Below are 54,907 nucleotides of genomic sequence, written 5' to 3'. Positions count from 1 at the left end.
TAACACCGATGTCTCATCCGACAGACACCTTTTCAAGTTCGACACGTGAAACACGTTGTGAACTGAACTCAGTTCATCAGGCAGTTCTAATCGGTATGCTACAGGACCGATTTTTGCAGTAATGTCGAATGGTCCAATGTATCTAGGGGCTAACTTCCCCGCCTTTCCAAATCTGACTACTCCTTTCCAAGGTGATACTTTCAAATACACTTTATCACCTTTCTCAAATGATAACGGTTTTCTACGGGTATCGGCATAACTCTTCTGCCGATCCCGTGCGGCCTTTAGATTGTTCTTAATTTCAAGAATTTTGCTGGTCGTTTCCTGGACCAGATCTGATCTAATAACCTGTGTGTCGCCCACCTCAGTCCAGCAGAGTGGTGATCGGCACTTCCGTCCATACAATGCTTCGTAAGGTGCTGCCTTTATACTGCTATGGTAACTGTTATTATAGGAAAATTCAACGAGTGGGAGATGTTGATCCCAATTTCCCTGAAAATCCAGTACGCATGCACGAAGCAAATCCTCCAGGGTTTGGATGGTCCTCTCAGACTGACCATCGGTCTGAGGGTGGTAAGCTGTGCTTAGATTAATACGCGTTCCCAGCGCTTCTTGCACAGCTTGCCAAAGCTTGGAGGTGAAATGGCTATCCCGATCGGAGATGATTGAGATGGGTATCCCATGACGAGACACAATTTCATTTATATAAATCTGCGCAAGTCTCTCTGTGTTATAATTATTTCTAATCGGGATAAAATGTGCTGTTTTGGTTAATCGATCCACGATTACCCAAATTGCATCATGTCCTCGGGACGTCTTGGGGAGATGTGTCACAAAATCCATCGTGATCTGCTCCCACTTCCATTCAGGAATTTCCGGTTGTTGTAACATTCCCGAGGGTTTCTGGTGCTCCGCCTTAACCCTCGCACACGTCGTACACTTGCCGACGTATGTGGCTATATCCTTTTTCATACCCGGCCACCAGTAGAACTCCTTCACATCCTTGTACATCTTATCCGATCCCGGATGTATGGAATATTTTGATTTATGCGCTTCGTCCATGATTAATTCACGAAGGTCATGGAGGGTCGGGATCCAAATCCGATTTTTGAAATAGAGAATTTCGTCCACACGCTGTTCAAAATTCTTCTCGTTACCGTAAAGTCTTTCTTTTTCCATTTGTTCCTCCTTCAACGCCTCGCGTTGAGCGACTCGAATCAAATCCGAAAGGTTCGACTGGACTATCATCCCCAACGCCCGCACTCGCAATGGCTTAACCCGATCCTTCCTACTCAAGGCATCTGCTACGACGTTAGCTTTGCCGGGGTGATAACGGATGTCACAGTCATAGTCGCTTAATAACTCGACCCATCTTCGTTGCCTCATATTCAGTTCTTTCTGATCGAATATGTGTTGCAAACTTTTATGATCGGTGAAGATGGTGCACTTTGTACCATAGAGATAATGTCTCCAGATTTTATGTGCAAAGATAACTGCTCCCAGTTCTAAGTCATGAGTAGTATAATTTTTCTCGTGTATTTTTAACTGTCGAGAAGCATAGGCTATGACCTTATTATTTTGCATCAACACGCATCCTAACCCTCTCCGGGATGCGTCACAATACACGACAAAACAATCGTCTCCGTCGGGGAGACTTAAGATCGGCGCTTGGCACAATCTTTGTTTTAGCGTTTGAAACGCCGTTTCCTGCTCTTCACCCCATTCATACTTTCGATCTTTTTGGGTCAGAAGGGTTAAAGGTTGGGCGATGCTGGAAAAGTTCTCTATAAATCGACGATAATATCCAGCTAAGCCTAAGAATTGGCGGATTTCCTTTGGCGATTTAGGCGCTTGCCAATTCTTAACTGCTTCAACCTTACTTGGATCAACGTGTATTCCTTGATGGTTTATGACGTGACCAAGGAATTGCACTTCTTGTAACCAGAAGTTACACTTGGAGAATTTTGCATACAACTTCTCCTGGTTTAGAAGCTCTAAAATTGATCTTAAGTGTTGCTCGTGATCTTCTTTACTTTTCGAGTATATCAAAATATCGTCAATAAACACAATGACGAATTTATCGAGGTAGGGTTTACAGACTCGATTCATGAGATCCATGAACACTGCTGGCGCATTTGTTAGCCCAAAAGGCATAACTAAGAACTCGTAATGACCGTAGCGAGTCCGGAATGCGCGGTTTTTGGGATATCCTCCTCCTGGATTCTAACCTGATGGTATCCCGATCTAAGATCAATTTTTGAGAAGTAGCTCGCACCTTGCAGTTGGTCGAACAGGTCATCAATTCGGGGGAGAGGATACCTATTTTTGATTGTCAACTTGTTCAGCTCCCTGTAATCAATGCACATTCTAAGGCTTCCGTCCTTCTTTTTCACGAATAGTACCGGTGCACCCCACGGGGAATAACTAGGACGTATAAATCCTTTATCCAACAATTCTTGCAATTGGTCGGATAATTCTTGCATCTCTGATGGTGCAAGTCGGTAGGGTGCCTTAGCAACAGGGCCAGCTTGAGGTAATAGATCGATTCTGAATTCGACCTGTCGGGTTGGCGGTAATCCAGGAAGTTCTTCTGGGAAGACTTGTGGAAATTCGCGTACCACTGGAATATCATCCAACCGTTTCTCCTCAGAATCAGTGGCTGTCAAGCTTGCTAGATACGCCACGCATCCTTGGCGTATGTATTTTAACACCTTGAGGTGGGATATAAATGGTATCATGGTGCCTGACTTTTCTCCTTGCACTTATATCTCTTCGTCATCCGACACCCGGATCTTGACGATTTTCTTTTCACAGTTTATTTCTACTTTGTTACGTGCTAACCAATCCATTCCCACTATCACGTCAAAACTACCCAATTCTACCGGTAACAAGTCAATCGGAAGGGATTGATCGTTCAGAATAAAAGGGCAATTCCGAACTATCTGATTAACTATCATGGTTTTACCGTTAGCGACTTCTACGGTGTAAGGTTCTATGGTTTCACCAATTGGGAGGTTTGCTATCGACAGGAATCTAACGGAGACAAAACTTCTATCGGCGCCCGTATCAAATAATACAGAAGCGTAATGATCAGAGACGAGGAATGTACATGTCACTACGCTGGGGTCCTGGCGTGCTTCGTTCGCCCCCATCACGAATGCTCGGCCTCGCGCCGGATTGGACGACGATGCCTGACCCGCGGTTTGCCGCCCATTTCCTCCCTGGTTCAGCTTCGGACAGTTTCTCTTGAAGTGATCTGTGCCACCGCATTCAAAGCAAGCACGACTGGTGGTCATCACTTGATTTCCTTGTGGGTTTTGTTGTCGGGCTGATTGGGTCCTAAATGGCTGCGCACGGATAGGTTGCGGTTGCCGGTTCAAGTTGTTCAGGTTTGTCCTACAACTCGGTGCGTAGTGCCCAATCCTGCCGCACCGGTGGCACACCACTTCTTTGCACATGCCACCATGGTGGTAACCGCATTTCCCACACTTAGGAAACGTTCCCTTCTGCGGTTCTTGCCTTCCGCCTGAACTAGTCATGGCGTAGTTCTGGGCAGTGGGCCTAGCACGTTTACCTTGCTGCTTTTCCTGGATCCTATGGTCATGTGTACCCCGCTTTCCCCCAGCGGACTCTCCCGCCACCTTCAGTGACCCGCTCCTTACGAAATCATACGTGACGATACCAGCTTGCGTCACCGCACCCTCATACGTCTGGTGTCCCCCAGAATTGACTATACTCCTTACAACTGGAGTTAGCCCCCAAATATAACGCTCAACCCTCTTCGACTCTGGGGTGACCAACCATGGTACCAATCGCGACAACTCATTAAACCGGTTCGTATAACCCAAATGGTCTGCCCCCTGCATCTCCAGGTTCCACAATTCATTTTCTAATTTTTGCAATTCGTTTTTCGGGCAGAAATGTTCCAGTACAAGAGCCTTGAGCTCTGTCCAGGTCTTGCGGTTTGTCGCCGTCTGACCCCGGGTCTGCACTATCGTGTTCCACCATGTCAAGGCATGGTCCGTGAATGTGCAGGTAGCATACTTAACAACACAATCCTCGGGGCAGTTGCTGATATTCACAACGGATTCTATTTTCTCCATCCACTTAACCAACCCATTTGGTCCTTCAGACCCGCTAAACTCTAGAGGTTTGCACAACATAAAGTCTTTGATCGAACATCCCCTGGATGCACGAATCGTTTCAGTACGGTTCGTCTCTACCGTTGGTATAGGGCCATTACTGTCTGTAACGACCACCCTAGGCGGTGCGTCATTACTCGGAATCGTGTTATCATTCTGTGGAGGATTAACATTTTGTTCCCCGTCATTATTGGTGGTCGTTTGATTGCTCGGAGGGGCTGGATTGGTCGAATTGTTAATACTGGCGGCGATGCGCGATACTATATCCGGTATCGCCGCCTCTAACTGTTGAGCAATCAAACGGCTCACGTCCACTTCCGACAATTGGGCTGAACGTTTTGGTGCCATTCTACACAACATCAAGAAAATATATATAATTAATACAAGTTCCAATCATAAAACACAACAAACATTCCATTCATTAATAAACATTAGTACATATTACATCCATGTCAGTTCACATACTTTCCTGTCATCATTACATAAGTTAAGTTTTCCTACATAGGGCCTATGTCGGCATCATCTCGACATAACCCACAATGGGTCAGTGCTTGAATGATACCCAAAAGTATCTATAACGATATACCCCAAAAGAGACCCCCCCTAAGGGCCAGTGGTTGTATTATAACTACCCAAGATTCACCCTATGTTAGCATCACCACTAACTGCTTACACAGAGTATCAAAAAGCGGTCCCTGTCTACTCCCATCCTAATACAACTAAACACGGTGGTATACCAAACCCACCAACACCGCCACCAACACCACCATCACAGCCAGCATAACCCGGATCCGCGTCTCCATCCGGCCGATCATCCACTGAGAGTATGAGCACTCCCTCTTCAGCTGCGAAATCGCATACTGGTGGTCCAGTATGCAGTCCCCTAGGTACATCCGCCTCTGTACCCCCACCGTCAAGGCGGCGGAGTGCTCATTCACCTGTTCGGTGAGCACTCGTAGCCACGCCGCCGCGTCCCTCTCCTGCCTAGGGAGACCCCACACAGGTGGAGTCACAGGCTCGGGCTGGGAGCGGGAGGACTCTCCCCTGCGGGTAGCAGGTCTGGGTGGGGGCGAGGTAGGTGGGACCTGCGGAACACTGATCCGCGCCGTGAGGCGGGGTCCGAATCCGGGAGGGATAGGGACGGCCTGTGGTGCGGGTGGGGTAGGAGATCTAGCAATCCTGGCAGGGGAGGACTGGCTATAGCTCCTAACACTAGCCTCGCTAGGCTCAGAGCTGGATGATACGGGGAGGCTCCCAGAGTTCCCGGAGCTGACTTCCTCCGGGTCCTCCTCCATCGATACACTAGGTGTTCTTGACATTCTAACCTGCACACAAGTTAACAAACATATAGTTCTTTCCATAGTGTAAATTGTAATCAAATTAATATACACTTACTTATACAACTTGACCACACACAATATTATCATATATTTGCACATATGTTGCCAATTTTACCTATTAAAGTCCCCCGTGACTTCCCCTGAATTCCCTCGTGCGGACAAGTCTGTTATTATGTTCCGGACCATAATAACTCACTTGTCCATCCAAGTTCATCCAGACCTCGTCACAATAAATTATTAGTTGATATTCAGATCCTATAACACTTGAGCTACTGGTTATATTTAGGTATCTTTTAAAGACATCCTAATTCTTTATAACCAATGGCTCTGATACCAAGTTCTGTAACACCCCGTAACCGCAGCGGAAACGTACACGGGATGCAACAGACACATCTGATATCAACAGCATTGCTTATAAAGAAAACACCACTACAATAATTTAAACGTATTACATTGTTCCGAGTTTCGTTACCGACTAGGCGTTATCACATAAGTTTTACCAATAGTACGTTAACATGTTTAAAACAAAATATAGACCCTTAAGCTTCCACAAAATAGCACACATCATCAAGCACGTATCACTCATTCCAATTTGGGTGTACCTAGAAAGCATGTAAAGAAAACGGGTCAACTACGAATAGTTGGTGAGTTTCACTAATTTAAATAAATCATGACAAATCATTTTAATAATCATAAATTAATGATGTAATTATGCTGAGCCTACAAGTGAAAACTCTGTTAACCCAGAAACACATTTAATAACCTCTGGGGACACTGTTAACCCAGAAACACATTTAATAACCTCTGGGGACACTGTTAACCCAGAAACACATTTAATAACCTCTGGGGACACTGTTAACCCAGAAATACATTTAATAGCCTCTGGGGACACTGTTAACCCAGAAATACTTTTAATAACCTCTGGGGACACTGTTAACCCAGAACACTGTTTCGGGTCTTACAATATTAGCAACTCAGACAATTACCATCTTAATACATTACCGTACGATTCCCGTACAATAAACATTATATAAATACATTCATTTCCATGCGATCGGCATGTACTTAAACACTTTGATAAAAACATGCTTTCCGCCCCGGGAAAATATTTAAAACAGTTCAATAAAAAGGGGCTCGTGAAACTCACCTTTTTGTGAGCAAAGATGTAATATCGTGCACAGCTACCGGTCCGGATCTGTAATACGATCCCTAAGTCGTTACTACACAATTTCTATTAATATAACTTAAATTCGTGTTAATCGGTACGTCCGGGGACACTGTTAACCCAGTACCGTACACGATCCGGGGACAATGTTAACCCCGAAACACTTCTCAGGACTTAGATTGTGATATCACTTAGAGTTCTTTAGTCAAAACTACCATTAGTTTGTTTTCTCGTTTTGCGTGCCTAGCACGGTTATTCGTCTTTATGTTTTCAAAAATGAGCGTGGCCACATACGACCCGAAAATAGTTGTTATTGATATTTTAATTAAAGTTGTGAAATTAGAGCTCGGTTTAGACACCCCGTTTGGCCGCGGGGCCCGTTTCCGTCTTTAATAGACCGGAGACGGCTAAATCGGGTAAAATTACCCAAATCATCCGAATTATTTTCGGATGATTTATTTTTACTTGATTAACTTAGTTTCATGAAAATAGTCCATTTTTAAGGTTTTTATACACCGGTTAGCTCGCTTTGGCGAACTTTGCCGGTTTACGCGTTTTAAGCTTTAAAAGTTTGTTTTTAAGTTCCATTTAGCACAAATAAATAACCGTTTAGTCTCGGATCTTGAAATTTTGCACAATTCAGTTTTTGACAGTAAGGAATTTTATAAAAATATTTCCAGATTTAATCTCTATATTTAACATTTATTTATCTATTTTTAAACGTCATTTAAACACCAAATATGTCAAAAATACCAAATGACCTTAGAAAAATCCCAAATTTTTCTGGGATGACCCCTGCCATCCACATAGTCCCCTGTAATTTTTCCAAAACCAAAATCTCATTTTTCATGCCATTTTCACCAAAACCGAGCTAGAAAACCCTAGAACTCGTTTTACCGAAAAGCCTACTTAGACTTCTCCAATGGACCTAAAATTTTGTGTGTGACTTTTATTTGTTATAAAAAGCTTATCTAAATTTTTCCAGAATTTTTCATGATGTTTAGCTATTTTTCACCATTTTTAACCAAAACCGAGCATTAAATTCACCAAATATTCATCCTTTATCTAAAAATTACCAAAATTTCACAGATCTCATATTTTCATGTGTAGATCATCTCTGTGAAATTTCATGACTCAACTCTAAGTCTACCACAATCTGTCCAAATCTTACAAATCATACGAAAAACCGAACTACCTTGTGTTTCTAGCTTTAGATCGCAAAGATCTTGCTTTCTAGCCTTTGCTAGCAACTAGCTACAACACCTACAAGCGCAACAACACCACACCAAGCAAGTTATACCCACAATCAAGCCATTTCTTTCATGGTTTCGGTTAAGACATCAAAACAAAGATTTTAACCGTAAAAATTCGTTTTTGACTCTTTTAACTCCTTTCTTGGACCAAGATCCCTTGTATAACTTGTATACATCACTTGATCATGCAAGAATCGGTTTCATCTCGGGTTTTCACCCATTTTTCACTTGAAACCTCATTTTCTCATGATTTGGAATTAAAAAGCAAGATCAAACCATAATAACATGTTTATACCTTGTGGATCTTCTTAAAAATCAAAGGTTTTTGGTTGAAAGAGTGAAGGATGGAGAGAAATGTGGAGTTGTGATTTTAGAAAAAAGAAAATGAAGTGTGTGTGTGTGTGATCATGGACCGATCGGTCCTAGTAAGGTGTGGGGTGGGGCCCACATCTTCAACCTTGGCCACACATTCGGATTGTGTAATCCGGATAATGTTGTGGATAATCTGGTTCAGTTCGTTTTTCGGTTAAACGTTTAATTCCGCTCAAAACGAGGCCAAAACGGTCCGTTTTTCGGCTTAAAATTTAAATTTATATAAAACCGATTTAAAAACTTTAAAAACTTAAACCATGACATTTATTGACTTAACACATCATATTGTCGGTAATTGTGCATCTTTTTCGGCTTGATCGATCGTCACTTGCTTGGTTTGATGTTAAAGGTTTCGTTTATCGTACCGACGTACTAATAAATCGAAATCCTTTTTCTGTGCTATAATTCACTTATCCCGAAGCTTTAATACTTCGTACACATCACTAAACATTATATATTTCGTCTATAATGTAATTCCCGATTCGTTCGGGTTTCAATAATCGTTCATCGATTAATCGTAATTTCAATACGACTAGCTGTATATTCGAGTATAATTCGTACTGTGAATCTTATATACTCGTATAAACACATTATAATTCATATATTCATTATTGAATAACACGTAAATAGTATATTCCGGCTAGGGTATACCTGAATTTGCCGGAATCGTTACACAAGTGTACCCTATCCAACTTCTTTGATGGATTACATATTCAATCTTGTTAAGGATTTGGATGCTCATAACAACGCTAATGCGTAGAAAACTCTTGTTGGGCATTTTCAACAATATATTGCGTCACAACTACAGTAATTTCTAGTAGTGCCATTAAGGTAAACATAAAAATGAGTAAAGGGCAATTTTCGTTCTTGTGGTTTGACAAATAATGCGAATTTAGTCCAAAATATTTATTTTTTTGCATATGTGATGTAGATGTCGTGCTCTAATAAAAAACAAGTATTTTTAAGCTTAAATAGATATAACTAGTACAGGTAAGTAAGATCGTCTCCACATAAATCAGTGGAAAGTGCAAGTAAAACTCATAGTTATTAATTAGTATATTAAGCGGACAAATGATGTCAAGCGGTTTAAGAGTAGTTTGTAAAACAATAATATGAAAATAACCAATCTCCAGGTTTCAGGTTTTGAAGCAAGTTAGACAATTGATAAACTTATTTGGATAAATCCTTGTTATTAAATATACACCAAAAGACTTAATATTTGGCTATGCTAAATGTTAGAATTTAATCCAAACGATTGACACAACTTAATGAAAATCTATTTGATTATCAGTTTTAGGTTTTGATACACAAAATCGATAATATGGTTAGTGATAAGCGCGTCAATGATGAAAAAAAACTCAATCCTAATTGTTGATGATCTCAAATCGATAAACTGATAAAAGATTAAGCAATCAAATACTAGAAAATATTTAAGCACACAACCACATATAAAGAGTTGATCAACAGAATGATTAACCACATCCAAATCCAAAGTGAAAGTTTAGAATACCAAAAATCCAACGTACAACTCAACAATACGCCCGGAGATGGTTATGAAAAACATCAAAACACGTTTTTCCCGTCAGGCTTGGCCGTAGCCTACGGCCGGGCCACCGTAGCCTACGGCTTTTCACCTGCTGCCATACGAAACTCCTTGGCTATAGGCTACGGCCAGGAGCCCGTAGCCTACGATTGCTGATGCTCCAACTTGCTATTTTCCATTTTCTTCAACTCTCGATCGTCCAGTTAAGCTCCCGATCACTCATATTCGTATAATCTTGATTTCTCCATTCTTTAACACTCTAAATTAGCTCCATTAAGCTATGCACACCTGTAACATAAAAACACTCAAAGTACTCGAGCTCGATGCATTTAAACAATAAAAACATATAATATTACACACCATAAAAACGTGTTTTTACCCACACATCAATATGGACCATCCACGTTTCCTAGTTTTTGTCAATTACATCCAAATCACTAACCCCGTTAAATTTTTTCGTTAAATCAGGGGTAGACATGACTTTTCACTATTTCTTTATCATAATACTAATTTCAGAGGTATGCAGTTTTTGTCCATTTGGTTTGTCCAAATCTTCTGTTTTAGTTTTTAAATTGCAAGTGAAATAAAATTAAAGGAACGAAAATTGCAAACTTGAAACTGTTAGACTAAAACCGCAGATTTGGACAAACCATAAAGACGAAAACCGCACTTCACTGAAATAAGTATTATAATAAAGAAATAGTGAAAAGATATGTCTACCCCTAACTTAACGATTATATTTAACGGGGTTAGTGATTTGGATGTAATTGGCAAGAACTGATAAACCGGGGGGGGGGGGGGGGTGTTAAACAATTTCCTTAGCGTAAGATGAAGTGAAATTGGATAAAGTATGTGATGTGGTGTCTATGTGGAGTCAAATAACGTGAACGTATGCCAGATGACTTACTGTTTTTTAATATTGAGATCCACAAAAGTAGTTGCATTCAATAATATTGGTCGAATTATTTTACATATGGATATATGGTTGATACAAGTTATGGACGTATAGATAAAATACTTGATTTTTGATGCGACGCTAATAATTCGACCAATATTATTGAATGCAATTACTTTTGTGGATCCCAAAATTAAAAAACAGTAAGTCATCAAGCATAAGTTCACGTTGTTTGACTTCACATAGACACCACATCACATACTTTATCCAATTTCACTTCATCTTACGCTAAGGAAATTGTTTAACACCCCCCCTCCCCCCCCCCCCCCCCCCACCGTTTCTCAGTTCTTGTCAATTACATCCAAATCACTAACCCTGTTAAATTTATTCGTTAAGTCATGGGCAAACATGTTTTTTTTACTCTTTCTTTATTATAATACTTATTTCAGTGAACGATGGCTTTCGTCTATGTGGTTTGTCCAAATATGCGATTTTAGTCAAATAGTTTAAAGTTCGCAATTTTCGTCCTTGTAGTTTCATTTCACTTGTAATTAAACCCGAATTTATTAACCTCGTTAAGTTTGATCGTTAAACCCATTAGTGTGCCATTCACGTGAGGAGCAGTTTTGTTCCTTCTTATTTCCCAGCCCCTCACGTGAGGGGGCTTGCGAATTAGAACTGAGGTTTATTTGCGGAGAAAAACGACAAAACGGGTCGTCGTGTGAGGGGCACGCAGATGGGTTAACGATCAGACTTCACGATTTTAATAAATTCGGGTTTAATTGCAAGTGAAGTGAAACTACAAGGATGAAATTGCAAACTTGAAACTATTTGACTAAAACCGTAGATTTGGACAAATCACAAGGACGAAACCGCAGTTCACAGAAATAAGTATAATAATAAAGAAAGAGTGAAAAAGACATGTCTACCATTGACCTCACGATTATATTTAACGGTGTTAGTGATTTGAATGTAATTGGCAAAAATTGGGAAATATGGATGATCCATATGAAAAAAAAAATAAACTTTTTGGGCTAAATTCGCATTATTGCCGAACCACAATGACGAAAATGACACTTACTTAAAAATATATAAATCCTAAATAAAACTTCGACTAACTTATGGGCTGTTTGGTTCATTAAAATCTGAATTAGTCAGAATGAGCCTCTGTCCCATTCAGCAACAACTATAAGTCTGAATGATTCAGACATAATTTTAACCATTAAGATGTTTTTTCTGTTTAAAACCAAACAGTCTGAAGTCTGAATGAATAAGATGTTTACATCTGAATGGTTTCATTCAGATGTAAACAAACAGCCCCTTAACCTATAATTCTATGTTTCACATGTAAACATGATTAAGTCCAACCCCCGACAAGTGGACTTCAACAAATCCGTTCCCAAACTAGCGAACTAACTAGACTTCCTTTAAACCATTTACAAACACTTCTCTTTTTCTTAAAGTATCTAGCCTATACATCCAAAAAAAATTGTTTTTTGGCTTGAAAACTTAAATAGAGTGGGTGCTCGAGTAATTAGTCTAGACAAGAATATATGAATATGTGTGGTTGATACGATTTATGGCGGGGTATGGAAATTAAATTGCATCTACAAATGTCGGTTTAGGAAAAAAAAAAAAGTGTGAGGTACTGAATCTATCATGGCGCCCTTGTTACAGTGTTATCTCTATTAATTAAATTTTCCTATTCATGGTATGGTGTCTGGTAGCCAAAAAATTTTATATAAACCCATCTATCTCTGCCAATAGTTTCCATGAACTCATTATCACTATCTTGGTAAAAAGTATTTTGCAACCTTTGTGAGAATAATTAAGAAATGGCTCTATCAGGAAAGTTAATCGGTTATGTGGATATCAGTAAGAGCGGAGTCTTCCATGATATGTTAAGGCACAAACCGCACGAGGCGGTTGCAATTTTCCCTGATAAGGTTCATGACTGCCAGCTGCATGAGGGTGAGAGAGGGGCCGTTGGATCAGTCATCTCTTGGCACTACACTCATGGTACGTATCACATGTCTTACTTGTGTCACATCATGATTAATGCTAATTAATATATTGCCTTTGTACATGTAAAAAGAGGGAAAGAAGAAAATATCAAAACAGATAATTGAGTCGGTGAACGAGGAAAGCCACACGATTGTGTTCAAGGTAATTGGAGGGGAGCTTGTGGAGGAGCTATACAAGAGCTTCAAAATCATATTTCATGTTGAACTAAAGGGTGATGGGAAGGTGGCTACATGGACCTTTGAGTTTGAGAAGCCGGACACAAGTGTACCCTATCCAACATCTCTAATGGATTACCTTTGCAATCTCGTTAAGGATATGGATGCTCATAACAACGCTAAATAGTTTATATCAAAGATGAAAATGAAGGGAACCACAGTTATGCATGCATGATGTGTGTTTTAATCTCCTGTTGGAAGATGTGTGTTTTAATCTCCTATTCCTATGGTAAGAATAAAGTTAATAAGGTGTGTGTGCGCACGCATATAGGCTCTAGAAAAGTAGAAATTGCTTGTAATGTGTAGTTTCTTTTGATATCATGCGCATGGATCTTTGTTTTCGTGAGATATACGTAACTATTTAAGGGTCTGATCTGAATGGTAAATGGGAATCACAAGAATCGAAAGAATAAAAGATTGCAGATTCTTGATCAAACTTGATTGGCACTGTTTTATAGGTAAACAGTATATCGACTTTATTAATTTTTCCTCCGTGACTTTTCACTTGAATTGTCGAATTGAGTATTTAGGACTATAGGCGAATTAGGGTTAGGTCTCATGAGCGGACACGTTCTGATAACAAATTGATAGAGATAGGGTTTAGGATATGAACAGTTTTAACGAGTAGTTTGTTTATATGTTTAACTGCATAAATAATATTTGAGATTATATAGGAATAATAGGATAAAATAAAACAAATCTCACGTTTCAGTTGATAACATGTCAGGGTATTTATACCAATTGTTTTGACAGTTAAATAACTGAAATACAGTTACAAATAGGCTGTTAATAGTTTTAACCTTTAAACAAACCTGGTGGGTTTAACTAACTCCTAACCGCCACTTTAATCAAGACTTCAAGTTAATATTCCAGCTAGAATGATATCAACGTTTATTTTCCAACAGATGGAAAGGTGGGTTACATGAACCTTTAAGTTTTAGAAGCCGGACACAAGTGTACCCTATCCAACTTCTCCGATGGATTACCTATGCAATCTTATTAAGGATTTGGATGCTCATAACAACTAATGCGTAGAAAATTGTAGTTTGTTGGGCATTTGCAACGATATATTGCGTCACAAATTGCACTAATTTCTAGTAGTGACATTAAGATAAACATAAAAAAATAAACCCTAAATAAAATTCCGATATATTGCGCATAACCCATTCGGTTCTATGTTCACATGTGAACATGATTAAGTCCAACACTATTTACGATTCACATCAAAGATACACTTGTGCTTGTAAGTTTTTTGCAATTAAAATTTAAAAAAAAACGTTATCAAGGTGAATTTTACGCACTTGTACTTTAATCGAGTTTGGGTTTGGTCACTGTGAAGGTCATCAAATCAGTGGCTAATTTAATTATTATAATGGATTTTGGATATAGTTGAGATACGATGCCAATAAATCGTCCAACATTTAATGCAACTACTTTTGTGTATCCCGGTATTAGAAAATTGTAACAATGAATATTAGATTGATAAATTAACAAGCTTGGACAAATGCATTGATAATTATTTGTAACCAATTACCCACAAATGTCACCGCTAAAACGATGGTTATAAATGAAATATGGTCAAAGCTTATACCCACGACATGTAGTCGCTTTAGGGGATGCTATGCCTAGTTGAGTCGGAATAGTTTTCTTGTAGTGAATTAAAATTGGTTTGTGATTTTGGCTCCTTAGGTGAACTCCGTCCATATGTTAGTGCGAGATATTTAATGAAGTTAGTTTAAGAAGCCAAAACCGCAATCAGATTTAAACATCAAGGGTTCGTTAGTCTAAAAATTATATTTTAGGCTGAAAATGCTATGGTACGTAAACCACATAAATCAAATGATTAAACATTAATTTACTCCAATTGAATTTCAGCAAATGCTTTAAACCATTTACTAACACTTCTCTTTTTCATAAACTATCTAGACTAAACATCCAAAAAAAATTTGTCTTTGGCTTGAAAACTAAAATAGAGTAGGTACTTGATAATTATAAGTATCGACAAGGATATATAATTACATACATACTAGTTTTAATCCCTATATTACGGGGGTTGTGTTTCATTTTTTATGTCGAATATTTATTTATTTTTTGGATTTTAATTTTATTTCTTTTAAGTAAGTTAATAATATACTTAGGGTTTGATGATAAAAGAGTTTTGAAAATAAATGAGATGTTATAACCCGATTTAAAAGCTATCTGGGTTTGGTGAGACACAAAACATGTTTATTTTTTAAACTATAAAATTGTTTCTTAATTAAAAATAATATCTTTTTTTAAAAAAACAAAATCATATATTAATTTTTGGTAGATACCTATTTTATAGGATTTTCATATCATATATTAATTGTTTCTTAATTATAACCCGTTTAAGGAATATCTGGGTTTGGTGAGACTCATACCCGTGAATTCGGATCAAATGCATGAGAAACCTTCATTTACTTATAATACAATGTGATTGCTTGAGAGAATGTAAGGAGTAACCAGAGAACGACACATAGGATTTTAGAGCTTTCGTTTATATATATTATAGATTATAGATGGTTGATATGATTTATGATGGGGTATGGATATTAAATTGCATCTACAAATGTCAGTTTTGAAAAACAGTAAAAAAGAAAGTTTGGGGGTGAATGTGAATGTCATGGCTTCCTTGTTACAGTGTTTTCTAGTACTATTTTCTCTGTTAATTGAAGTTTCCTAATCATGGTGTCTGGTAGCCAAAATTTTCTATATAAATCCATCTATGTCGACCAATATTTTCCATGAACTCATTACCACTATCTTGGTAAAAAGTTTCTTGCAACCTTTGTGGGAATAACTAAGAAATGGCTCTATCAGGAAAGTTAAATTGTTATGTGGAGATCAGTAAGAGCGGTGATGTCTTCCATGATCTTATTAGGCACAACCCGCACAAGTTGGTTGCAATCGTCCCTGATAAGGTTCATGACTGCCAACTGCATGAGGGTGAGAGAGGAGCCGTTGGATCAGTCATCTCTTGGCACTACACTCATGGTATGTATCACATGTCTTGCTTGTGTCACATCATGATTAATGCTAATTAATATTAAGACTGTCAATTTATGACACATACATGTTAACACGACACGACATGGGTTTTAATATGTTTGAGTTTGAGTTTGAGCTTAACAATTTTAGTGTCTTTAACAGGTCGACATGTTTAAGACACGCTTAAATCTGTGTCCTAACAGGTTAAAGACATGTTAACCTGTTAGTAACCTGTGTAGATCTTTATTTTAAAAATAAATATATATACACTCCTAAATTCTTAAACCAAAAGTCATACTTACAAAAAAAACATTTCATTAATGTCCGCCAAAACCCGATATTATATTTTATGTAGGTTATGATTTGCTTTTATGGTTTTTTGTTTCAAGTATGTTATGTTTTTGTCGTCTTTTGTTTCTAGTATATTATGGATTTGTGGTTTTTTGTTTCAAATAAGTTATGGATTATCTACTAATTAAGACTTTTATGCTCGTTTTAAATATTTTGGTTTCGTTACACATGTATTATTCATTGTGTCTTCATGATGTCCCTTAACAGGTTAACCTGTTACTAAACATATTCATGTTCGTGTTTTAAAAAATGACACGATTAGTTATCATGTCTTGTTCGTGTTTAACACAACAGGTCATCTTGTCTTATCGTGTCGTGTCCGACATATTATGACAACCATGATTGATATATTGCCTTTGTACATGTAAAAAGATGGAAAGAAGAAATTTGTGAAAGAGATAATTGAGTCGGTGAACGAGGAAAACCACACGATTGTGTTCAAGGTAATTGGAGGGGAACTTGTGGATGAGCTATAAAAGAGCTTTACAATCATATTTCATGTTGAACCAAAGGGTGATGGGAAGGTGGCTACATGGACTTTTGAGTTCGAGAAGCCGGACACAAGTGTACCCTATCCAACATCTCTAATGGATTACCTTTGCAATCTTGTTCAGAATATGGATGCTCATAGCAATGCTAAATAGTTTATATCAAAGATGAAATGGAGGGAACCAAAGTTATGCATGCATGATGTGTGTTTTAATTTCCTATTGTAAGATGTGTGTTTTAGTTTCCTATGGTAAGAATAAAGTTAAGGCATATATGCTGCTTGTGTGTGTGCGTGTATGCTTTAGAAATGGCTTGCAATAATTTGTTTTGCTATCATTACATGGATCTTTGTCATCATGAGATATATGTATTGATAATAGTTGTAATTGATCTGCTGTTTGTTTACCTTGAATGTCGGTTTGTCCTTTCGTTATTCACAAACAATCCAACTATTTAGCTGTCTGAATTAGATCGGGGAAACCCAAAAATCTAAAGAAGAAAAGCACACAGATTTTTGATCAAACTTGATCGACTTTGCCTTATTGATGAACTGTAAAATTTTCAAATACAAAACATCGAACCATTATACAATGCTCAAAAACCTAAACCTTTCGTAACTACAACCCTGACAATTTTGATGTAAAAAGTGCGTCAAAAATGCTAGGAAATGGCAAAGATAATGTGTAGTGAATGATTTTTGATGAACTAATTTACGCCAGTTTTATGTTTGTCGCATATGCGTAACATAATGTGTAATGTTTGTCGCATATGGAACATGCATGGTCCAGTGGAGACAAATCAATTAAGAGATGCTAACACGTATAGAGATGGTTGAGACTTGAGATTCGACGAAAATAAATCGGTTGTGGATCACAGTACTAGAACATTGTAATAATGGTATATTAGATTGTTAAATTATCAAGCTCGTAAAACATACATTTGTGCTTGTAAGTTTTTAATTTTGGTTTAAATGAAATTTTGTGTCAGGTTATCAAGGATGTAATTCTAAGTCGATTTATACGCACTTGTGTACTTTCATCGATTTTGGGTTTGTGAAGAAAACACGAGACCTAATCCCCTAAGGGCTTAGATTCAATGAGTCCACATGGTCAAATACTACCAACAATGATACAAGTCCAATCTCCCAAAGTCTAGTGACAAAAACCTGCAAAACAGCCACCGTGAGCTCCTTACGGGAAGGACAAGTGGGGGTCTTCCCGTAACCACCCTCCGGCGTGAGAATATGTACAATTTCGGTGGAGATAAAGTACTTAAGTATTTAGTGTAAATAGTGTTGGTAGCGAAAGCCGGTGGTTCGAATATGTAACTCAAATATTTTTTATCAGATGTATAATAGTCTATTAGTTTACAATTAAAAAATTATTTATACCTAATTTCATTATTTTTTGCCAACTTTTTTTCGGCCTAAAATTATTAAGCTCAAATGGCAAAACCCGAAAAAACCGAAACCAAAACATAACCGAAACCGAACGGTTTCAAAAACGACAAAAACGAAGTTTTGGTGTTTAGTTTGGTTTTAGCCAAAAAACCACATTGAACCCCACCACGCACCCCCCCCCCCCCCTACTAGAGAATTAGACATGTAATGACGATCCATTTAAAGTTTTGTTATCTCTTGCCCTTCATTTGCTCCAAGAACATTAATAGATAAATTACAGCGTTATAGCGGGGATACCTCCTGCAAAAGGGAATTGTTTAAAGTAATGTAATCAACTACAAATATTTAAAAAAATTAAACAAACTAAAGCAAAGTAAGATTTATCATATTATAATTATTATCAATACTATTTCTTTTTTGTTTTTTTTCTTACTTTAAGATTATCGCTTACACATTTTATTATCATTGTTTTTCATATTTTCTTGTTATTACTATTATTATTCCTTAAAAGGTTTCTTTTTCATTTCCAATAATATTTTTAGATAAGACTTTATTACATTGGTGGTTGTTGTTATTATTATTATTATTATTATTATTATTCCTTAGAAGGTTTCTTTTTCATTTCCAATAATGTTTTTAAATAAGACTTTTTTACTTTGGTTTTTACTATTATTATTATTATTATTATTATTATTATTATTTCTCATATTATTGATTTTAGAAACTTTCCCACTTACAACATTTAAAACACATGCACTAAATAATGGATAATGGATAATGGATGGGATCCACTCCCAACTGTATCTCTTCACCGAAAGTCACTAGGATTTGTTTTTCCATGGATGAAATTATTATATATCAAGGCAGATAATAAAAAAGAACAATCTTAAATCGTTTAATAATTCTATGAATGATTATTCGTTTTAATAAATTTTATTTTTTTACTTAAAAATGTGTATATTTTTTACATTAAACTAGTTTATTCATATGTTTTTCTGCAAGAGATTGCGAAAATCACTTAATCACCCATAATTTACTTGAAGTCGTTGGGTTCCAAGTTCGTGTAAATCTTGGAGTCGAGAGTTCATTAATTTGAATTGGCTTTCCAATTCGGGATTCGAACCCGTTGCCGAAGACGAAGCGGCCCCTTTCCCCTTTCCTTTGCCTTTGGTTCTTCTACCCCCGGCCGAGGCATCTCGGTAGTATTCACGGGGTCATTATCGCTTAAGTTGAAGTTTCGAGCGTCGGAACGGGGCGTGTCTGGATCAACCGAAGACGATGTCGTATTTGGGGTCCTGAGCTAAGCCTTGGCTAAACCTTGGAAATCTTAATGCCATAATGCCTTTCAAATCCTCCTAGCCATTATCCTACTGCAATAATTCTTGCTAAGAAGAACGCCCATGTCGTGGCAATTCCACCCAGAAGGTAATGGGTTACTCCTACAGCACGTCCTTGTACAATGCTTAAGGCTCTCGGCTGGGTAGCAGGAGCAACTTTTAATTTATTATGAGCCCAAACGATGGATTCAATAAGTTCTTGCCAATAACCACGTCCACTGAATAAAAACATTAAACTAAAAGCCCATACAAAATGAGCACCTAGGAAAAAAAGGCCATATGCGGATAATGAAGAATTTAGACTTTTTTTTACTCGGGCCACCGTCGGCTTCGGCTTCGGCATCCAACACCAAGCCCCATTTTGGGTGATGCCTCAATAGGTCTTTCCAAATGCCAAAGTAGTTGAAGGTCCCGCCGACCTTATGTTGAAACTCAACCAACGCTTTTTCCATGACTTCCGCGTCCGAGACATCGCTACTCCTAGTTCGATTCATCCGAGAGAAAACCGTATGGAAAGACATGCATTTGGTGTTTATGTCGCCCCATTTCGACAGTAACGAATCTTTTTCTCGACGCGAGTCCCCTCCAAGGTTGTGAAACCTCTCTATAATTTTGTGCCAAAATACCCCCGCTTTTTGATAGTTCGCTAAAAAAATAAAAACATTACAAGTTTAATGTTTGTTATAAGAAATTTAAAAAAATATATATACATTTTAAAAACCTACCGCATTTGGCATCTTCCGATATATGGCACCAAGCACGAGCACATACTACGCACTCGTCGGTACTCCACTGGATCACCGTCTTTTTAACCCGAGGTTCGCCGGCGGGCTTCTTTGCGTGTTTTTTCGAACGTCCGCGTTGGCTCGAACCGCCTACGTTCTCCGGGACGGGTTGTGTCTCCGGCACGAACTCGACCTCGGGTTGGGTCTCCGGGGCGGGTTGGGAACCCGAACCGGCAAAAATGTTCGCCGCCGGGTTTTGGAAACCGGGCACCGCATTTGGCATACCGTTTTGTAGATATGCAATGTACGCGACCATTTGCGGGTCATACATTTTCGGGACGGGTACGGTTGGCGTCGAGGCGGTAGATTGGTTCGGTTGTGGATTTTGGTTGGCTTGACGGGCATATTGACCTAAACCGAGAATATTTTGGTTGTTGTTTGGAAACATGATGGTAGAAATATTATTGTAAAAGATATAAATTGGTATAGAAGTGGAAGGAGTGTGTTAAAAAAATGAGTTTGGTTTGTTTATATAGTATAAATATAATTAATATAATTTTTTTTTTTAAAATTCCCAACGGCTCAAAACCCACCCACCCAACGGCTATTTTTTTTTATTTCTGTGCCAACCCCCGCGTTTTGTATACAACGCAGCCAAAAACAAGCTTCACATAACGCAGGGGGGCAGTGTACCCCCCGCGTTTTCGTCACATAACGCAGTGGCAACGTTGCCACTACGGGTGGTTTTATGTCATTCACAAACAACCCAAAATTAATTAGTTACTATAATCCATGAGCAATAAGTAATAAGTTGGTGTCTGATAATCCGGTTAAAAGTCGGGCTTGACTTTCTTTGACTCGACCAGACCCGATTTTAACTTTAACTAGTTGTGCACCTCTAGAGTTGTCTATTTATCACTAAAATTGATTTTCACATCACAAGCTTTTTCCTTCTCAAAATTCTACCTTCACATGATAAGTTATGTTTCCTTTCAACATACTTGTTTGTATGATCACTAAGACCAAGAAAATAGTATTTGCATGAATATTTAGCCATACGTACATTTTGGTAAGATATTATTTCACTAACAAGTGATCATCAATTTCATGCCAAAAGTAGTTGCTTTAATAATACAAAAAGTTTCATTATGCATTAAGTAGTACCCAATATACACTCGACACCGCTCATGCTTAAAGTTAACCGTATAATACGTATCTTTCAATACTAAAGTTGACGTTTTACTTCAAGTGGCGGATCTAGAATAAATATTTAGGAGTATTTCAAAAAAAAAATTGAATCGATGGGTATTGTAATATATGTTCAAAGGTATAGGTATCTGAATACATAAAATAAATAAGAAAAACAAATTTTACATTAATTTCTCTATGAAAGTTGTGGGTATCCGGGCACCCCCTAGATCCGTGCCTGATACCAAACTTCTATGCATACCAAGCTTAAGTCTACTTGGTGTGATGACAAAGTTAAAGAGCATTGCCTATTTACCTTAATACTATATTCTCTCAAGATTTTGTCATATTAATAGTCCGGAACTTAGTCCGATCTGGTTCATTTACTATAACGGTAAAATACTAAATTCATTATTACTGGGCAATGCAATACAAAATATAGATAACAAAATACAAACCCTAGATATCTAAGGGACCGTAAGCTCATAATAATAATAATAATAACTATATTCTTTCAAGAGTTTCAGAATAATAACGTATTGGTGTATAGAAAATACTAGAGTGAACCGCTTTATAAATTAGGAGGGAAGCATCTTAATTAAAATACAAGCGGCTTGTCTAGTGGATAAGTCATTGTTTTAGTATATTCATAGTTACGGGTTTGATTCCGTGTACCGCTACTATTATTTAGAACTTTTTTTTTCTAATGTAGCCTTTTAGCAATTTAGGGTTTCATAAAACAATTATACAAACACAAACGCCACTCTGTGCTTCTCTCCAAACTCCACAACGACACACCACAACCAGTAGACCACCGTTGTTGCTTTTCCGGCCGACCACTTTTGTTCCTTCCTCTGACCTTGCTACTGTGACGATAACTTTATATTCATTTCTTAATTGTTCTTCATGTCGTTAATTGCCAACTTATTTGTTAAATTTTAGTTTATAATAACAAAGTAAATCGGTGGTAAAACATTATTATGTGAAGGAACTTAGTCCGATCTTGTGTGCAAATTCTATGTGTGCAAATAATGGAAATCCCTTGTCATTGTCTGTTAAACTTGAGTCTAATTCAACATATTCAGTTTAACTCAAAATCTGACATTCAATCATTTCAAATTAGTTATTTGAACAATTTTGTAATTTGATAGTTTGTTAGCTTTTTAATTTGTTAGTTTGTAGTGAGCTTTGCCCAAACTATCGAACCGCCCCGAAATTTTTTATACGACTCTGTGAAATTGAAACATTTAATAACAATGCACCTTCATGAATCCCCACTGATTATGGAAGTTAAGTTGTTTTGAGCTAATGTTCCTAATGTTCTTGATAACCACATTCAAACATGAAGTAAATCGCATGATATAACGGAAAAATAAAAACATACAAACCAATAATAATAATAAAATAAACATTTTTTGATTGACTCGAATAACCAAACTTTTGCCTGTAACTTCATATTGTGCTTGATGTCACCATCTATAATGTTAAAACGCGTTTCAAATGCAATGGCCCAAAGTTTGGGTTTGCGAAAACAATTTGTAGTGAGGCTGAATTTGAAACAAATGACTTGTAAAACCATTAATAAATCTAGCCCCGAAAAGTAAAAAAAAAAAAAAGAAAAAGTAACTGCGTAGGAAAATAATCGTGAGTCTAGAGGTATGAGTCTCTAATTGCCCTGACATTTGATATGATATCCACAATTATCAACTTTAAAAACAACAAAGAAAAAGGTGTAGGGTGAATCTATCATACCGCACTAGTAAATGTTTTTAATTTAATTTATTTATTTATTTGTTATTATTTATGCTTTCCTTAGGCACATATGTTGTAGCCAAAATTATCTATATATACCCATCTATGAGTTCCTACATTTTCATAAACTCACCATCTATCTTGGTAGAAACTTGTTTGCAAGCATTTGTATAAGAATAATTAAGAAATGGCTCTTTCTGGAAAGTTAATTGGTTACGTAGAAATCAGTAAGGGCGGTGATGTCTTCCATGATTTCATTAGACACAAACCGCACGAGTTGGTTGCAATATCCCCTGATAAGGTTCATGACTGTGAGCTGCATGAGGGTGAGAGAGGGGCTGTTGGATCAATCTTCACTTGGCATTACACTCATGGTACGTATCACATAACCGTAATTCTTCAAGTATCTTGTGTAACATATTGATTAATGATGTTTTTATGCATGGAAACAGATGGAAAGAAGAAATTTACGAAAGAGATAATTGAGTCAGTGAATGAGGAAAACCACACGGTTGTGTTCAAGGTAATTGGAGGGGAGCTTGTGGATGAGCTATACAAGAGCTTCAAAGTCATATTTCATGTTGAACCAATGGGTGAAGGACAGGTCGCGGTATTGACCTTTGAGTTTGAGAAGCGAGACACAAGTGTACCGTATCCAACTTCTTTGATGGACGTTTGTTGCAATGTCATTAAGGATTTGGATGCCCACAACACCACTAAATAAGCCTAATGAAAAATGGAGGGAACTGAAGTAATTTAATATCCTATTATAAGAATAAAAATAAGCAGATATGCCTGCTTGTGTGTTTGTGACTTTGTGTGTCTTATGTAAAAATAATGGTTTGTTAAGTTATTTGTTTCTATACCAATGCATATTTGCATGGACGTAATTGGGAGCTTGAGATATATATATGTATCCATCGGTATTGTCTTTCTCTCCAAATTAATCTTAATTTGTTGTTTATTTATAGAATCTTGAGATGTTTTTGCATAATTTATTATTTATAGATGGTTTAGATCGACGATGATACTCGAGCAAAATTAATTTTAAACGTATTAAATCCATCGAGACTAATCCTGCTCTTAAGCGCTTGCTACGTTATCTCAAAGGGACTTTGTATCACGATTTTTTAAACAAGAAATCACACCAATGGAACTTACAGTCTAGCTTCTCGGATTCAGATTGGGGACGGGTATCAACATTGTGTCGGTTGTACTTACATTTTTGTACCTAGTTTTAACAACATTTTGTGGAAATCTGCTAGACAGAAATCAGTTTCACGGTTCTCCACCGAATCAGAGTACAAAGCACCAGCTGCCGCTGAATAAGCATGTGTATAGAAAATCTGCTTTTAACATGTGTTGTTCCACCATGTATACGCAACGTACTCATGTGTGCAAACCCGGTTTATCATTCTCGCATGAAGCATGTTGCCTTGGATTACCACTTTGTACGTGAAAAGGTTGTTGATGGCAAATTGAAGGTTCGTCACATTAATTCCAAAGATCAACTTGTTGACGTGCTCAGTAAACAGCTGTCCTATACGCCATTTCTCTCATTACGGTCCAAGATTGGAGTCTCTGACGTATCCTCCATCTTATGAGGCGTATTAAATCCACCGATAATTTTTTTTAATATTTAAATATTTTTTTAGAGGTTTCTTTTGTAGCTCAAAATGGTTCTCATTACGGTCTATAATTTTTTTATATAATTTTTTAGAGGTTTCTTTTGTGGCTCAAAATAGTTCTCAAAGTTCTCAAGTTCCAAAGAGTTCTCTTAGGATCCTTACCCTATATATATACACACACTAGCTTTTACTCTCTGTATTACGGGGTTGTTTTACATTATTCGTTTATATTATTTATATTTTTTGGATTATAATTTAATTTATTGTGAGAAAGTTAATAATATACTTAGGATTTGATGATGAAAGTGTTCACAAATAAATGAGATGTTATAGTCCAATTTAAAAGCTATCTAGATTTGATAAGACTTATGGCCCGCTTATTTATTTTACTATAAAATGTTTCTTAATTATAATAAATATCTTTTTTTTAAAGACGAATATTAATTTTTAGTATATCCTTATTTTATAGGATTTTAATATCAAATATTTGGTGAGATTAATTTTTAATTTAATGATATGCTATAATCTGTTTATGGGTGAGACTCATACCCGTGATTTTTAGGTCAAATGCATGAGAAACTTCTATTTACAAATAAACAAGCTGGTGACTTAAGAGAATGTAGGACACAACCAGGAATCTTTTTAAAGGTTTCGTTTATATATATTTATGATTAAGATATGGTTTATACGATTTATAGTTATGGATATTAATTTGCATCGATAATTAACCTTGAAATCAATAAAAAAAACAGGTTTAGGAACGTGTGTGATTGCCAAAGTTTTCTATATAAACTCATCTACGCATGCATTCCTACATGTTCCAAGAACTCACCATCTATCTTGGTAAACACTTGTTTGCAGGCATTTGTGACAATAACTAATTAAGAAATGGCTCTATCTGGAAAATTAATCGGTTATGTAGAGATCAGTAAGAGCGGTGATGTCTTCCATGATCTTATTAGGCACAAGCCGCACGATTTGGTTGCAATCGTCCCTGATAAGGTTCATGACTGTGAGCTACATGAGGGTGAAAGAGGGGCCGTTGGATCTGTCATCACTTGGCACTACACTCATGGTACGTAGCACGACTTGTTTATTAAGGTGTCTTGTGTAACATACTGATTAATGATGTTTTATGCACATAAATTGATGAAAGAGGAAATTTATGAAAGAGATAATTGAGTCGGTGAACGAGGAAAACCACATGATTGTGTTCAAGGTAATTGGAGGGGAGCTTGATGAGCTATACAAGAGCTTCACAATCATATTTCATGTTGAACCAAAGGGTGATGGGCAGTTGGCTACATGGACCTTTGAGTTTGAGAGGCCAGACACAAGTGTTCCATATCCAACTTCTTTCATGGACTACCTTTGCAATATTATTAAAGTCTTGATACCCATAACCGAACTAAATAGTTATAGTATCAAAGATAAAAATGGAGTGGGTTGAAGTGTGTTTTTAGGTTAAAAGAATAAAGCAAAGATGGTAGTAAGCAGAATAAAGTTAGAGGCGGATATGCCTTCTTGTGTGTGTATGTTGTGATATTTCATATTTGATAGGTAATATGTTTCCTTTAAAGTTATGCATGGATCTTTGTGATTGTTGTAATGCAAATAAAAAGTTAAAGAGGGGCAATCAACTACATGTTTGATGAAACTCTGATATAGATTTCAATGAGAATATTGATGAAACCCATCTATTCTAAACACAAACCCGCGAATTTCTTGTCGGGCTTTCAAAGTGTGTCATAAATTCACATTCCCTAGTCCATATAATCTTAGTTAATATAATCTTGTTCGACTTTCACTGATACATTTGAATATAGTTATGGCATAGTCTGTTTATTGTTTGGTTTCATCATGTAAAATATGCAAGTTTTCTTATACAGAAACACTACACAAATTAACAATAGGGCGACAACATCCAACTAGATACACTATTATGATTAGATAATCGGGTCTAAGAACACAACATAGCGCGTCACGGTTAAGCTAGCATGGATAAATCAGCTTCAACTCAAAATCCATCGAGATAAAATTAAAAAAACATTTTCTTCATTTTTAAATCCCATCTCTTTTTCTCTTCATTCTTTTCGTTCTTTTTACATAGATGAATTACAAACGAGGCTCATGAAATCTTGAACTCTTTATAACTTAATATTAATACATATATTATTGTTAATACTTAATACAGATTTAATTGCTAATTTACATTTGCGTTGGTGACTTGATCGTTTAGTGATTTTACATCATGTCTTTACATGAAGCAAAGAAGATGCCTAATTTTTACCTACAATATGAAAGAATGTAGCGGATAACTGTAATCGATGTATTTTTAAATTTATTTTAATATTTAATCAACTATGGTATTTTATTATCATTTTTTGTTTGACCTGCTTTTAGTCAATCCGTATTGATCTCCCCATACAAAAAAAATTTATATCCGCCACTACCAGTAGATTACACCGCTGTTTGAGTCACCGACAATAACTGCCTTTTCTTTACAGCAATGTGAATCATTGACAGACCACTAGTTTTACATGTTCACAAAGGGAAATTTGTACGTCGGTCCACCCCATCAGTCTCGACCCGAAGACCACCCTCAGCAAGAGACCCACATAGGTGAGAAAACACTATTACCCAACCTGAAACCCTGTTTTGTCTAAGGTGAGACTTGAATACAAGACCTCCCATTTTAAATTAAATCATTGAGTGCTATGTGCCTTGACCACTTGGGAGTTGGGATGAGGATCATTGGCCATCAACATTGTGATAGTAAGCCGATTTGAGACGAGTAATCTCCCATTTGATAGTGACCCTTTGAGCAGGTTAAACTCCAAAGAACATAGACGAGAGCGAACAAGACATTTGATCCAATTTTCTTCTGTTCATTCATTACTCAATGATAAAGCCCTTGAACATGTATACAAAGATGCAAAATACTAAACGTGTAAATACAACTAATTAGGAGAACATGGCACTAACATAATAAACTAACCATTAACAATGATTAAAAACAAATATAACAGATTGATAATAATAATAATAATAATAATAATAATAATAATAATAATAATAATAATAATAATAATAAACGTGGTTGATTCTCTAGTTCTTCATGATGGCTACCATAGACACGTATCACAACTATTAGAAAAAAGAAAAGAAAAAAAAAAGACATTTAAGGATGATAGAGATAGATACTGCCTTTTTAATTAGTAGGGAAAAGGATATGTATGGTTTATACGATTTATGGGCATGGATATCAATTTGCATCAATAATTATCAACTTTAAAAATCAATTAAAAAAACAGGTTTAGGAGCACGTGTTCTAAACTCATCGTGATCTTATGAGCTATTGTAAATAAACCGACATTTTATTTTGTTGTGAGTGGATGAAAATTTAATTATAAAAGTATTATTTAAATGAAAAGAAAAGAAAAAATAGTGTTTTTTAGTGTAATTATAGAGATATGCTGCTACTTAATAGCTTCTCTATCTTCATCTCTATTATCATACTAAAAATCACTAGTTTTTTTTGGAACGGTGACTTTCTCAGTTAAGGATAATCACAACTCCTACGAGAAGAGCCCCACCACCCCACTCAGGTCAGACTATGTTGTCTTAGCCGGATCCACGCTGGCATCCGAGTTTGGCTTGGGCGTTCCTGGTAAAACCCGACAGTCCCAACCCGCCCGAAGGCATGACAGTCGAGTTAACCAGAACGAGTCTGGAAACAAACGGTAAAATCCAGGCGGCATGGATGAAATTATTATATATCAAGGCAGATAATAAAAAAGAACAATCTTAAATCGTTTAATAATTCTATGAATGATTATTCGTTTTAATAAATTTTATTTTTTTACTTAAAAATGTGTATATTTTTTACATTAAACTAGTTTATTCATATGTTTTTCTGCAAGAGATTGCGAAAATCACTTAATCACCCATAATTAAGGTGACTTTGCCAAACCACCTAACCATGCAAAAAAATCTTAATAGTGATAAATGAGTGAGACTTGTACAATTGGTAAACACAAACAAATGTTGTTCATGTTTGGTAGCCAAAATTTTCTATATAAAGCCATATGTGTCTACCTATATTTTCCACAAACTCACAAAAACCTCTTGCTAAAAAATAGTTTGGCCCTTGGTGAGAGTATTAATAAGAGATGGCTCTTTCAGGAAAGTTAATTGGTTACGTAGATATTAGTAAGAGCGGTGATGTCTTCCATGATCTTCTGAGGCACAAACCACACGAGATGGTTGCAATAGCCCCTGATAAGGTTCATGACTGTGAGTTGCACGAGGGTGAGAGAGGGGCCGTTGGATCAGTCATCACCTGGCATTTCACTAGCGGTATGCATTAATGCATAACATATATAACTTGTTTAATTTCTTCCCGAATGTTAAGCAATATACCGACTAATTATAATTTTTGTGCATGTTTCTAAATGCGAAAAAATAAGAGGGAAAGAAACAAACATCGAAACAGATAATTGAATCAGTGAACGAAGAAAACCACACGATTGTGCTCAAGGTAATTGGTGGAGAGCTTGTGGATGGAAAATACAAAAGCTTTACAAACACATTTCATGTTGAACCAAAGGGTGATAAGCAGGTGGCTACATGGACCTTTGAGTTTGAGAAGCTAGACACAAGTGTACCCTATCCAACTGCTGAGATGGATTACCTTTGCAATCTTATTAAGCATTTGGATGCCCATAACGGCACTAAATAGTTATGATCAAAATTATCGTACGTGGAAGAAACTAAAGTTCTCAATAAGGTGTATTTTAATTTCCGAATAAAAGAATAAAGTCCAGGCAGATATATATATATATATATATATATATATATGCCTGCTTTTGTGTGTATGCTATAGAAATGGCTTGTAAAATTACTCCTTTTAATATCATGAAGGCGTGTATATTATTGATTTGTTGTTTAATTATATACCTTGAATCTCGATCGAAAAGAACAAAATGACTTGGGATTCAAATCAAAAGATACATGAGCAATAAGCTGGTGTATCAGTGTATGCATATGTTATGAATCATGGTTTCATATGAAATTTTGATTCAATATTACATATCAAGGTTGCAATCAGTTTTAATCAATTTAATGCACTTGTATTTAATGTGTTTGGATTTGGTGGACAGTTAGCCAGATAAGGTGTTTTATGTTATTACAAATTTACAATAACGAAATCCATTGATCGTCGGCCCTCATAGGCGGATAATCATTAACAACAAAACCCCCAATTTGGAAGAAGTATCTGAGAGAGCCAAGGCGTGTTCATTTCGATCTATGGATCAGAAATAGAGAAATATTAGATGAGACGTTAGATTGGAGTTTTAGGTACAACTTTGCGTTTTAATCTAAAACGTTGATGCGATCATATGTTATTGCTTGATCTAGCATCTTGCTAGTTATTAATTATCGTTTCTAATTTTGAACTGCGATATTAATTAATATTGTAACACACAAACTAGTAAGATGCTAGTAGTGCAAAATGAAATACGAACATACATTCAACCATCGGCCAGAGTAAACTAATTAGAATTTTTGATTTAGTAAAAAAAAATTTTATTTTTTTTACATTTTATAAAGGCCCAATAAGCATGTTGGCTTGGTTCGGATTTAATTTAAACGTTTTGGGTTTTGATAACCAAGAACAGTAAAAATAATAATAATAATAATAATAATAATAATAATAAAAAAATAAAAATAAATAAAATTACTGCTAAATTCAAGTGAGCATAACATTTTTACAAAAGTTAACATAACATTTTTTTATTGGAGAGAATATATCATTTAGGATTTATTGTTATAAATAACCAGCGTAATTAAAGGATATCATATTATATTATATCATATTATATCATTGGGTTTTTTTATAAATATACTTATTGTACTCCTATAAATAATTGATCAAAACATAATGACCTTAAAGAGTTTTATTATTTTTATATGGTATCGGAGTGTTAGGTTTCTTGCCCTCTTCTCTCCCTTCACACCTATCTCCGCCGCTTTTGTGGCCAGATATTGGTTGGTTGTCTATCATCTTCACCCCTCGTCCCTGGTACGACGAACTTCTTTCCATTAATCTATTTGTCACGTTTCCGCCACATATCGGTTTATCATCGCCCTTTTCACCCCCCATCTATCTTGTGAGGCGTATTTCTTTTCATTCTTCTCTCTATGTCGCTTTACGGCCACATATATATACTGGTTAGTCGTTGGCCCTCTTCACCCCGGCCCCGTCCCCATTATGTGGCAACTATTTTTACGTTGATTCTTACTCTCTTCATGTCAAAACATTGTAAAATTATTCAGAGTCTTTTCTAGGATTTTTTTTAATTGAAAATTAACCCCTTGGTTCCTTCTTTGCCATATCTTGTTAGTCACTTATTACAAGGATGTTTGTAGTTGCACCCATAAATGGTGGGTGGTTGGCACCCCATCTCTAAGGGTGGTCATAACTCATAAACATGCATGGCCTCAAATTCATCCCACCCTAATATATCATTTATAGCAAAAAAAACAAAAAAACAACAACTTACAAGCAACAATTAAGTTAAATAATAGAAATTGGTTACAAGAATCATAGAGATGAAAGCCCAAAAAGTCAAGTAATAGATTGGACATGGAACTACCATGCATGTAACACTAGTTTGAAAGAGAGAATATGATCGATTTTTTTTTTATTTTTTTTTTTTTGGTACAGTTAAACAAATAAGATAAATTAGAATTTAAGGGGGTTTTTTTAACAACTAATTTTTTTCACTATTCATCTCATGTCTCAAGTAAGAGTAGAACTCACAACCATTTGATTGTAAACTGGTGGTTGTAATTTAATTAGCGGACTCCGGCCCTATTTTTCACTTGTATTGTATTTTATTAATAAAATTGTAAACCGTATCTATACAAGGATGTTTTGCATTTTGGTCGGCTTTGTCTATTTTTGTAATGTTCTCACTCAGTTTTAACTAAGGCATATATACTTGTGTTATGTTATGTGGACTAAATTCAAGACTTAATTACAGTATCCACACTTCGAAAAGTTTCTCTGTCTTCTGTGATGTAGGAAGTCATGGTAAGATATTTATGTGTAAAATACAACAACAATGATCAATGCGGTCGACAAAACATAAATCAAGTACAAGGCCGGCTCTAGGGGAAGTAAACTCAATCTAGGGCTTTAGGCCCTTACTTGGACAGGGATTCCAATTTAAACCAAATTTAGACAAAAAAAAACATAATAAGTGATGAAAATGACCATTAAGTTATTTAAAAAGACAAACATATTCATGGTTAGTTATTTCACGTTGTAGCAATAAAATTTGAAAAAAGGCCCCGAATTCATGTTTCGTTTTAGGACGTACTCCAAAAGGGTTGTGCCTGCCCTGATCAAGTAATTAATAGACGCATCATATATACCCTATAGCCGATTATACATAAATTAAAATGAGGAGCGCAGTCGTAATCTACAAAAGCGATTGTCCATAAGATCAATGTTATAGTCGAGTCCGCCTAGTATTTCTGGAATCTCATGTACATCATGATTTGGATTTATGTAAAATAAAAAATAAATAATACTCCCTCCGTCCCATTATAAGTGTCATAGTTTGATTTTTCAAGTCTTTTTTGTTTAACTTTGACTGTCAATATTTTTGTTTGTGTTATATAATACTTGATGTAAAATATATGAATGGATTGGGTTTTAAATGTATTTTACATTGATATAATTTTCATCAAGTATTATATGACACGAACAAAAATATTTACGGTCAATGTTGTAAAAGAAGACTTAGAAAGTTAAACTAGGACACTTATAATGGGACGGATGGAGTAATAATAATAATAATAATAATAATAATAATAATAATAATAATAATAATAATGGGTCATTAACTGGTTATTAGTTTTTATCAATATTTGGGGCCGGTCCTGCACCCATGGACCCTCATATCCTGCATGCATGTACATGAATCACACATAAGAAAAAACGTATAAATTATGATAACATTATTTGCAGGAACCTTGGAGTTGCTATCTTTATAAATAATATCTTTCCGGCTCGGAAATAAACGACTGTCATGGTGGTTATTAGTCGAAGCAAACTAGTGAGAACTAGAATTACCGGTTGAAATTTGTAACACCTAAATTCAGTAATGTCCGCTTTGCCATGATGGGTTGCCCTTCAGGAAACTTATGAATTTGTTTTGGTTGCCCAGGTTGAAACTTCCAAGGAGCTCACCCATCATCGGTGTTGTAGAAATCGCTAGCCGATAGCCGGGCAGTATGGTATATATAGAATAGGGATTAGCGATTAATCAAGATTAGTTGGGATTAATCGAATTGGAATTTATATATAAAATATCAAATATACATATATATTTTAAATTTTATGTATAAAATTTGCAATTTTGACGGATTTTCGATTTTGGACAAATGATAGCAAGTTGGAGGGACATCGATTAGTACTTAATCGGGGATTAATCGGCGTTTAGTCGGGATTTTATAACACTGCCCATCATGGTACAAATTTCACCTAAGCACGCTTAAATATGAAGTTTTCATATGCTCCACAACCAGCTAAGCCCAAAATGCAGCATTTCTTGTGAACCAAAAATCTCTCATGTCCGTGCAGGCCGATGAGGAATTAGCTAGGGTGTTACAATGAGTCATATTAATTTTCTCTACGCAACTCTGATGGTGGTTAGTTGAGGCAGGGCCGGCTCAATAGCTTTGTTCGGCTAAGCTATGACTTTAGGCCCCAAATATATGAAGGCCCCCGAATTTTTTAAAAGAAAAATAAGTATTATGTTTTTTTTAGATTTGTTCGCTGAAGCGAAGCAAGGATGGAGGCATGGAAGATAACTGAATTGATGCAATGGAAGGCAAAATCAATAAATCATCGTTCATGACTAACTGCTCTAGAATTCAAATTTTTTATATCTTTGATGTTCTTTATATACGCCCAATTGCTATTTTTTTTTCTTTTGTGAGTTTTGACACCTCTGTCTAGTTTACAATTTATGTCTTTTTAATAATAAATCATAATTCTTGCTCAATTTTAGGTTGCTTCCACACTACGAAGTTTACCCACTTTTTGTTCAATTATAAATCTTTTAAAGACTGTCAATCTATTATTATATTTTGCTACTTGAATATTGAGATTATTTGCTTTCACGTTACATTGTTATTTGCTACTTATTTCAATGTCAAATTGATAACAAATCTACGAGTCTGATTATACAAAAAAAAGGTGGCTTTAATTGAATCACAAAAGGGAGATATTTCATTTAAATGTTTTTTTCCGACACATATAACATAAAAGAAAATTTTTAAACTCTGCCAAATATAAACTTTTTAGTTTATTACTTTATTATTATCGATCCCAAGCCTAGGTAAAGAACTTTCGAGTTTCGAGGCAAACTAGTGAGAACTGGAATTATGTATTTCAATATACGAAAACGAAACTCTTGATAGGTGAGAGCTTTAAATTGACTTGTGAATTAAAAGTGGCCATGTGAGGTGTATCGGACATAATTTTTTTTTGGCCATGTGAAGAGTTTGGTGAGTCTAGTTGAAGAGGTAGGTCCCAGCAGAGCCCAGTTGGACCCGCAAGACTCACCTTGAACAGGGACGTCTGCGCAACGACCAACTGCTCCCGCAGGACCCACCATGCTCAAAGAACCTTACGCGCAGTACGCCAGCTGTACCCGCAGGGAAAGCCTCCCAATGGTGAAGTACCCCGCCTGTTCCCGCAGTTGCGGATACAAGCCATCAGGGAAGGCTACCCGCACTAACAGCAAGGCTACACGCACAAGGCACTAGCTCCTTCAGTAGTCACATGAAGGAATGAGCAAGGCGGGAATTCTCCCGCCTAAATGAGCCAGTCCGTATGCTTCTGAAAGATCTTTCGTACTATACCTACTAAGGTATGGGCAGAACAGACGATTTGACCAGAACAGCCCATGAACCAATCACAGGGTGACAGCTCACCGACAACAGTACGAGGAGGAGCACCCTCTAGTACTGTTTGTCACTATTAGCCGCTGCCTATTCACCAACCCTTACAATGGGACGTGCGCAGCCTACAGTTGGTGGAACAGTGCGTAGCCGGCAGTAAAGGAACAGTGTACAGCCGACCTTGTTACTGTTGGCCGTAGCCTATCCACCAACCAGCATGGCCTGTGCGTAGTCCACTGTTGGTAGTACAGGAATACTATTCAGCCGGCTGTACCTTCTAGGAAACCTACCTTCGGCTATAAATACTCCAACACCTTGGAATGGTAAGGACATCATCTGATATCTCAATCTTATCTAGCAATCTCTTAATATACACTTATATTCAGAGCAATCTAGTCTGATTCTCACGCCGGAGGGTGGTCACAAGGAGGAACCCCCCCCCCCCTTTCTCAGTGACGAGCTTACGGTGTCTGTTTTGCAGGTCCTCTGAAAAACAACCTTCTCTGCTGGACCTCATCCTCTTGGGAAACATTACTTAACCCCCAGATTATCTATAATCTGCTCGGGGTTCACTTAGTGTTTCTTCATTGGCGCCATCCGTGCATAGAAGCTAGAACTAATTATTAGTTTTTTCAAAATTTCTGAAGAAATGGTTAACGTTACTCCGGTCCCAAGGCCAGTAACCGACCAAGAAACCCCGGTAACCACAACCCCAGCAACTGGGGGGAACACCGGCGGTTATACAAATCTTACGAACACTACCCCGACTACCCAAGCCGGGGCAAGTGCAGTAAATATTCCACTGGGGTTCACTGATGCCCAGTTGGAAAAACGAACGAGGGTCCCTCGCCAAACACTAGATCAAGTGAAGGCGTGGGCCGAAGCACGTCAGAGAGAGTTCCAAGCTGAATTGGATGAACGCTTGCGTTCAGTTCAACAGGCTGACGAATTCGGCAGTACTCGCCAACATCTCAATATGAACAGTGAGTGCGAGTACTCAGACGACGAGAGGGAAGAATCCGATACCGACGCAAACCCTCGCCATAAGGCGAAAGGGAAGCGTAAGGAAACGGACTTCCAACCGAAAAGGAATTTTGGGGAAACTTTTAAACCAACGAATGCGGAGAGAAACCCGCGTGACTTCTCCAAAACCTTTAGACCAACTGCTACAAATGCAGGAAAGTCAAAGTTCGCAAGGGACATTGCGGAAGCAATCGCCCCGAGAAGTGCCAAACAAATGTCCAACATTGGCACTTATGATGGTCTATCCGACCCAGACGACCACTTGAACAGATTCATTGCGGGGGCAACCGTCAGTAACTGGACGGAACCCACGTGGTGTTATATGTTCCAGATGACTCTGGTTGGAGCGGCCAGGGCATGGTTCGATCGTTTACCGGTCCACCACATATATGATTGGGCGGACTTTCAGAACAAGTTCAGCCAGCACTTCAGCCAGCAGAGGAAATATACTGAAGAACAGTGGACGATCCTCAACTGCGTTAGAGAGGAGGATGAATCTTTACTAGACTTCATCACCCGCTTCAACTCCAAAAAGCTAAGTCTCGGCAACATAAGTGAAGATCTTGTTCGCGCCGCTTTCATCCAAGGCGCCGAATACCCAGAGCTTATCCGCACATTGACGGGTAAGGATGGCATGCCATCAACATGGGATGCCATCATGACGGCGGCCAAGCGCTTTGCCGAGACGGAGAAGCAACTGGGAAGGGATCTTCCCCAGAGTACACACCTCTACACGCAGAGGACAAGAGAGAACAATGTTCGGATCGCCCGGCAGAACAAAAAGAGGAAGCTAGGTATCTGGCAGTCAAGGGTAAACTTTGACACCTCATCCAGCTCTCACCCTCTTGTTGGCGGAAGAAATCACACACACCCTTCAAGCCAAAAGCACCGGTGGACGCCACTCACCAAAAGCGTCACGGAGATATTTGCCACTGAAAAGCTACCGTGGCCAAAAGCTCCAATGATCCGGCAGCGACCTAATGCGGATCAGAGCAAATCCTGTGACTTCCACGGGACAAAAGGTCATGGTACGGAAGAGTGTACATCCTTGAAGGATATTGTTGAAGCATTCGTCAAGGATGGAAGACTGGCACACCTGGTGGCATCAATCAAGAAGGGAGGAAGGAACGACAACTGGTACCGAGGCAACGGACGAAAGCCCGTGGACATCAGCATCAACATGGTTCATGGTAAGATCAGAGGAAGAAAAAGGCGAACGCCAGAACCATGTGCGTGGAAGGAAGCTGAGGTGCGCTTCCCGCGAGTGCCAGGAGGACCCAGCAAAGAAGGCCCTATCGTCATCAAAAGCCAGCTGGGGCACTACATCACTTCTCGCACTCTTGCTGACAACGGCGCCTCGTCAACGGTGATGTACAGGCAGTTCTTCGACAAGCTAGATGACGAAGACAAGGAACGCCTGGAAACGATCTGCGCCTCGATGGAAGGGTTTGATGGCAGCACAAACACCCCCCTGGGTATCCTATCTTTCCCCGTCACTCTTACGGATGGGAAACACTCCCGCACAGAAGATGTGGACTTTGTCGTGATGAGGAAGCCACACCACACATACGATATTCTCTTCGGGAGAGACGGGATGGCAAGATTCAACGCCGTGGTATCCTCAGTCCACGGCATGATGGGATGGCCAACAGCTGAGGGTGTAGCGATGATCACCGGCATTCCCCAGGTATGCATCGCATCTGTCTCATCTAAACCCAAACCAAAGATGGCTAAACCAACCATCACCGAACCAGAAAGATGGGCCTTCAACGGCAAGTACCCTGACCAGGCCGTCTCCATTGGCCCAACAATTGTTGATCCCACACGCACCTTACTCAAGCGCTTATTACAAAAAAACGCTGACATTTTCGCGTGGACACCAGCTGACATGACTGGTGTACCCCGAAGTAAGGCAGAGCATAAGCTCAAATGCGATCCGGCTGTTACGCCGATCGTACAAAAGCGCAGAGTAATGGGGCCAGAACAAACTAACGCGTGTAGAACCCAAGTCAAGGAACTCCTTGACGCAGGCATCGTACGCGTTAGTAGATATCAAACTTGGGTTGCAAATCCCGTTATGGTACCGAAGAATAACAAACAATGGCGCATGTGCATAGATTTCAAAGACTTGAACAAAGCATGCCCCAAAGATTGTTATCCGTTACCCGAAATTGATCTTAAGGTGGACTCGTTGGCACCGTTCCGACTTAAATGCTTCCTGGACGCGTATAAGGGGTACCATCAAATCCACATGGCCGTTGATGATCAGGACAAAACCGCTTTTCGGACGCCCGATGGCACATTTTGTTACCAAATGATGCCATTCGGACTTAAGAATGCCGGGTCCACATACCAACGCCTGATGGACAACCAGTTTCATGCCCAAATTGGGAGGAACTTGGAAGTCTACATGGATGACTTGGTCATCAAAAGCCCTGACCCAGAAGCGATGTTGAAAGATATCGAAGAGACTTTCAACACGCTCAGGAAGATAAACATGAAGCTCAACCCGAGCAAGTGTGCCTTTGGAATGGAAGAAGGGAAGTTCTTGGGGGTCATCGTCACTAAAGATGGCTTCAGAGCGAACCCTGAAAAGGTCGAAGCCATTATCAAAATGGAATCACCTACTACCATCAAACAGGCTCAGACACTGAATGGACGACTAGTGGCACTTAATCGCTTTTTGGCAAACCACGCGGATAAGTCGTTTCCCTTCGTGTCAACGTTGAGAAACTGTTTAAAGAAAACGCACTTCCGCTGGACACCAGAAGCGGAAGCAGCTTTTCAGGAGATTCGGTCACGCTTGATCGAACTCCCAACCCTCACAGCACCAAAAGCGGGAGAGGAGTTAATCCTATACCTTTCCGCAACAGATAGAGCAACCGGGGCAGTCCTGCTAGTAGAGCGAAAAGGCATCCAGATGCCAATCTTTTATGTCAGCCGTATCCTAACAGACGTAGAAACCTGGTACTCTACCCTCGAAAAATTAGTCTTAGCACTTATACACGCTTCACGCAGGTTAAGACGATATTTCCAGGGTCACCCAATCACCATTCTCTCCAACTTCAAACTTGCAAACGTTCTAGGCAAACCCGAGTTATCGGGACGCCTAGCCAAATGGGCAATTGAGTTGGGGGAATACGCGATAAAGTATAAGCCAAGACCAGCCATAAAAGGCCAGGTTCTGGCCGACTTTATTGCAGAAGTGCCTGCATCGCGGGAAAAAGAGTGCCAGGAAGAGGCTCAACCCTCTCCAGCACAAGACATCAATGATGTCTGGCGACTCTACACTGATGGAGCAGCCAGTAACGAGGGTTCAGGCGCAGGGCTGAAACTAACCAACCCAGCAGGCCAAGAATACACTTACGCTATTCGACTGGATTTCCCAAGTACGAATAACGAAGCCGAGTATGAGGCATTCTTGGCTGGGCTGAGAATTGCGTGTAAGATGGGAGTGAAAAACTTGGAAGCCCACGTGGATTCCATGTTAGTAGCCAATCAAATCAACGGGACGTACACGGCCGTGAACGACACAATGGCCCTGTACCTCGCACAAGCAAAATCCCTTATGCGCGATTTCAACGACTGCAAAGTCATACACGTCAAGCGAAGTGAAAACAAATCTGCGGATGCGTTAAGCAAGCTTGCATCATTAGCCTTCACCCACTTAGGAAAGGATATCCGCATTGAACTCCTCGAGGCACCTTCGGTCCCGCACAAGGAAATTTGTGTCATCCAAACCGGCACGGAAACGTGGATGACACCAATAATAAAATACCTTGCGGCAGGTACACTACCAGAGTCAAAAACACAGGCAAGAAAACTACGCTGTAAAGCACTGAATTATCAACTCATCGATGACATCCTTTACAGACGTAACTTTCTTGGCCCACTCTTAAGATGCGTGGACAACCAAGATGCTGACTACCTCCTAAGGGAAGTACACGAAGGCATCTGTGGAGTACACGCAGGTCCCCGCGCTGTTGTAGCTAAGCTAAACAACGCAGGATACTTTTGGCCGGGGATGCATACGGATGCGCTGGCATACATCAGAAAATGCAGGTCTTGCCAGCTTTACGCACCCAACACGCACCGCCCGAAGAATGAACTTGTTCCAGTCACTTCTTCATGGCCATTTCAGAAGTGGGCCATCGATGTGACAGGCCCATTTCCTACAGCAGCAGGAAATGTTCAGTTCCTAGTGGTAGCCATCGACTACTTCACCAAGTGGATAGAAGCAAAACCCTTAGCCCAAACAACCGCAAAACATATCAAAAAATTTATTTGGGAATTTATTATTTGTCGTTTTGGACTTCCACAGAATTTGGTGAGCGATAACGGTACCAACTTTGCTGACAAGAAGCTACAACAGTGGCTGAAAGAACTTCAAATCACCCACACCTTTACCTCAGTGGCACACCCGCAAGGTAATGGTGAGGTGGAAAGAGCAAATAAGAGCATCGTCGAAGGCATCAAGAAAAGACTCTCGGAACACAGATCCGGCTGGGTGGACGAGCTTCCGCACGTCCTTTGGGCAAACAGAACGCTGAAGAAGGCCAGTACGGGAGAAACCCCGTTCAGCCTCACTTATGGCACTGAAGCCATGGTCCCGGTCGAAATTGGTTTACCCTCACCAAGGGTCTTGATTCAGCCAGAAGACAATGATGCGGAAAGACGGTTGGACCTTATGCTAACCGAGGAACGCAGAGACTTAGCCGCAGTGCGTGAAGAGAACTACAAGCGACAAATGCAAAAGTACTATAACACGCGGGTAAAACTCTGCCACTTCAAAGTAGGAGACTACATACTGCGTAACAACGAGGCTTCGAACCAAGAACGCCCAGGAAAGCTGGCCCCGGTCTGGGAAGGGCCATACATTATCAAAGAAGTCCTGGGAAAGGGCGCATACATGCTCGAAAGGCTCGATGGCACTCCCATCCCAAGAACATGGAATGGAGCTCAATTACGCAAATGTTATATGTAGATCAATTCCAAACTTGTAAAGAAAAGGCCTAGAGCCACTTCTAATGGAAATGATTCTCCTTTCACAATGTGTTAATAGCCTTACCTTTATACTTATGAACTTCCCTGTAAGGCCCCGTTACCGGTAACCCTACTTTCGTGTTGGATTTACTCATAAACACAGTTCTAAATATCAGAGTTAATTAAAAACTTTACGCGGAATATAAAACTTTCATAAAACATTACAATATTTCATAACTTGTCTCAAAACATCCTTTGTCTTTCACATTAAAACATTAAAATTAAAACATCATAAGTCTTCAGATGCCAGACTCTTGTTCAGTGCCATGTGTCTCCTCAAGCGAGCTGCCTCATCCTACTCACCTGCGTGCATACTAAAAGTCAGCTACGCTGAGTGAGTTCTAGATAATCACTTAGTCATACCATTCACATAACAATATATTCTTTCATTCATACATTCATACTTTCATACTTCCTTACTTTCTTACTTTCATACTTTCTTTACATTCATAATCATACGTTTTAAAGAGCCTTTCGCCCTATAACCTCACAGATATTATAAGGGTCTGGTCCCTAACATCACAGATATTATAAGGGTCTGGTCCCTAACATCACAGATATTATAAGGGTCTGGTCCCTAACATCACAGATATTATTAGGGTCTGGTCCCTAACATCACAGATATTATTAGGGTCTGGTCCCTAACATCACAGATATTATTAGGGTCTGGTCCCTTGTTTTCGAATATTAGTAGGGTTCGATTCCCTCTTCGTTACCATACAACCATACATCATACCTCGAGTATTATTAGGGCTCGGTACCCTTTTCGTAACCATACAACCATACAACCGTCATTTCCTTCTTTTATTAACTTTATTACGTTCATACAAATAAACATACATATCATACTTGCCATATTTATAACGTTACAACCTGACAGTACGTGCAATATCCGAAGATCGTTCACGTACCATCAAGCAATCGTTCATACATATCATACTTACCATATTTATAACGTTACAACCTGACAGTACGTGCAATATCCGAAGATCGTTCACGTACCATCAAGCAATCATTCATACATATCATACTTACCATATTTATAACGTTACAACCTGACAGTACGTGCAATATCCGAAGATCGTTCACGTACCATCAAGCAATCGTTCATACATATCATACTTACCATACTTATAACGTTACAACCTGACAGTATGTGCAATATCCGAAGATCGTTCACGTACCATCAAGCAATCATTCATACATATCACATATATCACATATGGCATACACTTATCACTTAGGATAAATGTATTAACAACACATCAAGTATGCACACAGCCCCGAAAACATAACAAGGAATGGGGCTAGAAACTCACCTGGATCCTGTTACGCTCGCCGTTGATCGTAATTCCTTTCTTTAACTGGGCTCGGCTAACTGTATAATATTTACACATATCAATTAACTACTACTACTCGTTTTGTATTTCTATCTATATATGACCCACAACGAACGGGGGTCCGGGGGCAGCGCCCCTGGCAGCGGGGTTCTAGGGGCGGCAGCCCCTAGCGGGGTCCAAGGGGCAGAGCCCCTGGCTGGGGTTAAGCTGCCAGGTCAGCTTGGAAAAATTTTATTTTCGATAACTGCCTTAACACATTTTCCATTAGGTTTTTAATTTATTTTCTAAGCGAACTTCACTTTAGGCGAAGTTAAACCGTAGGCGAACTTGGCTTCAGGCGAAGTTAAACCTTAGGCGAACTTGGCTTTTAGGCGAAGTTAAACCTCAGGCGAACTTGGCTTTTAGGCGAAGTTAAACCTCAGGCGAACTTGGCTTTTAGGCGAAGTTAAACCTCAGGCGAACTTGGCTTTTAGGCGAAGTTAAACCTCAGGCGAAGTTACCATTTCAGCGAAGTTGCCATCAGGCGAACTTGGCTTCAGGCGAACTTATCACCAGGCGAACTTGGCTTGCAGGCGAAGTTCATCAGGCGAACTTAGCTTGCAGGCGAAGTTCATCGCTTGAAGGCGAAGTTGCCCAGATGAAGGCGAAGTTGTCGCGCTGCAGATCTGTTTGCCCATAACTCCTTCGTTTCTTAGCCAAATAACTCGATTTTGGTACCCACGGAATCGTATGATCGGCGCCTACAAATCCCAACCATCAAATCGGCCTAAAATCGACGTTTTAGGGGTCCGATTTGGGCAGTTGTGTTTCGGGTCCGATTAACCCGTCAAATCCTAACCATTTTCAGTAATATTAGCTTTGCGGGATTAGTTCTTACCTTTCCAACTCAGATCTACCAGCAAAATCTCGGGTCTCGACTTCGGATCTCGGTCGGTTAAGTGTGTGTTTTTGAGTGTGTAAAAGAGAAAGATGGAAATAAAATGATATCTTGGGCTTGGGATGGGTATTTATAAGCCCACGGACCCAAGGCCCATTCTCATTTAACCCATCTTACGTAATCTAAGCCCATGACCCGTTCCTTACTCGACATTAAATAACTAAAACGTGAAATCACTAAACATAACTTTCTTTTATTTAACATTATAAATTCTAGGATGTTACATTCCCACACTAATGTGCCGGTATTCACCGCATAAATAGGGGAAGAAGTAAGTCGTTACGTGTGGAAGGCGGCAAAACCCGCATAAACACACGGTAAAAATTTCAAGTTTTAAGGAAAACCTACACGCAGGTCAGATGTAAGTAAAGTTTAGCCATCCTTGTAAGTGCAAGTGACGGTCTTACCCGCACAATCATGAACAAGGAAGCAAAACTCCAACCTATCATCTACCACGTTCAAAGGTTAACTTATTCTGAACACTTAGAAAATTTCAAAGGAAAAGATGAGGAAAACTTCCACGCAGGTCGGATATAAGTAAAGTTAAGCCATCCTACTAAGTGTAAGTGACGGTCATACCCGCACAATCATGAAAGAGGAAGCGAAACAAACTTATAATTTGCCACGTTAAAAAGTTAACTTATCTAAGTACTAAAGAGATTACTAAGTTAGATCAAAACAAGAGTAAAATAAACAAGGCAAAGAACTAACACAACCTTTATTCCATCAAATTTAAATATTACAAAGAGCTATACAAAAGCAAAAATCTACGCTAATGGTGGAAAGGGATCTTCAGAATCAAGCTTCAGGACCACTTCCACTTGGACCCGCTCCATCAGTAGAGCGTGGTGGTTCAAGGAAGGCTTTAAGAATAGCTAGCCCATCATCAGCAGCAGCGACTTCGTTCACCTTCCCCACCACCGGATGCGGGAAGGCGGCATACTGGTTCACTGCTTGGTCGTAAATAGCTTTAGTATCCACATCATACAAAGGGAAGTTGGAAGGCGGGATGCCTTTCTCAACGAACCCTAGACCAAGCAGGAAGCCGGCCTTTTCCCCATCCTCATGAGAAGCGTTGAGGGCTGCGCTCATAGCATCGTCATAAGACGTCTCTGAGAAGACCCGATGCACAACCTACAAAGAAAAAATACAAGTATCAGAACCTTTTTTATTTACAAAGAAAAGCGTGAAGACATGAAGCTAAACATACCTGAGACAACGCTTCTCGAGGAAGCCATTCCTTGGCAACCAGAGCTTCTTGGAGGGCTGCTTGAGCTTCGTTACGGGCGCGTTCGGCTTCACTCTTGTTGAGGTTGGCAAGCAACACATCTTTAGCCGCAGCCTCTTCGACGCCCTTTAGCTTACGCTCGGTATGGTCAAGCACCCCCCTCTGGTCCAGGATTTCTTGAAGCTTCTTAGCGTCCTCCATCGCCAAGGCATCATGAGCCTGCTGGAGAGCCTCTAATTTGGCTTTAAGCTCTTCATTCTCCAGGCGTAGAGGCTCAGCAACAGCTTCAGCCTTGGTGGCCCTTTCAGTCGCGTTCCTAGCAGTCTCCTTGGCCAGCCGAAGCTGTTCATTAACAGCTTGGGCAGCCTTGGAGCGAGCCTCAAGACGGGCCTGAACCTCAACTTCAAGGGCCTTGAATGCCTTCTCCTTCTCCGCCGCCGCGGCGGAAAGCCTCCTATTCTCCTCCCGGACAGCCCGCGCCTGAGCTACTTCCTGAAGGCGAGCTGCTTTTAACTTGTCGTTTTCACGACAAAAGCAGCTCGACGCGCGGCTGCATCCGGGCCAGGAGAACCCGAAGCTCATTGCTTAGCCTACCCTCTTGGTAGCTAGCCATGGCTTCCCCCAACGCACCACTGGGAGCAGCGTGACGAGCCCACTCCACGCACTCCACAGGTGTGCGAAGGATTGTTCCTCGGCGAATGTTCCATCGTGGAACATACACTTCATTGGAATCCGACACTGCAAAAAACAAAGAGCAGTTAGGAAAAGATGATTGAAAAAATTTAAAATAGGCCAAAAGAACCCTACGCACCTGTAGGGTCAATAACAGGCCGATAGCCGCCGAACCCATCACCTGAACCCAAGGGAAATCCATCCAAGAGGTCAGGCAGATTGGAAGGTGGCAGAGTTTGGCGATACGCCCCATGCATACCTGAAGGATCGGCCGTCGTTGCCGATGACGGAGGAGGCATGGTAGCGGCCGCCGCGGTCGCCGCTGCGGAATCCGCAACAATAGTAACCGCCGGCTCGGTGAAAGATGCTGTAAAAATAGCACTCACAGCCGGCGGTGACGTCATCACAGCTGGAACAGTCGGCTCAAAGGAGTGAGCAACTGAACCAGCGGAAGCAGGCGCAGGCGCCTGGGTCGTCGCCTCAGGTAGGCTGACCAAGCCTACCGTCATTGGCGGAGAGGTACTCCTCTGCGCTCCACCCTGGAATGCGTCAACATCCACGCCTGCGTAAAGAAGATAAGTGTTAATGATATTAGGCTATGAAGTTAAAGAAAGGAAGTTAGTACTTACGGGTTTTCTTGAGCCTAAAGGTACGGAGAGGCGGGGACGAACCCGATGGAGCCGGCCTCTTTGCGCCGATCACCGTCGTCTTCTTGGGCTCTCCGGAGGTGACAGTCGCAACCTCCGGAGCGGTGGTCTTATCACCACCGGGATTCCCCGCCACCTCTTCGCTCTCGGTCTCCGAATCAGACCGAGGCACCGGATCGGCAGTGGAGGCCACCTTCCCCTTCCCCTTCCCGCCGGCAGCCTTCTTCTTCCGCACCAACGGAGGACCATCTGCGGATTCCTCATCATAACATACGATTAGAGGAATTCCAGCAGAGGTTTCAACATTGAGGGGTCGAGGGTTGAATAGCGCCTTACCTGGCCGCCTGGCGCTCAGGATCTCATGGCCTAGCGGGTAGACCTCCACGAACCGATCCGCCGTTTGTTCTAGGATGGGCAACTCGTTCTCATCTAGAGCGCGAGTACCCATCCGTGCGGGACCGTCAGCCTCCCGCGGGTTCAGGAGCGACTGCAAGTCGTTCCCCTCTGAAATAAACAGGAAAAAAGTTAGAAGAAATTCAGAATCAACAAAAAGAAACAAAGCATACCGTAAGGAACAGAGTTCGAACCGTATTCGAGGACGATCGGAATCTTTCGCGCATCCGCCTCCTTCCACACCCGGCTCATCCCCAGCATCACCATCCCGGACTCCGCAAACCGGTAAACCGGAGATTGGACTCGGGATATCTTTGAAAACCATTCCGCCTCCTCGTAGTTGGAGGCGTGAAGGCTGGGAAGTGCTTGCCCGTTCTTGAATTTCATGGCAAGGGGGATGGCGCGAGCGGATATGTAGAAGAACTCCCGCTTCCACGAGCGAAGACTGCGCTCGGTTGCGCAGATCTTTAAACCCTTAATCCGGGTTATCAATGTATACCACCCCTGGATGCACCTCCAAGTGTAGAAGGTCATCAGGCGGTCAACATAGGGCTCAATACCCAGAATCCGGCACACCCACTCGAAGTGCCGGATCTTGGCAATCGCCATCAGGTGCACCTCGGTCAGGTGCACACCGTGCCTCTCCAGGACACGGTAAACAAACTTTGTCAATGGGAACCTAAGATTCCCATAAACAAAGAATGCAGCATATACCCCGATCTTGCCTCTGGGGGCATCGTACACTGTCTGATGGGGTTCAGGAAACTCAGGCTCGAGAGACTCGAGCATGAACTTCCTGACGATGTACTGGTACAGATCGACAGGCAAAGCACACTGGCACTCGCCAGCAGTACTCTTGTCGTCGGCTGTAGACTCGAGATCACGAGACGACATCTTGCAGATGAAAGAAAACGATTTCGAGAAAAGGCTCGACTGAAAAGTTGAGTATTCACCGGAAATCGTTCGGAAGATGAAGAGAAAAGTGAAAGTGTGAATTACAAAGAACCCTCTCCCCCTAATTCAACACAAAGTTGAATTTTTAATTCAATATTATTGAATTGCAAAGACTTCAATGGTCTTGACATGTGGAAATCTCTAAGAGTTTCTTATACACTATTCCAACCAGCTGAGTTAGGCCAAGGTTCTAGCCGCACCAGCTAATAACACGTTAAAATAGTAAAGCCAGATATGCAAGCGTGCCATTAAAATGTCACATTATGCACGTCACCCTCCTCCCATGCATGTGCCAGATCCCAAGCATAGGCGCGTCGGGTGATGATTTATTTCTCCACAATACACTATTTAAGTTTCACCACACAGACTTAAAGATTCGATCTCTCATTCATTTAAATTTTATTATTAAATAACAGTTATATTAATGACAAACATAATTAGTATTTCATAATTTCCAACAAAAATTTGATTCTAGTTTACACATCTAGGTTGAAATCAGTTTTTAATCAATTTAATGCACTTGTGTTTTAATGAGTTTGGGTTTGGTGACTAGAGAAGGTGGTTCGAAAAGGTAGGGACCGGTCACATTTAAGGGGCAGGATGAATATCAATTGGTTGGTCTCTCTTGTGTGTCGAGTTTCTTGCCTATCTTTTCTCTCCGTCGGAAAGTAGCCACATATCAGTTGGTCATCGACCCATTGTGTGGCGAAGTTTTTTCTATACGTCGCAAGTAGCTCCATTATGTGACGACGTTTTTTTCTCACATTTGTGTTCTCGTCATGTCCCAAGAACGCATTGTAGAAATATATTATCTGTAACTAGTCATATGCTCGTACGATGTAGCGGGAAATAACACTTAAAAGGTTGTTAGCGAGCCAACCCTAGATCGAGTCGAACATCATACCGAGCCGACTCAGCTAAGCTCGAAATTTAAAATAAAATTTTAAACTCGAGTTCGCCTTGATTATTTTGATATTTATATGATTTGAGTACTTTTAATCATATTTTTGTAAAATATTTTTGTAAAACATATCAAAAAAAATAATGTTTATATAAACAAGAGGGGTCAAAGTTGTAAGTAATCCTTAAAATAACAAAATTTAAGTAAAGTTAAGGTACTATACTTGTAATTAATTTTTAATTATAAAACTAACTTGTACATTCATGCATTATCTTTTTAAAAAAAATTTATATTGACATGTCAGTAAAAATAAGCTCGTTAGATAGGTATGTTCATATTTAGTTTTAATAATATTTTTGTAAATGAAATAACAAGAAAACCAAAAAGAATAAAATTAGAGTAAAAATTGGGTAAAAATAATGGATGAAAGTTGTAATTATTTCTTAAATTAACAGAATTTGACAAAAGTTAAGATACCAAACTTGTAATTATATTTGTTGAAAAGTGAACGTGTGTAGATTGTGTTTAAAAGACCACTTTGCCCTTTATTACACTTGTATTTTGTATTTTATGCATTATAAATTGTAAAACTCTTAAAATAAACGTCTTAATTTACCCTACTCATGTATTATATATAGTATAGATAGTGTTTTCTTGGAATGTTTTTTCATTATTATTTAAAAATCTTGTGGTTCGTTTGTTGCCATATCTTGTAATTCATTTATTGCAATAATGTTTGGTTGTTACACTCATTAGTCATATCTCTTGGGTGGTTGGCACCACACATACAAGATCATTTGTTATGGTTAATTACTTAATGGTTGAAATGAAAAATGATGTTACATCACCATTAAATAAGTAGTAAAGCATTAACTAATCAATCAAAAAACGAGTGTTATTGATATGTGCTAGTTACAAACGAGTGTTATTGATATGTGCTAGTTAACAGGTGATATAGACACGGTCAGCTCCTTGGAAAATCCATCCCAACGGTACAATTTCAAGCTTGGTGGGCGCCATTGCTTTGGCGAGAAGGGTGGGTGACGCCGGGTAGCCATTTGTTTGTAACGGTAGTTGGTGTCCATCTTGCTTGTGTGATAGGTGGTTGGCGCCCATGTTGAGACCACAACACTCGGTCCAAGAGTGGTCATAAACACGACCATCAAGTTCATCCCACCCTCTATCAACATATCCTTGATTAATACAACCAAGAAAAGCAACTTACAACTTACAAGCATCGATTGATTTGACTAAGCTTAATTAACTCCAAAAGTGCTTGTTTATTTATGGCTTTTTCAAAAGTAATTTTTAAGAAAAGTGCTTGAATTAGCTTTTGTGGTTGGAAAAAACAAAATGTACGTAGGTAAAATAACCAAAAAGGGCATTGTTATATATTTACTAGTTTTACATATAATGAAATGGTAGGTATATTTGTAATTTGGCATTTCAAAAGCAAAAGACAAAACAAAAGGCTTGGATTTCTTACTTCTAAAAATCATTTTTTAACACACAACAAAAAACAAACCTAAAAGCGCTTTTATGATACCCAAACTCCAAACATGATTATTTTTTTATTTGCTTTTTTAAAAGAAAATAACCAAATAAACAACTTTAAAAAAGCTCAGCCAAACATACCCTGATCTACCAACAAACATCAATTAATTAATGACGCGTCCACATAACACATAGCCTAATATTGGTAATTACAAGAATCATAAAGATGAAAGCCCAAACGTGGAACCCTAACATCTTTATAATTTGGTTTTACTTAGCTTCTACAACTTCATCTTGGAGTTTTAAGCGATGATTTTCGACAGGAGTGATCTCTATTCGCACTTCAATTTCACCGGTTTCAGCATTTTCTAATCGTATGAACATATCTTGTGTGATCACATCCTTGTTCCATATTATGTGGCTTTCTTCAATAAAGTTGTTGTGTTCGTCGGGTTGAACCTTCGCAAGTATAGTACCAGCCTCGAGGTCTTGATAGTCGTTGCGCATTTCCATTTGCTCAATGTATGGACTTAAATTTAGATGTGCTACACCCATGTTATCATCTTCACTAAGTGTGTCTTTATCATGCACAGTCTAAAACATAATATGTGTGTTAATTTCATAAATAAGTATAGACATTGTAAAACAATTTGTACATGTAACATGATAGCATTCAAAAATAAATTTTGATCCAACCAAATCGACTTAAGGATTTTTTTTTAGTAGAAGTATTTACATTCAAATTTTATTTGCATAATATTTATAATTATCAATTATTAGAAGGAAATAAAATCTTTTTTAACCCTTTAAAGTAAGCATTCATTAAATGTTCTAATTCTATAATTATTTATAAATGTATTTTTATATTAAGTGGGACAAATAATTTAACAATCATGAACCTTGTTTATTAGGATATTGGTTTTTAATACTCCTAACATACCCTCATTGGTAGATAACACTCCCAACTTTCGATTTGTCACCCACCACTCCCAACTTTCACCCTATTTTCCTGTACCACTCCCCGTCTAAATGAACACTAACCTCGTTAATGTTTTGGACTAAAAATGTCATTCAAATTAGTTGAGGGGGTAAAACAGATTTTTTATTTTTAACACACAACCTCCATTTCCGGTGACCTCGTTTTTCCGGCGACCTCTTTTTTTTCCGGCGAATTTGAGTTTTCCGACTATCTCGTCTTTCAGAAAATGGAGATGGTTCAGAGGTGTAAAAAGGTGATGGAGATCATGAAGATTGTGCACCGGTGGAGATATGATAAAGATGGTGCTCGCCGGAAACCTGCAACTCGATTTTCCGGCAAGCAGGCGATCCCGAAAGGTGGCTGGGTGAGACACTGGTGGTGGCGGGGGGGTTGCGGTTTTGGGACGGTGGGCGGTGAAATGATGGATATAGTGTTCGCCGGAAACCTGCAACTCGCCAGAAAACTCAAATTCATATGTGAAGTTCGGTGAAATGATGGATATGGTGTTCTGAAAGAAGAGATAGCCAGAAAACTCAAATTCTCCGAAAAAAATGAGGTCGCTGAAAAAACGAGGTCACCGGAAATGGAGGTTGTGTGTTAAAATTAAAATTTCTGTTTTACCCCCTCAACTAATTTGAAGGACATTTTTAGTCGAAAACATTAACGAGGTTAGTGTTCATTTAGACGGGGAGTGGTACAGGAAAATACGGTGAAAGTTGGGAGTGGTGGGTGACAAATCAAAAGTTGGAAGTGTTATCTACCAATGAGGGAAAGTTAGAAGTATTAAAAACCGATATTCCTTTTATTATTTAGTGAATTTCTTTATTCACTGTTAAATAATCACTTCACTTAATTTTATAAAAAATAAATTTAAACATTTGTAAAAAAAAATTTTATATAGAAGTGTAACTAGTAAAAAGTGACTTTAGAAGGAAAATTTAACAAAATAAAACTAATACCTAAGAATTTAGTTATTATCAAGTGAAATAAAACTAATACCTATATGGCTATATCCAAAAATCAACTTATAATATAAATATAACGATGTATTAAAACACGTGACTAATTTAATAAGAAAAAGTCGTTATAAAAAATAAATAGGCCATGTGTCACGTATTAAATAGACTACACCTAAATGCCTAATATTTAAAGACGAAAAGGGGAATTACATCCACCTCACAAATAATCCTGAAAATCTTTCAAATAACTAAAATAAATAAAATAAAAGATGCATAAAATTAGATCGAGTTTGACTAAGTGATTCATAAATTTGGATTGATTATTATAGAATCTTTTTCTGTTTTGGTTTAATTTAATTCGTATATTTCTCGCGGTATAGGTAATGGGATTTTCTTTCCTTTAAAAAGTTTTTATGATTTGTTTTACAAATAAAAATGATTTTTCTTCTTTTTCATTTCTTTATAGATCTTCGAACTCTAAAATTAAATTTTCATATTTTGATTTTATAGTGTATAGTTTTATAACTTTCAAAATTGGTCAAAAAAGGATGGTGTTTTTCATGGTCAAAAATATGGATTTCCATTACAACTATTAAAAAAACAAAAAAAAGAAAAATCATCTTTTTTTGCTTTTGATCTCTATCATCAGAGAGTCGTAGCTTAGATTAGTGCCAAGGTTTAAATGAAAAGAACATAGGATTTTGATCCGAACCCCATCTCTTAACCAGTTTTTAATAATCGGTTACTTACAAGCGTGATTGGAGCCTTTGGGTCCTTGATGATCATTGTTAAATCACAATCCCACACTGGATTGCGATTTTCTTTCACCAGTGTTGTTTTTGTTTTCTGCATTCAATCATAAATCTTTGTTTTACTGAATTAGGAAATGAGAATAAATATATTCAAAAAAATTATTAAGCAAATGATTCCAAAGTGAGAGTGATATCCAATAATTTGATTTATGTCAACATTACATTTAAAAGGAGGTAAGAAAATCAAAAGTGAGAAAACATATATTTGACTATTTTTTTCTTTTTTAGGATAAACGTACGGTAAAAGATTAAATAAAAAAACACGTTTTTCTATAAGAAAAATAGAAATAAAAACACGACCTGGTGATCCAAGGTTGCGATTACATAAGGATCACTGGTATCACGAGTCCAATCGCAAATCACAAGATTTGTCCCTTTCTTTACCGTTAGCTTCAAAATTCCAATCACTCCCTCCATTTGATCTCTTAATTTTGTTCTTAAAGATCTTAACAATTTTCATCATAAGTGATAGAAGGTTGGATAATTTAGTTTATTATTTGTTCATAAATGGAAAGACAAGAGGCTGACAAAAATGGTTGATAGATAAATAAGGAGACCTTGTCAAACCCATTCTTCCATCACGTGTGTGGTTGAGACTTGAGACCTATCATTTACTCCAACAGAAATAATATTGAAAGTGTCGCTTGACAATTAACACGTATTTATACCGCTTTTTTATGCCTTTGGTTTCCTTGCGGGTGGGTCTATAAAGCTATTTAGTCGAGTCCAGCGGATTATGCATAGTATTGTACTAATGTTAGGATCTCTAGATCTATGAATGTAATTTTTAAGAGACTAAGTTATAATTTAATTATTTATTTGATTGTTAAAAAATATATGTTAATTTATCAAAGATATTTGAAGCTTTTACAGCCATTTAAATCTTTATCATTCTAATTTCCAAGTCATAACAAAACTTTAAATTGCATATCATGATATTATCAAGACATTTATAAAGTATTTACATAACTTTTATTCATTCAAACAAGTTGTTACAAATTATATATAGGTACCGATATCCTTTTGTTCACCTCGGGCTGTGGCTGCTAAAACTTGATCAAACTGGGCTAAGTATTGACGGGCTTCTTAACTGGTTGAGCTACGAAAGTTTATGGGCTTTTAAATTCTGTTGGGCTGAGAAAATCATTGTTCTCTGGCTTCAGTTAATAATATAATGGATTCATGTTATGCAGTTTATGGGCTTAATTCCTTCGTTGTTTTGTTCATTGTATAGTTGCAAGTTCACGATTGTAAACTAGCGGTTGGAATCGACAAATCGCATGAATAACACAATAGATGGCCAACACTTGTGGCCAGTGGCGAAGCTTGGACTGAGGCACCGGGGGGCCGAGCTCAAAATTATTCAAAATTTCACAAACGAGGGGGGCCGTGCTCAAATTTTCGGTCGAAAAGGGCTAAACTTACACCACGAATAAAAATTTTCGGCCGAAAACGGGTAAATTACACAGCTGCGCAAAAAAACCATTGTTTATAAAACAGTATCCGTTACTGAGCCGCTTGTTTTTACTGCTACACTTATGATGCTGATTGAACTTGTCTAAATAACCTAAAGATGTATTAAATAGTTATATAATAATATAAAAATACTAGCATAGTTAAACTAAATGTAGATAGAATGATAAGTCGTCTAAAAGCATATAATTTTATGTTATCTATGGTAAAGTCAATTTATCTATAAGATTTAACTTAATTATAAACATTTACTCGAGAAAAAAAAATAGGTTATTGAAATTAAGAATGAAATAAACATAATAAAGGTGCCCGTAAAATGTAAATTCTAAATTTTACAGGTTTGCCAACAAGGCCGTCTCTGAGAATTTAAATACATCGGCCGACCCAAAATAAAAAGGCCTGTAGGCCTTAACGAAAATTTTTTATTCGCTAATGCACATGAATAAAACTTTTATCGACCGATTTATTATAAGCAGAAATCATTCTGAACATGTAATTATTTCATAAACCATTGAAAAGAACCTTATTTTAAACACCAAAAACACACACACATATATAAAAAAAATTGTGCCCCCAAAACTTATGTGCCACGGCCGATGGTGCGGCTCGCACACCCTCCGAGCCTCCCTGTTTACCGACATTTTGAAATTACAAATTAAACATTGAACATGAAATTAAGTCATTAAATATTCGGTAAAAATCGCGTGAATATAAATAAGGAAAGTATTTAAAATTAATTAATATTTGTCTAGAACTCTAGATGTATGATTTTGGTTTTTTTTAAGGAAATAAATAAAGAAATCGTGTGAATCAATATGATTTTGGTAATGATAACAAAAATAGAACTCCATAACTACATTAATAATATAAAACGGCTATAAGTTTTATTACCTTAATGATCAATTTTCTCTCTTTAACATTGATAGTGAATAATAATAATAATAATAATAATAATAATAATAATAATAATAATAATAATAACATCTTAGCATCTACATTGTGGACGCTGCTTTGGACATAAAATCCACTAAAGATGGTATAAACCTAAAGAGGTACACAAAAGTCTATATGCCCATGCAAATCTTGATAAAACGGAATATATCTTCATTAGGGAATTGTTTGACTTGAAAACATATATATACTCAAAGCAGCAGTGCAAATGAGTCTAACTGTTCGCCAACTACTTAAGATCAGATTGATAAAAAAAACATAAAACGATTCAATTTTTTTAAACTTGAGTCAA

The 54,907-nt window shown here is 38.4% G+C and overlaps 4 protein-coding genes and 2 pseudogenes across 5 annotated transcripts; 5 read left to right on the top strand and 1 right to left on the bottom strand.

The window, feature by feature from the left end:
• The first annotated feature begins 12,430 nt into the window (after positions 1-12,430).
• Positions 12,431-13,157, top strand: LOC143570723 (MLP-like protein 31). Its single transcript, XM_077056302.1, has 2 exons — positions 12,431-12,729; positions 12,806-13,157. Exons 1-2 carry the CDS (start codon positions 12,546-12,548, stop codon positions 13,075-13,077), a joined length of 456 nt encoding a protein of 151 aa, XP_076912417.1. The 5' UTR covers positions 12,431-12,545; the 3' UTR covers positions 13,078-13,157.
• Positions 13,158-15,760: 2,603 nt separating this feature from the next.
• Positions 15,761-17,063, top strand: LOC143570721 (MLP-like protein 31; annotated as a pseudogene). Its single transcript, XR_013141982.1, has 2 exons — positions 15,761-15,965; positions 16,683-17,063. The product of XR_013141982.1 is annotated as an MLP-like protein 31 (transcript).
• A 6,207-nt stretch (positions 17,064-23,270) lies between these two features.
• On the top strand, positions 23,271-23,954 carry LOC143570709 (kirola-like). The gene is made up of 2 exons (XM_077056292.1): positions 23,271-23,574; positions 23,653-23,954. The coding sequence occupies exons 1-2, from the start codon at positions 23,388-23,390 to the stop codon at positions 23,922-23,924; spliced, it is 459 nt and encodes a 152-aa protein (XP_076912407.1). The 5' UTR covers positions 23,271-23,387; the 3' UTR covers positions 23,925-23,954.
• A 1,614-nt stretch (positions 23,955-25,568) lies between these two features.
• On the top strand, positions 25,569-26,559 carry LOC143570708 (MLP-like protein 31; annotated as a pseudogene).
• Positions 26,560-28,884: 2,325 nt separating this feature from the next.
• LOC143570707 (MLP-like protein 43) lies at positions 28,885-29,755 on the top strand. The gene is made up of 2 exons (XM_077056291.1): positions 28,885-29,187; positions 29,298-29,755. Exons 1-2 carry the CDS (start codon positions 29,001-29,003, stop codon positions 29,567-29,569), a joined length of 459 nt encoding a protein of 152 aa, XP_076912406.1. The 5' UTR covers positions 28,885-29,000; the 3' UTR covers positions 29,570-29,755.
• A 19,956-nt stretch (positions 29,756-49,711) lies between these two features.
• LOC143570706 (protein C2-DOMAIN ABA-RELATED 1-like) lies at positions 49,712-52,608 on the bottom strand. Its single transcript, XM_077056290.1, has 3 exons — positions 52,492-52,608; positions 52,130-52,225; positions 49,712-50,035 (listed from the first exon to the last, which is right to left on the bottom strand). Exons 1-3 carry the CDS (start codon positions 52,606-52,608, stop codon positions 49,712-49,714), a joined length of 537 nt encoding a protein of 178 aa, XP_076912405.1.
• Between the last annotated feature and the right edge of the window lie 2,299 nt (positions 52,609-54,907).

The sequence above is a fragment of the Bidens hawaiensis genome, unplaced genomic scaffold (genome assembly GCF_021521415.1).
Source record: "Bidens hawaiensis isolate Kalapana, Puna unplaced genomic scaffold, B.hawaiensis_p1.1 tig00025021_1, whole genome shotgun sequence".
NCBI classification, from domain to species: Eukaryota; Viridiplantae; Streptophyta; class Magnoliopsida; order Asterales; family Asteraceae; genus Bidens; species Bidens hawaiensis.
This window is presented reverse-complemented; position numbering and strand designations above follow the sequence as displayed.

Coding starts and splice junctions, on each gene's coding strand:
- LOC143570723 (XM_077056302.1), top strand. CDS start 12,546: ATGGCTCTATCAGGAAAGTTAATCGGTTATGTGGATATCAGTAAGAGC. Junction 12,730..12,805: donor CTCTTGGCACTACACTCATG/GTACGTATCACA, acceptor ACATGTAAAAAG/AGGGAAAGAAGAAAATATCA.
- LOC143570709 (XM_077056292.1), top strand. CDS start 23,388: ATGGCTCTTTCTGGAAAGTTAATTGGTTACGTAGAAATCAGTAAGGGC. Junction 23,575..23,652: donor CACTTGGCATTACACTCATG/GTACGTATCACA, acceptor GCATGGAAACAG/ATGGAAAGAAGAAATTTACG.
- LOC143570707 (XM_077056291.1), top strand. CDS start 29,001: ATGGCTCTTTCAGGAAAGTTAATTGGTTACGTAGATATTAGTAAGAGC. Junction 29,188..29,297: donor CACCTGGCATTTCACTAGCG/GTATGCATTAAT, acceptor CGAAAAAATAAG/AGGGAAAGAAACAAACATCG.
- LOC143570706 (XM_077056290.1), bottom strand. CDS start 52,608: ATGGAGGGAGTGATTGGAATTTTGAAGCTAACGGTAAAGAAAGGGACA. Junction 52,226..52,491: donor TCGCAACCTTGGATCACCAG/GTCGTGTTTTTA, acceptor GATTGAATGCAG/AAAACAAAAACAACACTGGT. Junction 50,036..52,129: donor CAAAGGCTCCAATCACGCTT/GTAAGTAACCGA, acceptor ATTATGTTTTAG/ACTGTGCATGATAAAGACAC.